This window comes from Gossypium arboreum, chromosome 11 (genome assembly GCF_025698485.1).
Source record: "Gossypium arboreum isolate Shixiya-1 chromosome 11, ASM2569848v2, whole genome shotgun sequence".
Lineage (NCBI taxonomy): Eukaryota > Viridiplantae > Streptophyta > Magnoliopsida > Malvales > Malvaceae > Gossypium > Gossypium arboreum.
Window position 1 is genome coordinate 88,580,993 of NC_069080.1, and position 72,089 is coordinate 88,653,081.

Genomic DNA, 72,089 nt, shown 5'->3' on the forward strand with positions numbered 1-72,089 from the left:
CCCCTATAGTTGAATTCTCACTGTATGATTTTCCGTGGAATAATTTGTAACATTATGAGTCATGATTATGTGATTAAAAGGAATGAATTCTAGCAGTAAATGAGAATTTTTCTTGAGGACAAGCAAATGCTTAAGTGTGGGGTATTTGATAAATGCCAAATTATACATATTTTTACCCCAAATACTTGGCATATTTATGGATGTTTATTACTAGATTTGTGGATTTTGGTGCTCTTAGTCCACTTATTTCATGTTTTGTACTCAGAAGAGCACCAAGAGTCAAAAGGAGCCAAAAACGATCCAAAAAGGGACAAAACAGACCAAATCGAGAAGATGACATGGCCTAAGCCTTGCCACACGGGTAGCTCACACGCCCGTGTCTTTCGAGGATGTCGACCAAGGCTTTCACGATTCACACGGCCTGGCCATTGACCCATACGACTGTGTGCAATTTAACAGATCGAACACGGCCTGGCAATTAGGCCACACGCCCGTGGCACACAGGCGTGTCCCTTTCTAAAGAAGCTGTATTTTACACGGAAAAGGATACTTAGGGAGAAAGAAAGGCATTCTAAAGCCATAAATACACCTTAGAGGAGGAAGAAAAGGGAGACAGAGAAGGCGGAGTAAGAAATTACTCCAAGGAAGCCGATTGATCCATCTTAGAAGCCGGATTCATCATCAAGACTGAAGATCTCTCCTCAATTTCCCTTCAGGAGTTTTGGGTTCTCTTTATGTTTTGTATTCTTTATTTTTCTGAGATATTTTCTTATTTAGTTATGAACTAAACCCCTAAATACCTAAGGGGAATGAAACCTAAGACGAATCTTGTTATTATTTTCTGAATCGTATGATAAATATTTAACTTGTTCTTAATTATGTGTTCTTAATTCTTGTTTTGATATCCCAGGATACTGATTCAAGACATGCTCTTATTCAGAGGAGGAATAGACCCTGTCTAGGAGTACATTTTTCATAATTAAGTGGAGTTGATTACGCGCCTAGTAATAGGGTGACAAGATTTTTTCGGATTAGGGTGAAACCTAATAAGGGGATCCATAGATCGAGTTAATGCAACTCTAGAGTGTTAATTAGAGAAAAGTCTCGATTATTATTCTTGAACAGGGATAATAACATAACTTAGGGATCTCTACGAAACAAGTTGAATGAATAAATCGTTCGGTTCGGAGCTAGAATAACAAGTAAAGTCTAGGTGAATTTTTTATTAGGTATTGTCTTCATTCAATAGATTTTCCCAAAAGCAATTCCCCAATTCTTTTCTCTGTGCATTCTTAGTTTAGATAATTAGTTAATTAAAATAAAACCCCATTATTTTTAGGTTAGATAATAAAAAGACAATCATTACTAGTACTTTTAGTTCCTCTGGGTTAGACAATCCAGTCTTGCTAAAACTATACTACTGTCCGATAGGTACACTTGCCTACATTGCGATAATAGTTAGTTCAAGAATGTGTAATTATAAATATTTAAAACCTATCACGAAATCATGCGATCACTAACAAATACTGAATTGTCACTGGATTGGGCTTAGGCCCAAACTGTATTTACTCACTATTTGTTTATTTACTATGGGATTACACACTGAGTTTTCATTACTCACCCATTTATGTATCTGTACAGGTAATCCCTAGGCTTAGGCAAATCGGAGCTGCGAGGGACTCAAAGGAGGCCACACAACCGCACATACTTCATATTTGATTTTTAAATTAGAAGTAATTTCATTTTGGTTTTTTTTTTTTTTCTGTAATAAGTCCTTTATGGATTTTTACTTTAATTTGGGTTTGTATTTGTTTTGATTTATAATAACTAGCTGTAGGGAAAGTCGTAGGTTTTCAAAAAGATAATTGCTTTTCAAAAATACCATAAAAACGCAACATGTTTTAAGAGCTTCTGTAAGAAATAAACGTGGTATAATTAATAATGTTTTATATGCCTAACTTTTTACTAAATGACTTGCCTTTCGGAAAATGAACGAGACATCCTACAAACATCGTTAAAGTCACAAAGAGGTTAATTAATAGAACATTTTTTCAACGATATCTTACGTTACGAAAAATACTTCAATGTGACATCACCATATTCGGCCATAAAGTTCAGGCCGGGTTTGGGGTGTTACATGTAGTGGTATTAAAGCCAGGTTGCAAAACTCGACTGTGGATTTAGGTTTCCTCTAAAAACTAGGAATTTCCAAAAAAAATGTTTCAAATGATTTGAAAGTATTTGAAATGTTTTTACTAATTGTGTGGTACACCAAGTCTCTGACGCTGATTCTGTAAGTCTTCTAAAATTTTTGTTTGTTTAAATTGAAATACTGAGACTACTGTAGGTAGTAAACTGTACTGAAATACTCTATTTAGGGTAATGTAAAAACTGTAGTAAGACTACGATCTGCGAAAACGAACTCTGAATTACTAATACTATTTTCCATAAAATATCTATTAATAAACACTGGAACTAAAAAACTGATGCATAAAACTGTTAATACAAAAATTAAAAGAGATAGAATAGAGCTTAATGAGCTAGGAATGAGCTAGATCAGCTCATAAGAGGTTGCAAGGCATGCGTGGGAAACTTGTCCAAGAGCGTTCAATGTGCCCCGCAATGGTTTAGCCCCACACTTGATCAACTAAAGCTGAAACAGCCTCCTTGAAGCTCTTGGCTTGAGCTTGAGTTGTAACACCCCTTACCCGAGACCGTCGTCGGAGTCGAGCACAAGGCGTTACCAGACTTATCTTACTTATTCGGGGCATAATTTTTTTTTTAAAATAAATTCATTCGTATTCATCCAATAAATCCCTAAAAAAGGCCTTAGAGGCCCTAAAACGTGCAGTTGGAATGGTTCGAGACCAAATTAGGAACATTAAAAATTTTCCAATTACTTACACAAATCAAAACAATTTATTTCACTATTCATAATAAAACTGTCCATATGCATAATAGTCACTAAATTAATTATATATAGAGTTACGAAACTCGAAATTTAAATTCGAAAATTTTCCCTGAAACCAGACTCATATATCTTCTTACCATAATGTTTGCAGAATTTTTTGTTTAGCCAATTAGTACAGTTTATTCATTAAATGTTCCCCTATTTCATAGTTCAACGGACCTACCCTCTCTTCACAAAAAATCGATTATCTCATTATAAAGAATTTGGATAATGTTTCTGTTTTTTCTAATAAAAATAGACACACTAAGGAATCTAGAAATATAAACTATTACCTATAATTCGTTTTTTACAATTTCTAGTGATTTTCCAAATTTGGAACAGGGGATCCCGAAGTCACTCTGAACTAGTCTTACAAAAAATTAAATATTAGAATAGACACTTCTTTTTATTGCTCTGTTTCTTTCCTATCAAAATAGACTCAATAATATTTCATATATATCTCACTCACCATTTAATTCCATTTCTACAATTTTTAGTAATTTTTCAAATCTACATCACTATTGCTGTTTCCAAACTGTTCCATGGCCAACACTTACTCCATAATTTCTTTGCATCAAACCTCATATAGGCATACATAATACCAGAACATGTTCTTATTTAGCTATATCATAAGCTAATAATTACCAAGTATTCACATGTCATTCTTTAATCATATCTTAAGAACATACACACAAAATAGCCAAGTCCCTATACATGCCATAACTTAAAGTATTTCTAGTCACAAAATACTGAGATAGCTCGTTGATAGCGTGAGGTGATCTCCGACGTCTTTACAATTGTCTGAGTTGGCTTTGCGATACTATAAAAAAGAGGGAAAAGAAAGGGAGTAAGCATAATGCTTAGTAAGTTTGCATGTAAATAAATAACAACATTCTAAATGAATTATTAAGATAACCTGAACCTTTCGAACATGGACTTATCTTACCTTCCCTTTGGTACACTCTTTAAAAATTTGTTGAACCACTTGGAATAATTAGGATACATGGCTACCTTTCCTTTTTAAACTTACCATTTCCATGTCTTGACATGGTCTTACGTGGTATCCTTGCCTTATGAACTCACCATTGCCATGCCATGGTATGGTCTTACGTGGGATCTTTGCCTTATCGTAGTTTATCACTGCCATGTCTTGACATGGTCTTACATGATTTACTTACCTTGTAAAACTGTAACAGCCCGATTTTAGGCCTAGTCGGAACAGTGGTTTCGGGACCACTATTCTGAGGCCAGAGAAAATTATTTTAGTATTATTTTATGTGTTATAATATGATTTTATAAGTGCATGTTAATTTTGGTATATTAATTTTAGCGATTTCTAGTCCAATTTCGAAAAAGGACTAAATCGCGTAAAAAGTAAAAGTTGTGTTTTAATACCTAAAGGTGTTAAATTTCCTTGTATCTTAAATTAGGGGTCTTTAAAGTGAAATTAGGCCATTGAAAGTATGATGGCCGGCCATGGGAGACAAAATAGTTGAAAAGTCAAAATTAGACAAAATAGTTTTATTATTAACAAATAAAAAAAAAGAAAAGAAAAAGCTATCATTTTTCTCTTCCCCTTCACCGAAATATGCAGCAAAGAAAGAGTTTTGAAGCTGGAAAATTTCAGCAACATATTTCCCTTGCTTGTAAGTGATTTTAATGTCTTTGCTTGATGATTTTTGTATTTTTGGAACTCCTAAAGCATAAGCTTTCATATGAGGGACTTTTGTGCAAGATGATAAAGAGTCTAGGGTTTTGCCATGAATATATATGTGTTGTTTGCTGTGTTTTTATGGAAGATTATAAGTCCTAGTTGTCTAATAAACAACTTTTGTGAAAGAAATTGCAAGAAAATACCTTAAAAAGGGCTAAATTGCTAAGTTGTAAAATGAGTTGTAAATGTGTAAAATAGTTGAAATTATGAGTTGCTATGGTTATGAAAATGGTTCATCTAGACTCAAGGAGTAAATAAATGTGATAAAAATTAATTTACGAGCATTGGGGCAAAAGTGCAAATATGCAAAAGTTTAGGGGTCAAAATGAAAATTTGTAAAAATATGATTTTTAGACCCATATGAATATTGTGACTGATTGGTAGGCTAAATGTGATGTTATAGATGATGAAAATTGAGACTTGGACCTAGAACGGAAAGAAATTGATTTATGGACGAGTATGTCCTTTTCACATTTGTGGTAACGAGGTAAGTTCGTATGTAAACAATACCATGCTATACATGTATTTAAATGTTATCATTACATGAATTGTACAGATATTAATGTGTATGTGATTAATAGAAATGTGATAAGACAAAGCCTTAATAGACGAGAAAAAATCCCGTTTGAACCTTAGGAATAGAATAGGATACGAGTGACATGTCACTAGGAATTATGAGCCTAGATGACTAGCTCGAGAGTGAGCATTGAAATGTCATGAGATATGAGGTAGCTTTAGCTACAATTGAGGCACTTATGTGCAAAGGCTTTTCCGAGTATCTAATTAGTATTCCAAGTGTTCAACGGGCAATCCAAGGAAAGAGTTAATGATGGTCCCAATGAGGTAAGTCATTGGTGAGTATGCACTCGAGTTATGTTACGAGTTGTGCAAGTATGTATACTAATCCTATGAGAATGCCTTGATATGTGATGATCTATGATGCATAATATGTGTTCTTACCATGATGGATAAAATGGTGTTGTATTAATATTATGAACAATGATCATGAATGAGTAATTTAGCCTTGACAGATTTGAGTTACTGTAGTAGTGTAACTTTAAAAATACACTAAAAATAGTTGAAAATGAGTTAGAGGCAGAATAAAATATGGGATTAAATCTTAATGAGTCTATTTTCACATGAAAGAAACAGAGGAAGAAAAAGAATTCCATATTGTTTGATATTTGAATTCTTGTGAAACAGGGTCTGAATGAATTCGAGATCCCCTGTTCTAACTTTAGAAATTCACCAAAAATTGTACAAAAATTATTAAGAGTTATACCTTACATTAATGGATTCCTTATTGAGTCTATTTTTATGGGGAATAAACGGTATGGTCGTTGGAATTTTTTACAGGGAGAAATTCGGTTTGTAGTGTACAGGGGTCAGAGTGGTCATACCCTGAAACAGGGGAGAATTTAACTAATAAACTGTACTATTTGGCTTAACCAAAAATTCTGGAAATTTTATGGAAGAAAGGAAAATAAATCTAGTTTGAGGGAAAATTAACGGAACTTAATTCTGAGTTTCGTAGCTCCAGATATAAATAATTTAGTGACCGTTGCTCAGAAAGACAGCTTGTAGTGAACTTGAAAATATGTTGTAAACATTGATAAAACAAGTTAATGAGTTGCTTATTGTTTTCATATGAACTTACTAAGCGAAAGCTTACCCCTTTCTTTCCCATGTTTTCTAGAGTTTCCAGGTTAGCTCGGGTTGGAGGCCGTCAGAGATATTATCACCCTATCGAGTTAACGTTATCAGAGTAAGTAAACTCAAGTGATTGAGTCTATGGCATGTATAGGGTTTTAATGTGAGTATGTAATATTATGATTTAGCCAAAGGCGTGGCTTGTTATTAAGGTAGTATTAGTCATGTAAATTGGCCTATGTCGGCTAATGACATTATGGGCCCATATGATTATTCTTATGCATGTATGTTATTATCTCTTGTGATGTGGCTTACAACATGTATGCCTAGAGATTGAATTGAGATTCATTGATGAGCTAGTAACTAATGCAGGATTAAGTGATTGGTAAATAGTTAATAATGCTTCATGAATGGTTTGTGAGGTAATGATAGTTATGTCTAGTATGTGGTAATGATATGGGCAAATTCTATAATATTTATTGCATAAGAAAATAACTTGAGCATAACATGTTTGTAGATGTTTAAGAGCTCATTTATGCCACGTTGTATGTTATTGGATAAGTATGTATCTATGCATGTGGTGTGAGAGTGACAAAAGGCTTGATAATTAGCCTATTTCTGGCCACACGGCCTGAGCACATGGGCGTGTGAAGCCTTAACGCAAGAGATTTTTCTAAGTTTTTCATGAGTTCTCGATTGGGTCCCGAACCGCCCCGAATGCATGTATTGGGCCTCGTAAGCTCGTATAAGGGACAGATTGCATGTGAAAAGAAAAGTTTTTAATTATTTGAGATTTCATGGCCCTGTTTAGTATGGAAGTGTTAGTAAAAGTCAGGTAGCACCTCGAACCCCATCCCGGCGTCGGATGCGGGCGAGGGGTGTTACAAAAACTTTCATGACATTTGTATCCTACACATTCTTAAGGTTCAACTGGATCTTTTAAGTATCATTTCTCCGTCAATTCTTGCTTGAATCATCAAGGAATAAATTTACAAAATAAATATATAGATGCTACAAAATAACATCATTAATTATAAATAATAAAACATTGCATTTATTTACCGCAAACTTACCTCGATACAAAATACGACCAAATATTTTGATTTAGTCCTCAACCTTTTTCTTTCCTCGGTCTGACCCTGAATTTCATTCTTCTTGATCTATAATAGTAAATTTAACTTATTTAATATTCACATTTATCAAAACAATCCTTAACTCTAACTTTGGAAAAATTATGATTTTGCCCCTAAACTTTTGCATATTTACAGTTTTTCCCCAAGGCTCGGAAATGAAACTTTATCCCTAATTGTTATGTTTGATGACATGCTGATCATTTATTTACCTACGAAAACATCAAATTCCCACTCTAACATGTAGTTATGACCATTAGGTATTTTTACCGATTATGTCGTTTTACTCGTTTTCACTTAAAATCGCTTAGCTCAAGTCGTTTAACATAATTTCAAGCTTCATATTCTACCATAAAACATCAAAATAAACACATTTCATCTATGGGTATTTTTCCAAATATGAACCCTAGGTTAAATTATTGCTAGAATAAGCTAAATCAAGTTACTGGGACTTCAAAAATATAAAGAACATTAAAAACGGAGCTTGGAATCACTTACTATGAAGTTTGGAAGCTTGAAAAAACCTTAGCTATGAAGAACCCTTGAAATATCGACCTAATGAAGAAGATGGGCACATTTTACCATCTTTTTCCCTTTTTTAATCTATTAATTACCAAATGACTAAAATACCCTTCATTAAAACTTTATTTATTTTTATCTATTCATGTCCATTTTTTCCATGAAAACCTAATGGTCTAATTACCATTTGAGGACCTCTACTTAATTATACTCTTCAATTTAATATGTTACCATCTAAAACTCACATTTATCAACTTTTGCAATTAAGCCCTAGTAGGTAAATTAAGCATGCTATCTATAAAATTTTCCATCGATACTCTAACACATGCATCTAATCACTCGTTAAATTATAAAAATTAATCGGAATAAACTTTTCTATCTCAGATTCGTGGTTTCACAACCACTATTCCGTTTAGGCTTTTTTGGGGATGTTACACGAGCTATAGGCCCTAAGGATAGCTCCAAAGGTTCCTTATCAACTCTTGGTGAATCTCGAATCTTGGCCGTATCATCCTCCCTCTTCAAATAGATTTGTCCCCAAATCATCACCTACATCATGGGGAGATAAATCAGATACATTAAAACTTGCGTTGATGTTATACTCACCTGGAAGGTCAAGCTTGTAAGAGTTTTCATTAATCCGTTCCAAGCCTTGGAATGGACCATCTTCTCTCGGTAATAACTTTGACCTTCATCGAGCTGGGATCCATTCTTTCCTCATGTGAACTCAAACCCAATTTTTGGTTCAAACACAACACGTTTTCATCCTTTATTGGCCTTATGCATGTAATTTTCGATTCTAGCCTCAATATTGGCCCTCACTTTTTAATGTAGTTGGTTTACGTACTCAACCTTTCGCTTACCATCTACATGAATAAGCTGATCGTTAGGCAAAGGAACTAAGTCTAATGGAGTCAAAGGATTAAAACCATAGCTAATTTCAAAAGGTGAGTGTTTGGTTGCCGAATGAATAGATGCCGAATGAATAGATTGATTGTAAGTGAACCTGATGTGTGGCAAACACTTCTCCCATGACTTTAGATTCTTCCGAATGATAGCTCGCAACAAGGTTGACAAAACACGATTCACCACCTCTGTTTGGCCATCCGTTTGGGGTTGACAAGTTGTTGAAAATGGTAGCTTTGTTCAAAGCTTTCCCCACAATGACATCCAGAAGTGACTAAGGAATTTTGTGTCTTGGTTAGAAATAATTGTTCTCAGGTTTCCATGCAATTTAATGACTTATCTAAAGAACAAATTGGCAATATAAATAGCATCATTAGTTTTTGTGCAAGCTATAAAATGAGACATCTTAGAAAATCTATCTACAATAAAAAAAATCAAATCCTTTCCAGTTTTAGTCCTAGGTAATCCAAGGAAAAAGTCCATGGAAATGTCGAGCCAAGGCTCTTCGAGTATTGGTAGTTGTAACATCCCAAATAGGGTCTAGTCAAAATAGTGGTTTCGAGACCATAAATCTGAAGTAGAAATAATTATTTTATAAATATTTTGAATTCTGTGCAATGTTTGCATGATTGTGTGAAAGTTTCATGAAGAAATTTTGTGAATAAGTATCCAATTTAAATTCTAGGACTGAATTGCAAAAGTTACAGAATGTGAGTTCTAGAAGCTTTAAGCATGAAATTGCCATGGATTATTAGTTAGATGTCCTTAAATAGCAATTTTCCCAATTGATTTTTTATGGACCAAAATGGGCATGTATGGATACAAATTGAAAGTTTAGTAAAAAGGGCATTTTGGTTATTTAGTAATTAAAAGATTCAAAAGGGAAAAATGAAGCAAAATTTGCTCATCTTCTTCAAGCTAGGGCTGAAACTTTGAAGCTCTCCATAGCTAGGGTTTCTTCACTTTCCAAGCTTGATAATAAATGCATCCTAGCCCCGTTTTTAATGTTCTTTCATTTTTGATGTTGTCATCAACCAATCTAGCAATTTGTACCATCATTTTGAGCTAGGGTTCATGTTCAAAAACTTAACCATGTGTGACATGCATTTATTTTGTTGTTTAATGGAGGAATATGAAAGTTTGGTGTGTGATAAACATCTTTTACTAAGTGGTTTTTCCATTAAAACACCTAAAAGGACTTATTTGTAAAATTTGTAAAAATGAGTAGTAGAAATGTGATTTGAAAAAAAATGTGGGCTTGTATCAGCGTAATATAGGTTCGGCTAGGCTTGGGTAATAAAGAAAATGAGTACATTTCATTTTACAGGCCTAGAGACTAATTTGTAAATATGTGAAAGTTTAAGGGAAAAAAGGTAATTTTGTCAAAGTATGAGTTATGGAATGAATTGAATAATGTGTGTATTAAATAAGCTAAATTTGGTTAAAGGTAATGTTGTGCTTGTAGAGAGAGCTTGTAAGGCCGATGAGTTGGCTAAAGAGAAAAGAAAAGTTGAGTTAGAGTCTCGAGATTTGAAGAAGAGACAGATGGGTAAGTCATGTCAGTCTTCGTCTAAGAAACTGAGAGAGTTTAATACTCAATCAAGTGCTTCAGTTAGGTTTTCGAATAGAAACCATGGGAAATAGTATTCGGGTCATAAGGCTTAGACTACTTCGATAGCTAGTGTGGGTAACGCTCGGCCTAGTAGACTTGAGTGTCAACATTATGGTAGACATCACCCTAGTGAATGCTGGATGAATAATAGGGAATGTTTCAAGTGCGGCTCACATGATCATTTTATCAAGGTTGTCCCTAGATGGTTGAGAAAGATAAATTTCAGAGTACAAGATCGAGCAATACTACGCATAGAGGGAGGACACAAAGAAACCCGAGAAATGGAGCGAGTAGCAAGAGTTCACCTTGTGATTCGGCTATGAGATTCGATGGTAGAGCACCTGCAAGGACTTATGTCATCCGCATTCACGAAGTGGCTTCATCTTCTATGTGATTACGGGTACTTTTTCTCTCTATGATACTTCTGTTGTTGCTTTGATTAATTTGGGATCTACTTATTCATATGTTTGTGTGAAATTGGTATTTAGCATGAATCGCCTATTGAGTCTACAGAATTTGTGATAAAAGTTTCAAACCCTCTAGGCAAGTATGTGTTAGTCGACAAAGTATGTGAGAATTTCCCTTTGATGATTAGAGGTCACTGTTTTCCGGATAATCTTGTGCTATTTCCGTTTGATGAATTTGATATAATACTTGGTATGGATTGGTTGACCATGCATGATGTAGTAGTAAACTATGGAAGGAAAAATCTTTGAATTGAATGTGAAAGTGGTGAAATTCTTCGGGTTGAAACAGATGAATCGAATAGCTTACCTGTAATGATTTCTTCTATGGCTGCTTAAAAATGTATGAGAAAGGGTTATGAAGCTTATCTTGCCTATTTGATGAATACAAAAGAGTTTAAGTTTAAAATTGAATCATTGCCGATAGTATGTGAGTATTCGGAAGTGTTTCTGGAAGAATTGCCCTGATTACCTCCTATTAGGGAAGTTGAGTTTGGTATCGAGCTAATTCCTGGTACTGCACCTATTTCGATTGCTCCGTATAGGATGGCTCCAACGGAATTAAAGGAGTTGAAAGTTCAGTTGCAAGAAATAACGGGTAAAGGTAGTGCGAGACCTAGTTATTCTCCGTGGGGCGCACCAGTACTATTTGTGAAAAAGAAAGATGGTTCAATGAGATTATGCATTGACTACCAACAGCTTAATAAGGTAACCATAAAGAACAAGTACCCCTTGCCAAGGATTGATGATTTGTTTGATCAATTGAAGGGAGCCATAGTGTTTTCAAAGATAGACTTGAGGTTCAGTTACTACTAGTTTAGAGTTAAGGAGTTTGATATGTTGAAAACTGCATTTTAGACGAGGTATGGTCACTATGAATTTTTGGTTATGCCTTTTGGTTTAACGAATGCTCCTGTTGTATTTATGGATTTGATGAACCGTATTTTCTAATCGTATTTGGATAAATTTGTTGTTGTTTTTATTGATGATATACTGATTTGCTCTCATGATGAGACTGAGAATGTCGAGCACTTGAGAACTATTTTGAAAACTTTGAGAGACATGCAGTTATATGCTAAGTTTAGTAAAAGTGAATTTTGGCTTAGAAAAGTTGGATTTTTGGGCCACATTGTTTCAGGTGATGGTATTAGAGTTGACTCGAGTAAGATTTTGGCTATTATTGAATGGAAACCACCGAGGAATGTGTCAGAGGTTAGAAGCTTTCTAGGCTTGACCGATTATTAGAGACGGTTTGTTAAAACATTTTCCATGATTACTACTCTGATGACGAGGTTGTTACAGAAAGACGTCAAGTTCAAATGGACGGAGAATTGCCAACAGAATTTTGAGAAACTAAAGGCATTGTTGATTGAGGCTTCAATTTTAGGACAACTTGAACCGGGGAAAGAATTTGTGGTTTATAGTGAATGGATTGGGTTGTGTACTTATGCAAGAAGTGAAGGTGGTAGCTCATGCCTAAAGGCAGCTAAAACCACATGAGAAAAATTATCTGACACATGATTTGGAGCTAGCCGCCATTGTGTTTACGTTGAAGATTTGGAGACATCATTTGTATGGCGAGAAATGTCGAGTATTCACTGATCATAAAAGCTTAAAATATTTGATGACTTAAAAGGATTTGAATCTACGGTAAAGGAGATGGTTGGAGTTGTTAAAACATTACGAGTTAGTGATTGACTACCACACAGGAAAGGCGAATGTGGTTGTAACGCCCCAATTTTTGGGATTTTTGTGACTTTTAATGGATTTTAGAAATTCTGTGTTTTTAATTGTTTGATATGGGTCTGTGTGTGTTAGTGGGCCTGAAAAAGGCCCAAGAATATATTCAATCGAGGAAATTTCTGAATCCTGAATTTTAGAAAGAGAGGGTACTAGCGTTGATGGATTTTAAAATAAAGATGGTAGATTAGGGCACAAGAGACCTGTGGTAAATTGGCATGTGACGCCACATAAGGTATAGGGGGAGTGGTGTGTAGATGTTTAGGGGGAGCCAAGGTTCGAGCCACAAGGTAAGCAAGTGGGGCTTTTATTTATTTTATTTTTTGTGAGCAAGAAGGGGATGTGATGGAACTCAAGGGGAACTCTGTTAGGGAGAGTTTAAGTTGGCAATGTAATAGCCCAAAATTGGGTCTAGTTGGAACAGAGGTTTCGGGACCACAAAATCTGCGATATAAATAATTATTTTATGATTATTTTGAGGTCTATGATATGATTGCATGATTGTGTGAAAATTTTGTGAAGAAATTCTATGCATAAAGTGCTTAATTCGAAGTTAGGGACTAAATTGAATAAGTTGTAAAACTTGCATTCTAGAAGTTTCTAGTATGAAATTGATTTGAAATATTAATTAGGAGGTCTTAAATAGCAATTTGACCAATTTCTAAGTTATGAAAAAAAAACTGGACATGGATAGAATTTTTGGAAAGTTTAGTAGTAAGGGTATTTTGGTCATTTAGGGGTAAAATGAATTAAAATACAAAATTAAAAGCCAATTTTGCTCATCTTCTTCACCATGGACGTGTATACCAAGGGAGACTCCATGGCTAGGGTTTTCAAGCTTCCCAAGCTCAATTGTAAGTCCGTTCTAACCCCGCTTTTCAAGTTCTTTACGTTTTGGAGTCCCAGAACTTGATTTAGCTTATGCTAGCAATAATTCAACCTAGGGTTCATATTTGGAAAAATACCCATAGGTAAAATTTGTGTATTCTGGTGTTTTATGATACAATATGAGGTTTTAAATTATGTTAGACAACTTGTGCTACTCGGTTTTAAGTGAAAACGAGCAAAAAGGCTTAATCGGTAAAAATACCTAATAGTCATAAGTATATGTTAGAGTGAGAATTTGATGTTTCCATAGAAGGGAAAAGTGATCATCATGTCATAAAACATAAGAATAAGGGATGAATTTTAATTCCCGAGCCTAGGGAAAAAGTGTAAATATGCAAAATTTAGGGCAAAATTGTAATTTTTCCAAAGTTTGAGTTAAGGACTGTTTTGAATAGTACATTAATTAAATAAGTAAAATATGATGTTTTAGATCCCGAAAAATAAGATTTGAACCTAGAATGAGAGAAAAGTCAAAAATTGGGAAAGTTGGTAAAATGGCCGTTTTAATATCAAGGTAAGTTCATATGTATAATAAGCATTAATTTATGCATTTTTCAATGTAAAATTGATATATTTACTATGATCTCCGAGGTGTTGAAAGTATGTAAGTTGGTATGATAATAATTCAACAATAATGTTGTAATTTATATTTGAAAGTTAAATTTAGTGAATTAATTGAATTATGTTAAATTAAATGATTATGGTGCCAAGTTTATGAATTGATTTAAAAATATGTCTATGGTACATGAAGTGCATTGAATTATCATACATAAATGTGATTTCTATGATTACGATATTATGGGAAATTGTAAGTTCATATGATTTTAATAAGACAATGTGTAATTTAATGTTATTGCGTTGATATTAAATGAGATGTAAGTTTATATGTAAGTAATACATCACTATTACTTGTATTATGATATTTTATAAAAATATTGGAAATATGTTTGTGGATAATTACTTGATTGGTGAAATTGTTGGAAAAGAGAAAAATCCGGTTGAACCTTTGGAAAGATTGGATGATCTGAGATGGTATGTAGCTAGGTCACATGTATAGTGTTGAGTGCACATCATGTGTACAAGAGAGCTACAAGACATTATGATGTAGCTAGGTCACATGGTTGATACTATGTGTACACCATGCAGACAAGAGAGCTACGGGATATATGTAGCTAGGTCGCATGCGTGGTTCCAAGTGAAGGACACCATGTAGACAAGAGAGCTACGAGATAAACTGGCTAGGTCACATGGGTGGTACTAAGTGTTCACCATGTGTACAAGAGAGCCGAACTATATGATGGGTGGTGCTATGTTCTAAAACCACCAAGTATCGAGGATTGATCCGAAGTGTTCAACCGGAGACTCTCTATGTATTGCTTTGTGAGTTTTGTGATGAATATGTGCAGGAACTTGGTTATGTGAATGATGTGTTCATTAAGTGACCAGGATGTGGTAAGGTTATAAACAAGTAAGTTATACATGAGGATGATTTTATGGTGACCTTGTGATCATGGGCCTATACTTGGGATGTATGAAATGTGGTGAAAAATGATTTGTGATATGTATGTTAAAATGAGGTTAATACAAAGAAAGTGTGAAAGAGTGAATTAGCAATAAAACTGGTTTGGACAGTAGCAGTGACGTGATTTTGAAAAATCACCAAAAATAGTATAAATTGAATCAGAGACTAAATGATAAATCAAATTAAATGTTAATGAGTCTATTTTCATATAAAATAAACATAGAAGAAAATAAGTTCTATATTTTGAGATATTTATGTTTTCGTGAGACTGATTCGAATGATTACGTGATCCCTGTTCGACTTTGGAAAATCACAAAAATTTGGAGAAAAATAATTAGAGGCTCAAAATTATATTTTTAAAATCCATAATGAGTCTGTTTTCAAGATAAATCAACAAGAACATTATCCGAATTCATCTTTGTGAGAGAATTATTTTTAGTGAAGAGAGGTCGAAGCTGTCGAAAAGTGAAACAGGGAAATTTTAATGAATAAACTGTACTAATTGGCTAAACCAAAAATTATGAAAATTTTATGGTGGAACTATATGTGAGTCTAGTTTCAGGGAAATTTACAGATCTTAATTTGGATCTTTGTAGCTCGAATTATAAATAATTAAGTGACTATGACTCGTGTGGATAGTTTGATGTGAACATTTATTAGTAAATTGTGAAATCGTACTTACAAGAATGCTATATACATTAAGGATGTGGAATGGAGAGGAGGAGGAGGAAAATAAATATATGTGGAATATATGGAAACTATGGTATATGAAATATTGATATAATGAAATAAATGATATGTGTTTAAAAGAAAACAAAAAGAGAATGTTATGTATCATGACATGTATATATATATATATATGACTAGTCTCAATGTAATGCTTGTTGGGTATGGAATTGAATTGAAATGTTTTAGGCAAACATGTTATTCTCATGATCTGAATCGTGGTATTTTATAAAGATATGATCTAGCTTTAAATATGAATGCTTGATGATTAAGCTGAAGATATTTGGTAAGATGATAATCTTGGTATAAATGTATAAGTGGTACTATAATAAACAAGGTAAAATGAGTATGAGAGACACATGTATGATGACATACAAATGCTATGTTTGTGGTTTAATTGAGGATGTATAATCATTAAATGAATACCATGTTATATGCTTTTGATTTTGTATAAGTGTGTAAGAGATCAAGGTTGACCAAAGCTTAGAAAATAGCCTAGGTATATTCCACGTAGGCAGAGACACGACCATGTGTCTCAGCCGTGTATGGAACACGACTTTGGGACACGGGCGTGTGGAGCCTTAAAGCATGAAATTTCCTAGATTTTCATAAGTTCATGGTTTAGTCCCAAACCCTTTCTAAAGTATGTTTTGGGCTCCGTAGACTCAAATAAGGGACTATGTGTAAGAGAATGAACGCTTTGAAATATGAATAAAATTTTATGGCTTGTATTTTAGTTTAATGTTTGTATGTTTGTCTGGTAACGCCTCGTACCTTAGCCCAGCCTCTGATACGGGTAAGGGGTGTTACAGGCAAGGGGATTGAGTAAGGATAAGATAAGGGAGAAGATTTAGGAGCTGATTAGAGAGGGCAGTATTGGCCAAATGGTGGACTCTTGAGGAGCAAGATTGGCCGGCCAAGGGTTTTTGTAGAGGGAAAATTCCACTAGGTCTACTGAGAGTGGTTAATTTTGGCATTGGGTACTGTTGTGCCATTTTCTAATCATTCCTCTTCTTCTTTTCCTTTCTTTTCTCTTCTCCTACTTTCTCTTCTTCTTCTTTTCCTCTATAGCCGAATCTTTCTACTATTCTTCTCATCTCCACTTTCTAATCATTTGTTCCTAAGCCTTATACACAAAAGCCGAAATCCCGAAAGCCTTTATTTCTTCTGTGCCAAATTCTCCTAGCCAAATATCTAATTCTTCTCCATCTTGTGGCCGATTCTTCCTTCTTCTAAACCCTAAAGTTTTGTCGACAAAGCCTCTACAAAACTCTCATATCTCATCTTCTTCACTGTTCCAAAAAGCCGAAAACCCCATAGTTTTAGGGGCATAGCCAAATTTTTAGACCAGAAAAGGGCCGACTTCTGCTAGGGTTTGAGGGTTAGATCTACATAAGAATCGAATAAGAACTAAAGTGGAATCGTTGGCTAAAGGAACCGGCGATAAGTTTTTGAAACTATTTCTTTATTTCAGGAATTAAGAAAAGCCGAAACCCTTATGGGTGGTTAGCATTTTGGACTAAGGGTTTTGTGCCTCTTTCTGTTTGGTTGTGTAAGCGTTAGTGTGAGCAAGGGGACGTACAACAAAGGGCTTGAAGACTAATTCGATTGGCTCTTCAGAACTAACCCATATTTCAGCAAAAGGTAAAGAACTCTAGGTTCTAAGGCTGTGTTGGCCGAATATGGTAAGGGGTTAAATACGTAGTTTGTTTTCAATATTTAGATTTACGTGGTAGTAATCCAATTGTAGGCAGTTCGTGTGTGTCTTGCCAATGTACCGTTCTAAATCAGGTGTGTAACTGACATCCTCTCATAGACTAGATCAGCAAAAGCCGAAAAGCTGAAATGCTAAAAAGTCAATATTTTGTGAACTTGCGAGTGTGCGAATGCTCTTGAGATAGATCGATTAACGTATTTGGTAAACTAAAGTGATAAGACTGCAGAGTGCACACTTTTGTGCATTTTCGATATTTTGGGCTTAATGGGCCAGAAATTGGGATAATGGGCCAACGGGCCCAATTTGGTAAGAACGCTTGGTAAGTGTTTCTATTGATGCGTTAACGGTTGTAATATGTATGTAAACCCTAAAGTAGTGGGATTACAAAAATACCCCTAAATATGCAAAAATTACCATTATGCCCCTAGGTGCAAAATGACCATTTTACCCTTAGGGTTAATTGTGACTGAAATGCATGACATTCTGATTCTGTATGATGTATGCCATATGCATGATATTTTGATTCGATTTGCTGTATGCCATGACATGTACATCTGTTGCATAGGATATGGGTTATGTTGTTGGAGGAGGAAGCGTTCTGGTGGCTTTGCCACAAATATCTGATTCTGGTGGCTTTGCCACAAATATCTATATCTGGTGACTCTGTCACAATTTCTGTTCTGGCAACCATGTTGCATACTTGTGACGTGTAGATGGATGGGTGGGTCGAGTAGTCTCCCCACATGGTGTAAGGTTGGCACGGGGGTGTATACGGATGGATATGGGTTGGGTTTTCTGCATACATGATATCTGTTCTGTATCTATTGTGGGCCTATGGGCTTCATTCTGAATTCTGTATAGGGATAACGCCAAAATTAATATGTTTCTATGGTTTGAACTGATCTAGACTATGGTTGGGTTAATTTACACAGAGTTTCCCAAACTCACCCCTTAATTTTATCCATGCAGGTAACCCTCAACCATAGTGGGCTTGGAGCTGAGGGGATTCGGAGTGGCCACTCATTCTGCAAATTTGGTTTTCTTCTAGTGAATTAGACATCTTTTTATTTTACTTTTATGATTTGGGTTTTAAGTTGTAATAAGGCCGCTTTAATTATTTTAAATGGTTTTAATATGTTTTACTAGAATAGGTATGATATTATCTTAATCGTTGAAACTGATTAGTTTTAGGGCGCGATTTCAAAAACAGTAATTGAGTTTAAAATATCACAACAACAACGTAAAACTTCTGCAACAAAAATGTTTTCCAAAATTAATCACTTTTCCTTAAACTGGACTTAATTGAATTGGTTTCCTAAGAACACACACTAAGTTAAGGTGTGGAAATTGTGGTGTGCATGTCTAGGATTGGATCCGAAGCGAGCTTGGTACTTATGCAGTCCGATGGACTCACCTCCTCTTTTCTGGTTTCCTACCTGGTGCTCAGCTTCCATTCACTTTAACCTATAACGAAATTATCCTTTAAACACTAAGAAATTATATAAATCATGATTTTTACAGCAACGTTTCGATGTGACACTCCGGATTCGGCCGTAACGTCTGGGCCGAGTTTGGGGTGTTACAGTGGTCGCCGATGCTTTGAGTATGAAGTCATTGTTTGCATTGAGGGCTATGAACACTTAGTTGGCTTTATCATATGATGGTTCGATTCAAGCTGAGTTAAGAGCTAGACAGATGTTTCTCCAAGAGATCTATGAAGCTTAGAAAAGTGACAGTGAGTTACAAGACAAGAGAGTTCAGTGTGAGTCGGGTATTGAATCAGATTTTCGGATTGGTTCCGATGGTTGCTTAATGTTCCAAGATAGGATTTGTATTCCTAAAAATATCGAGTTGATTCAGAAGATTTTGCATGAGGCTACATGGAAGACCGAGGTAAACATGAGAAACCAATACCTAAACCTTTTTACCGGTAAGATTTTCGAGGACAAAAATCCCTAAGGGGGAGAGTTGTAACATCCCAAATTAGGGTCTAGTCAGAATAGTGGTTTTGAGACCACAAATATGAAGTAGAAATAATTATTTTATAAATATTTTGAAGTCTTTGGCATGTTTCCATGATTGTGTGAAAGTTTCATGAAGAAATTTTGTGAATAAGTGTCCAATTTAACTTCTAGGACTAAATTGCAAAAGTTGCAAAATGTGAGTTCTAGAAGGTTTAAGCATGAAATTTCCATGGATTATTAGTTAGAGTCCTTAAATAGCAATTTGCCCAATTTCTATTTTTATGGACAAAAATGGGCATGCATGGATAAAAATTGAAAGTTTAGTAAAAAGGGCATTTTAGTCGTTTAGTAATTAAAAGATTCAAAAGGGAAAAATGAAGCAAAATTTGCTCATCTTCTTTAAGCTAGGGCTGAAACTTTGAAGCTTTCCATAGCAAGGGTTTCTTCACTTTCCAAGTTTGATAGTAAGTCCATCCTAGCCCTGTTTTTAATGTTCTTTGCATTTTTGATGTTCTCATCAACCGATCTAGCTATTTGTACCATTATTTCAAGCTAGGGTTCATGTTCAAAAACTTATCCATGTGTGACATGCATGTATTTTGATGTTTAATGGAGGAAAATAAAAGTTTGGTGTGTGATAAACATCTTTTACAAAGTGGGTTTTCATGAAAACACCTAAAAGGACTTATTTGTAAAAGTTGTAAAAATGAGTAGTAGAAATGTGATTTGATGAAAAATGTGGGCTAGTATAAGCATAATATAGGTTCAACTAGGCTTGGGTAATAAAGAAAATGAGTACATTTCATTTTACGAGCCTAGGGACTAATTTTTAAATATGTGAAAGTCTAGGGGTAGAAAGGTAATTTTGTCAAAGTATGAGTTATGGAATGAATTGAATAATGTGTGTCTTAAATAAGCTAAATTTTTTATTATAGAGCAAGAAAAATTAGGAACGAACCTTGATCGGGGGAAAAACAAAGTGTACGACGATTAGATCTGTTTTTACTATTTTTGTGCCGAGGTAAGTTCATGTGTAAATAATGCAATGTTGTATCGTGTTTTAATACTCTATTAATGTATAAATTTCTATGTTTAATTATTATAATGAGCACATGAACGATATTACGGTCAATGAGAATGACATTGTGAACAAGTTCGACGAAGATGTGACATCGAGAAAATCCCGTTCGAACCATAGGAATAGATTAGGATACGAGTTACATGTCACTAGGAACTATGTGATTATGAGCTTATGAGATTTTGTGATGTATGTAATGTGATTAGGGTGCTGGTCTTGAACTTCTACTGATGGCTGGGTAGCCCGGCATGTGTTGCGGGTACCTGTCCGCTGGTGTGAGTAGGCCTGTGATTAGCTCGAGAGTGAGCAATGTGTGATATGTGATATGAGGTAGAATGTGGCTACGTATGAAGCACTATGTGAAAGCTTTCCATGTATTCGATAGGAGTTCAACTGGTAAATCAGTCGGTTATACGACAAGTAAGTCAATGATGAGGAATTATGAGAATGTGTTACGAGTTGGTACAGGTATGTACGAAAAAACTCATATGAATGAGTTCGGTATATGATTAACTTCTGGTAAGACTGAAAATGAGTAAGTTATGCTTATGAAACTATGATGACATGTATGTAAATTATGTAGAGTTAATTGTATAAAATTCATGATTATGTTGCTATTTATTTGTATGTGAACTTACTAAGCTTTATGCTTACTCCTCTCTCTTTTCCATTTCTTATAGTGTCGCCAAGCCAGCTCGGGGATCGAAGGACGTCAGAGACTCGATCACACTATCAATTGAACATTTGGGTATAGTTAGTCTTAACATTTTGAGTATGGCATGTATAGGGACTTGGTCTTTTTGTTATATGTCATATTAGTTTAGCCAAATATGTCGGATTATGATGATATTTGTTATGGCTTATAATGATTATTCGGTTGTAAGCCTATTTACTCAAGCATACATGTGCCCATGCAATTGTGATGTGGTTAGTGGTTGTGTGTATGTGATGAGATGTGTCGAGGCTATGAATGCTTGAAAATTTATTTGGGATTTGTTTATTATGATGATAACCATGACTTAAGTGAGAATTAGTAAGATGGGCTTGATAAAGTATGGTGTCTTGTGCATGTATAAGCTAACATGATAATGCCATAATCATGTTTTGTTTGTATATGTTTAAGTGCTCAATTATGCCATGTCAAGTGCCCTTGAAGTCATGTACGTGTTTGTGCAAATAAGAGTGGCAATTGGCTTGGAAAATAGCCTAAAAGTTGTCCACACAGGTAGAGGTCTAGGTCGTGTGTGACACATGGTTTGCCCCATGGGCATGTGATCCGGTCGTGTGCCCCCTACACCCTAATCAAGTAAAACAGAATGCCTAGTAGTAAACACACAGACAGAGACACGGCCGTGTGAAGGACATGGGCGTGTGCCCTGGTCTGTGAAGTCTGCACCTTATTTTTTTGGAATTTAATTTGCCACACGGCCTAAGCACACATACGTGTGACTTGGCCGTGTGGCCCTATTTTGTTGTTGATGTCATAAACAAAGAGTTACACAGGCTGAGGACACGGGCGTGTCCCAAGCCATATGGGCGTGTGTGACTGCATAGCCTACCAACACAGGCGTGTAACCCTCTAAAATAAGAAAAATTTCTCAGTGTTGTATAAGTTTCGAAAGTTCTCAGTTTAGTCCCGAACCACACCCAATGTATGTTTTGGGCCTCGTAAGCCCGTAATAGTTACGATATGAATGCATCTGAAAAGTTTTAAATTTGAGTGGAAATTCATGTCTCGATTTTGTATTTTTGTTTTGAGTTTAAGTCTGGTAATGCCTCGTACCCTGTTCTGTCGTCGAATAAGGGTAAAGGGCGTTACAGTAGTGGCGTGTATAGCCCATGTGGCTTGATCTTTGATTTTTCTTTCTTGCATGTCACGCATTGAGCAGCAACTCTCTCAACATCCCTTTTCATCCTCAGGCAAAAGAAATTCTCTTGAAGCATTGCCAAGGTTTTCCCCACGCCAAAATGGCCCATGAGGCCTCCACTATGTACCTCGTTCACCAATAAGTCCCGAGCTGAACTTTGCGGAATGCAAAGCTTGCCTTTTCTAAAAAGGAAGTCGTCATACCTATAGAAATTATCAACAACAATGTTTTCACAAGATTTATAAATTTCACCTAAGTCAACATCAGTAGCATACAAATCTTTCAAGAAAACAAATCCAAGCAATTTAGAGTCTAAATAATACAAGAGAGTATATCTCCTCGACAATGCATTAGCCACTATATTTTCCTTACCTTTCTTGTACTTTATGACATAAGAAAAAGATTCTGCAAACTCTACCCACTTGGCATGATGCTTATTTAGCTTGTTTTGGCCCTTGAGGTGCTTCAACATCTAATGATCCGAATGGAATACGAAGTCCTTGGGCCACAAATAGTGCTGCCAAGTCTCCAAAGCTTGAATGAGTGCATACATTTCCTTGTCGTAGGTCGGGTAGTTCAACATGGTTCCATTTAGTTTCTCATTAAAGTATGCAATGGGCCTTCCATATTGAGTTATTCGATCCCTACACCTAATGCATCACATTCAATTTCAAACGTTTTAGAAAAATCAGGTAAAACAAGCAAAGGTGCATTAGTTAGACAATCTTTAATGGAGTTAAAGGCTTTTTCTTATTCTTCGTTCCATTGAAAGGCTGAAGTCTTCTTGATCACACTTGTTAAAGGTGCGGCCAAGGTGCTAAAATTGGTAACGAATCGCCTATAGAAGCTCGCCAAGCCATGGAAGCTCCTCACTTGGCTTATGCTTGTTGGTCTAGGCCACTCTCGAATCACCTTCACTTTTTCCTGGTCCACCTCGAATCAATCTGAGCTGACCACTAAACCTAGAAAGACAACTTTGTTAGTACAAAATGTACACTTCTTAAGGTTTGCATACAAGGTCTCCTTTCGAAGAACCTCTAACACAGATTTTAAATACAACACATGTTCATCCAAAGACTTACTATAGATAAGGATATCATCAAAAAATACAACACAAAACTTACCAATGAAGGCTCACAAAACATAATTCATAAGACGCATAAATGTACTAGGTGCATTGGTTAGGCCAAATGGCATGACCAACCATTCATACGAACCATATTTCGTCTTAAAAGTTGTTTTCCACTCGTCACCTTCTCACATTCGTTTTTGGTGATACCTTCTCTTAAGATCGATTTTTGAAAACAATTGAGCACCACTCAACTCATCAAGCATGTCATCTAAACGCGGTATTGGATGTCTATACTTAATTGTTATCTTATTCACCACATGGCAGTCCATGCACATGTGCCACGTTCCATCTTTCTTTGGCACTAATAAAATAGGCATGGCTCAAGGACTAAGCCTTTCGTAGATGTAACCCTTTTCCATAAGTTTGTTAACTTGTCTTGCAGCTCTTTAGTCTCCTTAGGATTGCATCAGTAGGCTGGATAATTAGGAATAATGGCTCCGGGTGCAAAATCTATTTGATGTTCAATCCCTCGAATGGGTTGAAATACTGCAAAAGAGACACAACAAAGGAAGGGAGATTTTCAACCAATTCATTAGTATCATAAGCACAAGGATCGGTTGTTTCATCAAGTATGCCCTTCGAATCTCACTCTCTTCTGCAAACACACATAATTTTTCTAAGTTTTTTTCCACTTTTCTTTCTTTTTCTTCTCTCACTTTCTTTTCATTTTCTTTATTCTTTTCTCTTGTTATTCCTCTTTTTTTTTTTAGTTTTCTTTTCTTGTTCACTTTCACTCTTTTCTTTTTCCGTCGCTTGATCAATAGAATTTTTCAATTTGATTTGGTCTTCATACACTTGCTTTGGCGTCAAGGGAGCCAAAGCTACATTCTTTCCCAAATGTTTGAAAGTATAGCGATTTGTGTAGCCATCATGAATGACCCTCCGATCAAACTGCCAGGGTCTTCCTAGTAGCAAGTGTTCGGCATACATGGGCACAATATCACAAAGGAATTCATTCGTGTATTTTCCAATCAAAAATGCCATGAGCACTTGTTTGTCCACCTTCAACTCACCGCCATCATTAAGCCATTGAAGCTTGTAGGGGTGCGAGTGCTTAGTTGTTGGAAGGCCTAATTTCTCCACCATCAAAGTGCTAGCCACATTGGTGCAACTCCCACCATCAATAATAACGCTGCACACTTTGCCTTGCACATGCCATCGTATGTGAAATATAGTTTCTCTTTGCTGCTCGTTCTCTACATTTTGAAGGCTTAGGCTCTTTTTGATGACAAGGATTTCGCCATCAACAACATATTCAAGTTCCTACTCCTCGTTGGTTGGTGCACTGGGTACTTCCTCGTTTTCCTCCTTTGACTCAACTTCACCATTGGCTTGAACTGCCATGTTGCTTTGTTAGGACATTGGCTGGCAATATGCCCCCTCCCAAGGCATTTAAAGCATTTTATGTCCCTTGATTGATTGGGAAAAGCTTCAGCCTTGCCTTTGCTAGTTTCCCCACTAGGCTTGTTCGGCTTTGCTAGCACCATTTGCTCTTTCACATGATTGGATGGGTCCTTCTTGCTTGTGCCTTGGCCCTATTTTGAGGTTGCGTTGGGGTTGGAATAGACTCGAATAGAACCTTTACGTTGGAGTTGCTTCTCTACCTTAATAGCCATGTGCACCATGTCAATTACTTCAACGTAGTGTTGAAGCTCCACACATAATGTTGGCTATATCTCGGTTGAGTCCGACTAAGAAACGCACCATGGTCGTCTCACAATCCTCTTCGACATCTGCATGAATCATAGCGATCCCTGTTTCTTTAAAATAGTCCTCCACGCTCTGGTTGCCTTGAGTAAGGTTTTGGAGCTGTTGGTATAGCTCTTGCTGGTAATATGATGGGATGAAGCGCTTACGCATCATGGCCTTCATTTTGACCCAAGTTGTAACACCCCAAACCTGTACACGTCGCCAGAATAGGGTTTCGAAGCATTACTAAAACATTCAGAATATCTTTCCATTTATCTACGTAAATTACTAATCATTTACCAAGATCATCCATAACATCCCTTGATCGGGCCCTCGAGCCCAATACGAGCATTAGAATCGAGTCAGGACTTAATCAGAACCTTTAAGAATTTTTTGCAAAATGAAAAAAATTTCGAGGTGCAGGCTCACATGCCCGTGTGAGCTTGGGACATGCCCGTGTTGAAGGCTATGTTTGAGCCCGTGTAACTCTCTGACTTGCACACATGGCCATGCCACACACCCGTGTGCTAGGCCGTGAGGGTAATTCATTCAATTCGAAAATAGGTACAGGTTTCACACGGCCAAGACACACGACCGTGTTCTAGGCAGTGTGGCACACACGGCTGAGACACACGCCCGTGTCTCTGCCCATGTGCTCAATTCTGAGCATTCTTGTAATGCCCTTAACTCGTATCTGTCACAGGAATGGGTTGTAAAGCATTACTAAATTAAAGTACAATTCTGAATATATTCATAGTAGCTCAAATATTAACCATATAAATATAAATAAAACATATAAATAATAAAGAATTAGACACGTACAACTTCAACTAATGAAAAACAATTTACATGGTAATTCGATCTTTAACATAAATGTCATAAGCAAACTTACCGAATGATTATATATGAATGTGTATACATTTCATGAATCATAATCACATTAAGCATAAAGAGTTATATCATATTTGGTTTACTGCCGAATCCTTATTGCTTAAACATATCATGTTAAGCACACATATCTAAATAAATACATCCAAGTTATTTACGAGCAAATATTTGTGATTCAAGACATAAATAACGATTTTATATACTCTCAATTCTCATGATAATTATCATGTCTCAAATTGCATAAAAGCAACCAAATTAATTTGATATGGTTTCGGCTATCAACTTAATTTACCAAATGGTTTCTTTTAAAAATATAATTGCACGTTTAAATTAAATGAGGTACATCATATACTTGGTCACATAAATGTAAGGGCTAAAATCATAAATCAGCATATACATTAACTAAATTCCATATCTCATTAGACCTACTTATCAACTGAATAAACTACAATCACTTTTTCATATTTTAGCCGAAATATAGTAATATGCATCATTTGAATATTCACATGTTAAAACAACAAGTTCATGTACACCAACTAAAGAAATGTTTGAACCTATTTATCTATCCATACACACCACACGCATACACAGCCAGAGAACATAATCTCCAAGTAGTGCTTGTTAGAAAACCTACCATGCATTTCAAATTTTCAATACCAACCAACCAAATCAAACATATATTTTTCAGCACATATAGCTTATAATTTTAAACGTATAACATTTTCATCAAAAATAGATTAAATCTTGTCCAAGCGTGACTAAGTTCAAGCTTAGAGATATAGCCATTTTTACATGACTTAAAGTATACAAAATCATAATCAAAACCATCGAATTTGTCTATATATATATGTACAGTCATTATATTTATACCATATCCAAACCTACTTAAAGATATTTATGTTCATCATCATTTCAAGAATATGATGCTACCACAATACCATACATTTTAGGCACAGAACATTCTAACTAAAACTCACACAAACCATAGGCAATATAACTAACTTTAAACAAAAGGATTTAGCCATTTTCACATGGCTTTATACACAACCAAAATGAATCTAACCTTTCAAAACATAACCAATCTATACATGCCATAATTTAAGTTTAGCAAATAAGTTACAAAAACAGTAGATAGTGTGATGAGCTTGGCTGACAGTTCCCGAGATTGTAGCTTGACTTCAAAATCTATAAAACAAAGTAAACATAACATAGAGAGTAAGCTATCAAAGCTTAGTAAGTCATAAGCAAATAAACAACTCAATAACTTATTCAACCTAACTATATTAGACAAGATTATTACATCAATTCGCATTTAAATCCAAACATTTGTGTATTCATGTTTCATACATATAGTCATATGCACTTGTAAACAATTATATTATCACTTTATCCACATGCTTATATAGCCAACATTAACAAGTCATTATTTAACCATCAAGGCCGAACATTCATTAGGCACCAAGCTCACATACTCATAAATATACAAACTCATAGTTCAAAATATAATCTCATGTACATTTGTTAACAATTTGACCGAATACTCATGAGCACACACATATAAAATTAAAACTCATACAATAAAGTGCAATAGGCCGAATACACTTACCTTGTTTTTAATAAATATTGAACTAACTCAAACTTGACCATTTAGCTCGATTTACATACTCGAACTCAACTTATCTTTCCTCGATAAACCATTTGGAATTGGATAGGACACTCGAATAATCACATAAGTCGTACAATGCCAACGTCCTAGACCTGATCTTACATGTAGCCACAAATCGATGCCGCTATCCCAGATAGGGTTTTACTCATAAACACATATCGAAGTCACATATCGATGCTATGGTCTTACTCGGTCATAAACACATATCAGAATCCTATGTCATGACATGCATATCCTAACTATTCCTAAGGTTCATACGGGACATTCGGATGTCGTAACTTGGTCGAAACCAATTCGAATATTTGGCTATAGCTTACTTATATTTTTACATTACAAAATAGTATATAATATTTACATTTAACCACAATTTAAACATCTATTTGCTTATAAACTTACCTAGGACGTCGTGAAACGGGGCGGGGTTGCTAGTCGACAACTTTCGTTTTTCCCAATCCAAATCCAATTTCTTTGGTTCTTGATCTAAACATATTCAAATTAAGCTCATTCAGACATATTTTCATTTAATTTATTCCAAAAACACATAAATAGACAAATTACCATTTTACCCCTAACATTTACTGTGACACCCCTAAAGTGACCCCAGTCGGAAAGTGGTTTCGGGACCACAAAACCGAGTCATAAAAATAATTAACCATTATATTTGATGCTTATTATATGTATATAGGCATGTGTGAAAATTTCATGTTTGAATTTTGTTAATTGTAAGTGAATTTTGCTAAATAGGATTTGTGTGAGAAAATTTAGAAATGTGCTAGGCAAATGTTAAAGTGGCCTATTGATGCATCTTAGAAAATGTTGTCCTTGCATGTCAAAATACCCAAAAGATGAACTATTGGCCGGCCATGCTATGGGATTAACCATATTATAAACACTTTGTGATAATGGGGTATGTAGGAAACAATAAAAGAAAAAAAGGTTAGTAATAAAGAAATGAAAAGGGAGGGGTGATGAAAACAAAGTTGTCTCATCCATGTTCTCCCCCCCTCCATTGCCGTGGGTTGAAGAAAGATAACAAAAAGGAAACAAAAAAATGCATGCTCATCCTTCTTCTTGATTGCCGAATGTGGGAAAGGGAATATTGAAGAGGAAAAACCAAGGTAGTCGGCCATGGCTATCCTAGTTTAAGGTATGCATTGTGATTTTCTTTTTAATTGACTATGAGATTAGATTGATAAGTGCATAGCTTATTTAACCCATGGTTTAATTTCATGCATCAATAGACAAATGTCCTTTCGGCAAGTGCTAAATTGGTGTCATTTTGATAAGTTTTTTTGAAAGATGTTAATTAATTGTTAAGTGGCTTAAATGATGTTTGAATGAGTAGAGTTCATGGTTGAAAAGTATAAATTGAAAGTTGTCGTGTGAGTGTATATACATTTTAGAAAGAAAGATGTTGTTGTTTAGTTGAATTTTCATTTGATAAATGTTCATTCGGTCAAATGGGAGAAGAATGAGATGAATTTAAATGTTGTGGTTTATTATATTTTAATTGCTAAATGAAGAAAAATCGGCTAACAAGGGAGTACTAAGGCGAATATGATTTTGAATATTAGTGGTGTAGTTGCGAATTTGAACTATGAAGTTATTGAGTAATGTGTGTGTTTTAAGTGATAGAATTGAGTGAATGCTTGGAATGTGATATGTATGAATTATGTGTTAAATTAAGGTTTGCTAAGCTAGCTATTAAGATGAAGTGCAAATGTTAGTAATGGATTGCTAGTGTATATATGTGTACTAGCCGAGCTTTGAATTTAAATAATGGTTGGAGCACCATGTGTTGTAATGAGATTATTTGAGTGAAATCATAGATATTTATATGATGAATTCGATTGTGGATATACATGCTTAAATAAGATGCACACATGAATGAATAGATAGCTTGGTGTTGCATGTATTCGGTCATAAAGGTGCACATGAGGAAATGTTAGATTAATTGTATTAAATTGCTCAATGTGATTAAAATGCGTATGACCATTTTGTGTTTGAGCTAAAGGTGGCCATATGACCTATCAAACTCCTTGTCATATTCAGCCATAAGCTAGCATAATGAGACTTTAATAAGTTAAATTTGTTTGAATTAGCTTAAGAGCAAAGAGGATCAAAGTCGGATAGGAGAAAAGAGGAAGTAAGCGAATAGCCGTGGACATCTAATCGTCGACCACTTCGAGGTAAGTTTTAAGCGATTAAGCGTTGAGTAAATTCAACCATAATAGGACATAATGAGTTGATTTAATAAGATATGATGTGGCAGGATATGTCTTAAACTCAAATGGTAAGTTCATATGTGTTTGGACTTGGAAATTTAAGAGCAAATTGTAATAATTTGCTTGGACAAGAACGATAATGTGATTTTAGAAAATCACTATAAATTGTTGGTGTGGAATTATAGGCTGAATAAAATATGTAACCAAAGCTTAGTTGGTCTAGTTTCCTATAAAAGAGACCGTGGAAGCAAAGAAATTTCCTATAAAGAGATATTTAAAGTTGTGTGGGACAGGGTCAGAATGACTCTATAATTTGTACAAAAATGGTTACAAGATAAAATTTATATGCTTAGACTCCTTAATGAGTCTACTTTCAAATGAAATCAAATATAACATACTTTGAATTCTGTACAATGAGAATTTTGATTCGTAGTGAAGACTGGTCATGTTAGTCAAACAGTGAAACAGGGGAAACTTTAAGAAAAATCTGGTATTGATTGGCCAAACCTAAAATTCTGAAAAATTTATGAATGGAAGATATACGAGTCTATATTCAGGGAAAATTAACGGTAAGTGATTTGGAGCCTTGTAGCTCCGGTTATAAATAATTTAGTGACCATTGCTCAGGAAAACAGCTTGTAGTGAATATGTGATTTTGTTGTAAACATGGATAAAACTTGTTTTAGTTGCTCATAAGCTATTGATTAAACCCATACTTGAATTCTAATTCGTGATATTGTAAAATGATATATGAGTGTTAGATGGATCTTTGATATTAAAATTTGTGAAATTGTAAGTTTATGAGTATTCGAATATGAAATGATAGTATGGCGTGAAATTGAATTATTCATTGGAAAATGATTGATGTAGATTCGGCCAAGACCAAGTCTGTACATGATAGTATATGTGGTATGTGAAGTATATTTGAATAATTGTGATGTGAATACATGAAAATTTATATTTTGATTTAAGATTTTAATGTGATGAATGTGAAAGTGTATATAAGTGATAAGGCCTAATGGCCGATGTGATGAATGTGAAGGTGTATATATGTGATAAGGCCGAATGGCCAATGTGATGAATGTGAAAGTGTATATATGTGATAGGGCCGAGTGGCCAACGTGATGGATGTGAAAGTGTATAAATGTGATAAGTCCCGAAGGGCATTTGTGTCAGTACTATATCCGAGTTAAAACCCCGCAGGCCTTATGCGAGAATATTATCACTGATTAATGACCGTAGGCTTCGTGCTCGTACTATATCCAAGCTCTAATGACCCGATGAATACGTGTGAAGATTTTGTCCGGGTAAGCCCCGAACTAAAGGTTTTGCTGAAGATTCAAGTAAAGCATAAGATTATGCGACTTCACAGTGACAATTAGTAATAAATACGTTCAATACGTTAAGTTGGTCAGGTATGTATTTGAGATTATATTTAAGTTTGATTTAGACTGAATCACAAGGTCGTTATGTGATGCACATGTGAGTAAAGCAATAAGACTGTTCTATGATTATTGTGCATTTGGTCAATGTGGAATGTCAGGTAAAAATATGTAATGTACCTATGATCATAAGAGGTCACCATCAAGTGAGAATTTATCTGCCTATTACATATGATGAGACGTGCATATTCGGAAAAGGGGATGGTATGCCCGAAGGAAGAGTGAAATAAAAATACGAACAACTATGTTATAATTTGATTGTTATCTGTTGACACTGCTTGAAACTTACTAAGCATTGTAATGCTTACTCCGTGTACTTTGTTTCCTCTATTTTATAGATCTCATTTGGAAGCTATAGGCTCGGGGATCGTCAGCAACTAGTCACATTATCACCATCCACTGTTTGGTACTGCTACGTTTTGGAATATCTTATGGCATGTATAGAATAGACTAGTAGTGAGAGGATATTTTGGTTAATGTATAGGACTACCCTTTTGTTGTAGGTCATGTACCTTTCGGTTTTGTGTAAATTTGGATAGCCATGCGAAAATGGCTTAAGTATACTTTGATCATATCATTATAATCGTTTTGTATGTCGACCGTCGAGAGGTATGGAAATGTTGGTAACGGTTAGTCATGGGAATGGTTATTCATGATCACTTTTGGTATATGTATGACAAACTCTAGTTGATCCATGGAGGATCATGAAATAGGTAAAGTTTACCTTAAAAATAGATGCTGGCAGCAGCAGTGATGTGGATGTGAAAAATCTCTAAAAATAGTAGGAATGGAATTAAATAGCGAATAAATTATGCAATTGAACCTTGATGAATCTATTTTCATAGGAAAGTAACAAAACGTTCATATGAACAGTATATTATGAGATGTTAAAGTTTTCGTGAGATAGGGCCAGAACGGTTTCTGGATCCCCTGATCTGACTTTGGAAATTCATTATAAATTAAACAGAGACATTTAGAAGTCATGCCATATATGTATAGATTCCCTTTTGAGTCTAGTTTCTATAGAAATAAACAGCATCAGTATTGAAGCCCTGTACAGGGAGATATCCAAATCGTAATGCATGAAGGTCAGTGTAGTCGTACCCTGTAACCGTGGAGGCTTTAACTAATAAACTGTACTAATTGGCCTGACCAAAAATTCTAGGAAAAAATATGTAGATGGATATATGAGTCTAGTTTCGGGGAAAAATTTCGAAACTGATTTTCGAGTTGTGGAACTCAAGTTATGATTTTTAAAGTGACAGTGATGCAGTCAGCCAGTTGTCTGGAAAATTTTTAAATGGACTGTGAGAGTAAATGAATTAAGTCGGTTAGCACCTCGTGTTCGACTCCGGCTACGGGGTGTTACATTTACGATTTTTACAATTTAGTCCCTATTGCACAAAACACAAAATACACAATATTTAAAAACACTCATGTTTGGCCGAATCTTACCCATGCTTATACAAGTCCATAAATTTAATCAATTTCATATTTTAGTCCTCAAATTATTATTTTTGCAATTAAGTCCTAATTACTCAAAATCATTAAAAACTCCAATACAGAATATGTTAATCTAAAACATATCTTTTAGTTTTCATCATCAAACAACAAAAATCACAAGCTATCAACAATGGCACAACTCAAAATATTCATCAAAATCAAAAATCAAAGCTTGGGTTTTGAAGATTACTAAGCAACGATCTCAAAAACGTAGAAATTATCAAAAATCGACAAGAAATCGAACCTTGATTGAGCTTCAAATAGGCTGAACCTTAGCTTTTATTCTTTCTTTTTTTCTTTTCTTAAGTTTCGGTGGATGAACAAATAAAATAACATGTGTTTTTAACTTTGGTTTTATTAAATATAAGTTTATTAACTAAATTACCTATATAACTTATTATTATAACATATAACTATTATAAACTATGGCCACTACCGTCCACCAACATTAATTATGGCCTATTTACCATTTTAAGGCTTCAATTTAAAAAGCCACTAACAATTCAACCCCTTTTAGAAATAAGCATTGAATTTTCATTTTATGCGATTAAGTCCTTTTATTTAATCGGACACCTAAACGACAAAATTAAATCACCGAAATTTCGCAGATATGAATTCACACTAAATAAACAGAAAAAATAATTTTAAAATATTTTTCTAACTCGGATTCGTGGTCTGGAAACCACCATTCCGATTAGTGTCTAAATTAGGATGTTACAACTCTCCCCCCTTAGAGATTTTCGTCCTCGAAAATCTTAACGGTGAATAGGTTCGGATAACGTTCTCTCATAGTATCCTCTGGCTCCCATGTTGCTTCCTCAAATCCAAGCTTATGCCACAATACTTTAAATAACGGAATCTTCTTGATCCGTAACTCTTTAACCTCTCAAGTTCGTAGGTCATACCAGACCTAATTTCAATCTCAGATGGACTAATCACATGAGAAGGATTAGATAGATACCTCCGAAGCATCGAAACATGGAATACATTGTGGATCTTTTCTAACTCAGGTGGCAACAATAGTCTGTAAGCAACCGGCCCGATGCGCTTTATAACCTTATAAGGCCCAATAAACCTCGGCCTCAATTTGCCTTTATGACCGAATTTGAGTATTTTCTTCCATGGTGAGACTTTCAAGAAGACTCTTTCCCTGATCTAAAACTTTATATCTTTACATTTCAAGTCCACATAAGATTTCTAATGATGTAACGCTGCTTTCAAACTTTCATGGATCACTTTCACTTTCTGTTCAGTTTCTCTGATCAAGTCAACCCCGTGTATCTTATTTTCACTGATTTCAACCCAATATAATGGTGTTTTTTGACCATACAAAGCCTCATAAGGTTCCATTTTGATACTCAATTGATAACTGTTATTATACTCAAATTCAATCAGAGGTAGATATCATTCCCACGTACCTTCAAACTCGAGAATGCAACATCTCAACATATCCTCAAGTACCTGAATGATTCGCTCAGATTGGCCATCTGTTTGCGGATAGAAAGTAGTACTGAAATGTAATTTCGTACCTAGTGCATCTTATAGTTTCTTCTAAAACCTCGATGTAAACCTCAAATCTCTATCCGAAACAGTGGATATAGGCACACCATGTAATCTCACAATCTGAGAGACCTACAATTCAGCTAGCTTATCTAGTGAGTAGTCCGTACGTATCAGAGCAAAATGAACTGACTAAATCTATCAACAACAACCCAGATTGCATCTTTCTTGCTCAGTGTCAACGGTAAACCAAATACAAAATCCATCGTGACTCTATCCCACTTCCACTCAGGTATCATGATAGGCTGTAGTAGTCCTGAAGGCACCTGATGTTCAGTTTTTACTTATTGACAGACTAAACATCTTGTAACAAAGTCAGAGATGTCTCGTTTCATACCATGCCACCAGTAAAGTTGTTTCAGATCATTATAATCTTTGTACTACCTAGGTGAACAGATAACCGACTACTATGAGCTTCATTCAAAATCATCTGAATCAACTCTGAATTCCTCGGGACACATATTCGATCTCCGAATCTCAAACAGTCATTAGTATCAACTCTGAATTCTGAATCAGCATCTGTCTCACACTAAGCTCGTTTTGTAATCAATTCATTATCAACCTTTTGGGCATCACATATTTGTTGAACAAATAATGGTCTAGCTTTCAATTCAGCTACTATCGAACCATCCTCAAACATGGCCATATGCATATTCATTGCATGTAAAGCAAACAATGACTTTTAGCAGTTCTAACCATTGGCGTTGTCTCAAATTCAGATCTTTCTGAGTTATCAAGTATTTCAGGCTTTTATGATCAGAATAAACATGACATTTCTCACCAAACAGATAGTGATGCCAAATTTTCAAAGCAAACACAATGGCTTCCTGTTCTAGGTCATGTATTAGATAATTCTTTTCATGTGGCTTCAACTGTCTCGAGGCATAAGCTATCACTTCGCCTTCCTGCATCAGAACACAGCCTAAACCATTTAATGATGGATCACTATAAATAAGAAATTCTTTACCCGATTCTGGCTGAACTAGCACTGGAGTTTCTATCAAAAGGGCTTTCAAATGATCGAAGCTTTTCTGGCACTTCTCTAACCACTCGAGCTTAACATCTTTTTGCAAAAGCTTTGTCATCAGGGCTGCAATCATAGAGAAACCTTTCACGAACTGTTTATAACAACCAGCAAGTCTCAGAAAGCTTCAGACTTCAGAAACATTCTTCGGAGGTTTCCAATCTAGTATAGCTGAAATTTTGCTTGGATCAACCCGAATACCCAGTGTTGATACCATATGACCCAGAAAACTAACTTCACTTAACCAGAACTCATATTTACTGAATTTTGCATACAACTGCTTATCTCGCAAGGTCTGCAACACAAGTCTCAAATGTTCGGCATGTTCAGCTTCATCACGAGAGTAGATCAAAATGTCATCTTTAAACACAACCAAAAACCAGTCCAGATACGATCTAAAGATCCGATTCATCAAATCCATGAAAACAGCAGGTGCATTAGTGAGTCCGAAAGGCATAACCAAAAACTCATAGTGTTCGTACCTTGTTCTGAAGGCAATCTTTGGCACATCTGAATCTTTAACTCGTAACTGATAGTAGCCTGACCTCAAATCTATCTTCGAAAATACTGTAGCCCCTTTTAGTTGATCAAACAGATCATCAATCCATGGTAACAGATACTTATTCTTTATAGTCACCTTATTAAGCTATCTGTAATCGATGCACATTCTCATAGTTCCATATTTCTTTTTCACAAACAACACAGGTACACCCCACAGAGAGAAACTCGATCGCGCGAAACCTCTATCTATCAATTCTTGCAACTGAGCTTTCAATTCTTTAAATTTTGTAGGTGCCATTCTGTACGGTGCTATAGATAACGGAGTCATCCCAGGCATTAACTGTAATATCCCGAATTAGCGCCTAATCGAAATAGTGGTTTTGTGACCACAAATCCAAGATATAAATAATTATTTTATAATTATTTTGATGTTTATGATATGATTGCATGATTGTGTGAAAATTTTGTGATGAAATCCTATGCCTAAAGTGCTTAAATTGAAATTAGGGACTAAATCGAATAATTTGCAAAACTTGCATTCTAGGAGTTTTTAGTATGAAATTGTTTTGGAATATTAATGAGGAGGTCTCAAATAGCAATTTGACCAATTCCTAAGTCTATGGACAAAAATTGGACATGGATGGAATTTTTGGAAAGTTTAGTAGTAAGGGCATTTTGGTCATTTAGTTATTAAAATGAATCAAAAATAAAATTAAAAGTCAATTTTTGTCCATCTTATTCATTAGGCCGAAATTTAAAGGGTTCTCCATGGTTAGGGTTTGTTTCAACCTTTCAAGCTCCATAGTAAGTGATTCCAAGCCCCATTTTTATTGTTCTTTACGTTTTTGGAATCCCGGTATCTCGATTAAGCTTATGCTAGCAATAATTCAACCTAGGGTTCATATTTGGAAAAATACCCATAGGTGAAATTTGTGTATTTTGGTGTTTTATGATAGAATATGAGGTTTTAAATTATGTTAGACAACTTGTACTACTTGGTTTTAAGTGAAAACGAGTAAAACAGCTTAATCGGTAAAAATACCTAATAGTCACAAGTACATGTTAGGGTGTGAATTTGATGTTTCCATAGAAGGGGAAAATGATCAGCATGTCATAAAACATAAGAATAAGGGATGAAGTTTAATTCCCAAGCCTAGGGGCAAAAGTGTAATTATGCAAAATTTTAGGGCAAAAATGTAATTTTTCCAAAGTTCGTATTAAATGTTGTTTTGATGAATGTATGTATTAAATAAGATTAATTTGGCATTATAGATCAAGAGAAACGAGATTCAAGTCGCGATCGAGGGAAAAACAAAGTTCACGAAGAATAGGCTTGATTGCTAATAATTTTATACCGAGGTAAGTTCATGTGTAAATGTAGTAACATAATTGTCTTTTTAAGCAATTTAATGTTGTTTATATGATATGATGCTTATTATTATCGTGAAATGTTATGTTTTGTGGTTATTGTTGAATAATATGTAATTTTGTGAATTACTTGATGAGTATGAACTATCACCGAAGTATCGATTTCGATATTCTGTGGAAGACGGCAAAGATGTGTGATCGAGAAAAACGCCCGTTTGAACCTTAGGAATAGATTAGAATACAAGTGACATGTCACTAGGATACTTGAGTTCCGAACTCGTTGAGTTGAGTCCGGGTTCGTGAGATGTAACTAGGCATCCGAGCTCGTTGAGTTGAGTCCAAGTTCACTTATGGATGCGAACGCCCGAGCTCGTTGAGTTGAGTCTGAGTTCACTTATGGGCGGGTTACATGGTAGCCTAGCTACATAAGTTCTGTAGGCTATTGAGTTTGTCTAGCTGCGGGTATGACACTTATGTTCATGAAATCCGTGTATTCGAATTATATTCCGATGTGTTCAACAGGTGAATCTTACGTGAATAAGAAGAAGGCCTAAAACAAAGGTGACATGTTGGTAAGTGTGGTAAATGAGAAAATTTAACAGGTATGTGCTTAAACCTTTGGGTTGAAAACTTGGTATGATGAAATCATAGGAAGATATTAAATGTAAATGAAACATGAATGTCTTGGTGTTGTTTATGCAAATGATGTTTTATGTGAGATTGTGTGATTATGTTACTTGCTATTGGCATGTGAACTTACTAAGCATTTGTGCTTACTCCCTCCTTTTCTTTCATTGTAGTTTTGACAAGTCGGCTTGAGAATCGGGATAGGTCGAAGACTCGTTCACACTATCCGAAGGCTTAAATTGGTAAAATGGCTTTTGTATTTTGAATGTGGCATGTATGGCAAAACACTCACTTTGTGTAATTGATCTTATGATATGGCTATGGTTTTGTAAGAAAAGGGTTTGTAAATGATTAGCCATTGGAATGGCCAATCTAAGTCATATTTGATGTTATGTATGTTTAAAATGCTATTTAGTCCATGAAAATCCTTAGTAAAGTGAAATTTGCCATAAAACAAAATCTGACAGCAATAGTGATGTAAATTTGAAAAATCACTAAAAATAGTAGAAATGGAATTAAATGATGAGTAACTTATGAAATTGAAGCTTATTTAGTCTATTTTCATATGGATTGAACGAAACAGGTATAAAAATTATATTTTATGAGATATTTGAATTTTTGTGAAACAGGGCCAGAGTGATTTCTAGATCCCCTATTCTGACTTTAAAAATTCATCATAAATTTTAAAAATATAATTAGAAGACATAATTTATATCTAAACTTCATAGTCATTGAAATTACATGCAGAGATATCGATTCAGTAATATACAGATGTCGAGCAATGAACCACGAAACATGGGAGACTTTAACTAATAAACTGTACTAATTTGCTTGACCAAAAATTCTAGAAAAAAATTAGTAAATAGATATATGAGTGTAGTTTTAGGGAAAATTTACAAAATTTAATTTTGAGTTTCGAAACTCGAGATATGAATTTTTAATCTACTATGATGTAGATTGCTAGCTTGACTGGAAATTTTAAAAATAAATTGTTTGAGCTATTTAAGTAATGAATTAAGTCTGTTAACACATCGTGTTCGACTCCAGCGACGGTCTCGGGTACGGGGTGTTACATTAACTCAATACCAAACTCTACTTCCCAAATAGGTGGCAAACCCGGTAATTCTTCAAGAAACACATCCGGATACTTGCACACAATAGGTACTGTTTCAATATTTATTTCAGTGGCTTTACTGTCGAGCACGTAGGCAAAGTAAGCTTCACACCATTTTCTCACATATATATATTGTGATAGTGTGACGACTTCTGACCTTTTAAATAATTTGGTATTAGAATAGGTTTAGTCGGTTCTCGGACTAATGTGTTGTATGTACGGGCCATATATATATTGTGATAGTGTGACGACTTCTGACCTTTTAAATAATTTTTTTATAGTAAATGGATCCCGGTCCAATTGCGGTTGATGATGTAAAGAGTAATGCACTAGGGCTGAAGGGGCGGTGCTGACTGAAAATCCACCTCCTACTGTTGGTCAAGGAGGAGGGGAAGGGGCCCGGGAAGCCTTTCTCCAAATGATGAATGCCTAGTATACTGAGTTCGTTCGTACGAACCCGAATGCACAACCTCCCCCACCTCCCCCGATTCTTCAACCTGTACCCCCGATGCCTCAAGGTGTAGATCTGATGAAATTTCACAGAACTCCAGTTGATGAATCCGTAAACAAGGGCTGAAGAATTGAGGCAAATATTGATGATGATGCCGAGAAAGTAGAGTTTTGGCTCGAGAATTCTATTCGAGTATTTGATGAATTGTCTTGTACACCTGAAGAATGCTTGAAATGTGCTATATCATTATTGAGGGATTCAGCTTATCATTAGTGGAAGACATTGACTTCAGTAGTACCGAAAGAGAAAGTAACTTGGGAGTTCTTTCAAGAAGAATTTCGGAAGAAATATATCAGTGAAAGATTTATTGATCAGAAGCGTAAAGAGTTTCTTGAATTAAAGCAGGGGAACATGATAGTTACTGAATACGAAAGGGAGTTTGTCATGTTGAGTAAGTATGCTAGAGAATATATTCCTACCGAAGCTAAAATGTACAGACGATTTGAAAACGGTCTCAATGAAGACATCAAAGTATTTTTTGGGATTCTTGAATTAAAAGAAATGGTAGTATTGGTTGATCGAGCTTCCAAGGCTAAAGAACTACATAAAGAGAAGAAAAAGGTAGAGGCTGAGACTAGAAATTGGAAGAAAAGACCGACGAGCAGTTCATTCTCACAGCAATCCAGAAAATCTAGAAATATGAATCCTCGTTCACAGGTTTCTGCTGGACAATCATATGGAAATTCTAAGAACCAAAATGTGGGTCCTAAATCTCAGACTACTTCTGCGGCTAGTGTGGGAAATACGAGATTTGTTAAGCCTGAGTGCCAGTGGTGTGGCAGAAATCATTTTGGCCCATGTAGAGTGAATGAATGTTTTCAGTGTGGTTCTTCGGATCATTTTATTAGAGACTACCCAGAGAGAGCTGAGAAAGAAAAATTTCAGAATGTAAAAGCTGGAAATGAAGAAAGCAGCAAAAATGTAGCCAGAGATTCAGCAGCTAAATCGAAAGCAAGGGCTCCAGCTAGAACTTATGCTATAAAGGTACGTGAAGATGCTTCATCACCCGATGTGATTACTATTTATGATGTTAATGTTATTGGTTTGATTGATCCCGGTTCTACTCATTCATATGTATGCATGAAACTGGTGTCTAGTATGAATATAGCTGTTGAGAACACAGAATTTATGATTAGAGTGTCGAATCCGTTAGGCAAATGTGTGATAGTTGATAAAGTATGCAAGAAATGCCCTTTAATGATTCGGGGTCATTACTTTCTAGCCGACTTGATGTTGTTGCCGTTTGATGAATTTGATGTTATTTTGGGTATGGATTGGTTGACATTGCATGATGCTATAATAAATTGCAAAGAAAAGGTTATAGAATTAAAGTGTGAAAGTGGTGAAATTCTGCGGGTTGAACCAGACAAATCAAAGGCATTATCTAGTATGATTTCTTCGATGTCGGCTCAGAGTTATTTGAGAAAGGGTTATGAAGCTTATTTGGCGTATGTAATTAATACAAAAGAAGTTGAAAAGAAAGTTGAATCAGTGCCGGTTGTGTGTGAATTTGCGGACGTATTCCCAGAAGAATTGTCGGGTTTGGCTCCAGTCAGGGAAGTAGAATTTGGTGTTGATTTGATACCGGGAACAGCTCCGATCTCGATTGCTCCATATAGAATGGCACCAGCAGAGTTGAAAGAATTAAAGTCATAGTTGCAAGAGTTGACTGATAAAGGCTTTGTGAGACCGAGTTTTTCACCTTGGGGTGCTCCTGTGTTATTTGTGAAAAAGAAAGATGGTTCTATGAGATTGTGTGTTGATTATCAGCAGTAAACAAGGTGACAATCAAAAACAAGTATTTGTTGCCAAGGATTGATGATTTGTTTGATCAGCTAAAAGGAGCGACATGGTTTTGAAAGATTGACTTGAGCTCTAGGTATTACCACCTACGAGTAAAAGAGTCAGATGTGCCTAAAACTACTTTTAGAACAAGGTACGGTCATTATGAATTTTTAGTTGTGCCATTCGGGTTGACAAATGCTCCTACTGCGTTTATGGATTTAATGAATCGCATATTTCGGCCATACTTGGACAAATTTGTTGTGGTGTTTATAGATGATATTTTAATTCATTCAAAAGATGAGACAGAGCATGCTGAGCATTTGAGGATAGTTTTGCAAACTTTGAAAGATAAGCAGCTGTATGCTAAGTTTAGTAAAAGTGAATTTTGGCTCCGGGAAGTTGGATTTTTGGGTCATATTATTTCAGGTGATGGTATACGGATTGATCCTAGTAAGATTTCAACCATTGTTGATTGGAAACCACCGAAAAATATAACCGAGGTTAGAAGTTTCTTGGGGCTAGCTGGGTATTATCGGCGGTTTGTAAATGGATTTTCTATAATTGCTGCTCCTATGACTAGACTACTCAGAAAGAATGTTAAATTTGAAAGGACAGAAGAATGTCAACAGAGTTTTAAAGAATTGAAAAAGTTATTAACTGAAGCACCAGTGTTGGTACAACCCGAATCAGGTAAATAATTTGTGGTGTATAGTGATGCTTCTCGAAATGGCTTAGGATGTGTACTTATGCAAGAAGGAAAAGTGGTGGCTTATGCTTCGAGGCAGTTAAAATCTCACGAAAGGAATTATCCGACTCATGATTTGGAATTGGCTACTATAGTATTTGCTTTGAAGATTTGGCGACATTATTTGTATGGTGAAAAGTACCGAGTATATACTGACCACAAAAGTCTTAAGTACTTGATGTCACAAAAAGACTTGAATTTGAGACAGCGAAGATGGTTGAAGTTATTGAAAGATTACGAGCTTGTTATTGATTACCATCCGGGAAAAGCGAATGTGGTTGCTGATGCTTTAAGCAGAAAATTGCTATTTGCTTTGAGAACTATGAACACTCGGTTAAAGATATCAAATGATGGTTCGAATCTAGTAGAGTTAAGAGCAAGACCGATGTTTTTACAAGAGATTTCTGAAACTCAGAAAAATGATCAAGATTTGCAAGCCAAGAGAAACCAGTGTGAAGCTGATACGGGATCAGATTTCAGAATTGGATCTGATGGTTGCTTGATGTTTAAAAAATCAGATTTGTGTATCGAAAAATGATGAGTTGATTCAAAATATTTTGCATGAAGCACATAATGGTTGTTTGGCGGTTCATCCGGGCAGTACGAAAATGTATAATGACTTGAAGAAAATGTACTGGTGGAGTGGAATGAAAAGAGATATTTCCGAGTTTGTATCAAAGTGCTTAGTTTGTCAACAAGTGAAAGCTGAACACCAAGTACCTTCGGGATTACTCCAGCCTATCATGGTTCCTGAATGGAAATGGGATCAGATTACTATGGATTTTATATCAGGGTTGCCATTAACTCCGGGGAAGAAAAATGCTATCTGGGTAATAGTTGATAGACTGACTAAATCGGCTCATTTTATTCCGGTATGTACAGATTATTCTCTTAATAAGTTGCCTGAATTGTATATCTGTGAGATTGTTAGACTTCATGGAATACCTTTGTCAATCATTTCTGATAGAGATCTAAGATTTACTTCACGGTTTTGGCAAAAGTTGCAGGAGGCATTAGGTACAAAGTTAAATTTCAACACTACCTTTCATCCACAAACTGATGGACAATCAGAGAGAGTAATTCAGATTCTTGAAGACATGCTCAGATGTTGCGTATTAGAATTTCAAGGTAGTTGGAAAGGTACTTACCATTGGTAGAATTTACTTATAATAATAGTTATCAGACGAGTTTGAAGATGGCACCTTATGAAGCATTGTATGGTCGTAAATGTCGGACGCCATTGTATTGGATTGAACTCAAGGAAAATCAGATTTATGGAGTTGATCTAATAAAAGAAACCGAAGAAAAGGTGAAAGTGATTCGAGATTGTTTGAATGCTGCTTAAGATAGACAGAAATCTTATGCGGATTTGAAACGAAGGGAAATCGAGTTTCAAGTTGGTGATAAGGTATTTTTGAAAGTGTCTCCATGGAAGAAGGTCCTTAGATTTGGACAGAAGGGCAAGTTAAGTCTGCGTTTTATTGGACCATATGAAATAATTGGAAAAGTTGGACCGGTAGCATATCGGCTAGCATTACCACCTGAATTAGAGAAGATTCATGATGTGTTCCACGTATCTATGTTACGTCGGTATCGTTCGGATCCTTCACATATAATTTCACCAATAGAAATTGAACTACGACCGGATATGACTTACGAAGAAGAACCAATTAAGATTTTAGCTCGAGAAGTCAAACAACTAAGAAATAAAAGTGTCGCTCTCGTGAAAGTATTGTGGGAAAAGCACAGGGTAGAAGAGACTACATGGGAACCTGAAGAAACTATGAGAAACCAATACCCACACTTGTTTACCGGTAAGATTTTTGATGACGAAAATCCTTAAAGGGGGGAGAGTTGTAATATCCCGAATTAGGGCGTAATTAGAATAGTGGTTTTGTAACCATAAATCCAAGATATAAATAATTATTTTATAATTATTTTGATGTTTATGATATGATTGCATGATTGTGTGAAAATTTCCTGATGAAATCCTATGCCTAAAGTGCTTAAATTGAAATTAGGGACTAAATCGAATAATTTGCAAAACTTGCATTCTAAGAGTTTTTAGTATGAAACTGTTTTGGAATATTAATGAGGAGGTCTTAAATAGCAATTTGACCAATTTCTAAGTCTATGGACAAAAATTGGTCATGGATGGAATTTTTTGGAAAGTTTAGTAGTAAGGGCATTTTGGTCATTTAGTTATTAAAATGAATTAAAAACAAAATTAAAAGCCAATTTTTGTCCATCTTCTTCATTAGGCCGAAATTTCAAGGGTTCTCCATGGTTAGGGTTTGTTTCAACCTTTCAAGCTCTATAGTAAGTGATTCCAAGCCCCGTTTGTAATGTTCTTTACGTTTTTGGAATCCTGGTAGCTCGATTAAGCTTATGCTAGCAATAATTCAACCTAGGGTTCATATTTGGAAAAATACCCATAGGTGAAATTTGTGTATTTTGGTGTTTTATGATATAATATGAGGTTTTAAATTATGTTAGACAACTTGTACTACTCGGTTTTAAGCGAAAACGAGTAAAAGGGGTTAATTAGTAAAAATACCTAATAGTCATAAGTACATGTTAGAGTGTGAATTTGATCTTGCCATAGAAGGGAAAAATGATCAGCATGTCATAAAACATAAGAATAAGGGATGAAGTTTAATTCCCGAGCCTAGGGGCAAAAGTGTAATTATGCAAAAGTTTAGGAGAAAAAATGTAATTTTGGCAAAGTTCGTATTAAATGCTGTTTTGATGAATGTACGTATTAAATAAGATTAATTTGGCATTATAGATCAAGAGAAACGAGATTCAAGTCGTGATCGAGGGAAAAATAAAGTTTACAAAGAATAGGCTCGATTGCTAATAATTTTATATCGAGGTAAGTTCATGTGTAAATGTAGTAACATAATTGTCTTTTTAAGCAATTTAATGTTGTTTATATGATATGAAGCTTATTATTATCATGAAATGTTATGTTTTGTGGTTTTTGTTGAATAATATGTAATTATGTGAATTACTTGATGAGTATGAACTATCACCGAAGTATCGATTTCGATATTCTGTGGAAGACGGCAAAGATGTGTGATCGAGGAAAACACCCGTTTGAACCTTAGGAATAGATTAGAATACAAGTGACATGTCACTAGGATACTTGAGTTCCGAACTCGTTGAGTTGAGTCCGGGTTCGTGAGATGTAACTAGGCATCCGAGCTCGTTGAGTTGAGTCCAAGTTCACTTATGGATGCGAACGCTCGAGCTCGTTGAGTTGAGTCCGAGTTCACTTATGGGCGGGTTACATGGTAGCCTAGCTACATAAGTTCTGTAGGCTATTGAGTTTGTCTAGCTGCGGGTATGACACTTACGTTCATGAAATCCGTGTATTCAAATTATATTCCGATGTGTTCAACAGGTGAATCTTACGTGAATAAGAAGAAGGCCTAAAACGAAGGTGACATGTTGGTAAGTGTGGTAAATGAGAAAATTTAACAGGTATGTGCTTAAACCTTCGGGTTGAAAACTTGGTATGATGAAATCATAGGAAGATATTAAATGTAAATGAAACATGAATGTCTTGGTGTTGTTTATGCAAATGATGTTTTATGTGAGATTGTGTGATTATGTTACTTGCTATTTGCATGTAAACTTACTAAGCATTTGTGCTTACTCCCTCCTTTTCTTTCATTGTAGTTTTGACAAGCCGGCTTGAGAATCGGGATAGGTCGAAGACTCGTTCACACTATCTGAAGGCTTAAATTGGTAAAATGGCTTGTGTATTTTGAATGTGGCATGTATGGCAAAACACTCACTTTGTGTAATTGATCTTATGATATGGCTATGGTTTGGTAAGAAAAGGGTTTGTAAATGATTAGCCATTGGAATGGCCAATCTAAGTCATATTTGATGTTATGTATGTTTAAAATGCTATTTAGTCCATGAAAATCCTTAGTAAAGTGAAATTTGCCATAAAAGCAGAATCGACTGGCGTGATGATGTAAATTTGAAAATCACTAAAAATAGTAGAAATGGAATTAAATGATGAGTAACTTATGAAATTGAAGCTTATTTAGTCTATTTTCATATGGATTGAACAAAACAATTTTATAAATTATATTTTATGAGATATTTGAATTTTTGTGAAACAGGGCGAGTGATTTCTAGATTCCTATTCGACTTTAAAATTCATCATAAATTTTAAAAATATAATTAGAAGTCATAATTTATATCTAAAATTTCTTATTAAGTCTAGTTTTAAGAGAAATAAACTTCATAGTCATTGAAATTCTGTACAGAGAGATATCTGATTTGTAATATACAGATGTCAGAGTAGTCGAACCCTGAAACATGGGAGACTTTAACTAATAAACTGTACTAATTTGCTTGACCAAAAATTATAAAAAAAATAGTAAACATATATATGAGTCTAGTTTCGGGGAAAATTTACAGAACTGGATTTCGAGTTTCGTAACTCGAGATATGAATTTTTAAGCGACTGTGACGCAGATTGCTAGCTTGACTGGAAATTTTAAAAATAAATTTTTTGAGCTGTTTAAGTAATGAATTAAGTCTGTTAACACGTCGTGTTCGACTCCAGCGACGGTCTCGGGTACGGGGTGTTACATTAACTCAATACCAAACTCTACTTCCCAAATAGGTGGCAAACCCGGTAATTCTTCAAGAAACACATCCGGATACTTGCACACAATAGGTACTGTTTCAATATTTATTTCAGTGGCTTTACTGTCGAGCACGTAGGCAAAGTAAGCTTCACACCATTTTCTCACATATTTCTGAGCTAGCATTGAAGAAATAACTACTGGTAAACCACACAAATCACTAGATTCAATCAGAATGACTTCATCATTCTGGCTCCATAGATCAATGGTCTTTCTTTTGCAGTTCACAATAGCATCATGTAAAGTCAGCCAATCTATACCCAAAATTAAGTCAAACTCATCAAATGGTAGCAACATCAAATCAGCCAGAAAGCATAGATCTCGAACCATTAAAGGACAATTCTTACACACCTTATCAACCATAACACACCGGTCCAAGGGGTTTGACACTCTAATCAGAAACTCAGTAGACTCAATAGGCAGAGTCTTGCTGAATACTAATGTCTCACATACATAAGAATGAGTAGAACCAAGATTAATCAATGCAATTACATTAGTATCATAAAGAGTGAATGTACCAATAATGACATCTGGGGATGAAGCCTCTTCTCGTGAACGTATAGCATAGGCTCTGGCAGGTGCACGTGCCTCAGATCTAATTGTCGTATCTTTAGTCCCTCTCTAACTGCCACTCATATTAACGGCATTTTTGGGTGGTATACCTCGAGTTGTAGTGTTACCAGATCTCATATTCTGTACTGGATTTTCCTCAGCTAACATTGGGTAGTCTCGAATATAATGATCTGTCGATCCACATTTAAAACAGGCCCAATCATGCAATCTGCACTGTCAGGATGTCATTTACCATACACTCAGGTTGATTCGATCTGACATTACCCACACTCGCTATGGAGGTAGCTCTCGAGCTCATTGGCGGTTTATTCTGATCCCGTCTGGAGTAACCTGAAGTGGCTTTAGAATGGCTAAAATCATCTCAGAACTTCTTTGATGCCGATTGGAATAACTTACCAGATGTTCTTCCGCGTGTATCTTTATCTTCAAAGTCAGCTTTTCTTTTCTCTTTTCTGAGCTCTTCAGCTTTGCAGGCTTGCTCAACAAGTACCACAAACTCTTTTATCTCTAGTATGCCAACTAACAGTTTGATATCTTCATTCAGCCCATCTTCAAATCTTTTACACATTATGGCTTCAGTAGAAACACACTTTCGGGCATACTGGTCGAGTCTCACGAATTTTTGCTCATACACCATCACTGTCATCCGTCCTTGTTTCAGCTCTAGAAATTCTTTATGCTTCTGATCAATAAATCTCTGACTGATATATTTCTTACAAAACTCAGTCTGAAAGAATTCCCAAGTCACTTGCTCTCTCGGAACTACTGATACTTGGGTATTCCACCAATGATATGCTGTGTCTCGAAGTAAAGATATGGCACATTTCAAACACTCATCTGGGGTACAGGACAACTCATCAAACATACAAATGGTATTATCAAGCCAAAACTTAGCCCGCTCAACATCATCCCCATCCAAAGCTTTAAACTCTTCAGCTCCATGTTTTCTGATTTTATCAACAGGTGGTCTATTCATTCGCAACGGATCACTTACTTGAGGTACAACAAGCACAGAAGATGGATAAATCGGGGTGGAGGTTGTTGTGCAGCTGGATTAGACTAGATATATTAAGTGAACTAGTCATTCATCATTTGATAGAAGGCTTGTTTAGCCTCACTTTCTAGATTACTCGAAGTCGGTCGAGAATTAGCTTGCGCTGTCCCTTGCGCGGGAGTAGGCGCTACTGTAACGCCCCAATTTTTGGGATTCTCGGGATTTCTATAATTTTCAATGAATTTTAGAAATACTATGTTTCGAATGTCTGGTGTGGGTCTGAGTATGTTGGTGGGATTTTAAAAGGCCCAAGAGTAAATTTAATTCGAGGCAATTCCTGAATTTTAATTTTGGAGAGAGAGGGTTCTGGGGATATGGGCTTTTAAAATTGAGGTGGTAAAATAGGACACAAAAAGATCTGTGGTAAAGTAGCATATGGCGCCACCTAGGTGTTTGGGGTGTAACGGCCCCATGCCCGAGACCATCAACGGAGTCAAGCTTGAGGGGTTACCGAACATAATTTATCAATTTAAGAACTTCAAATCATTTGTTTCTACATTCATAGCTTTCTAGCTACTCGCGTCACAGTTACAATAAAAATCATATCTCGAGTTATGAAACTCGAAATCAAGATCCGTAAATTTTCCCTAAATCTAGACTCATATATCTATTTACTAATTGTTTTCTAGAATTTTTGGTTTGGCCAATTAGAACAGTTTATTAGTTAAAGTCTCCCCTATTTCAGGGTTCGACTGCTCTAACATATGTGTATTACGAACTAGATATCTCTCAATACAGAATTTAAATGACTACAAGGTTTCTTTTTCTTAAAACTAGATTCAATAAGGAATATGTACATATAAAGAACAACTTCTAATTATTTTTTAAAATTTATTATGAATTTTAAAGTCGAACAAGGATCCGAAATCACTCGCCCTGTTTCACAAAAGTTTAAATATCTCAAATATAATTTATATGCCTGTTTTGTTCAATCCACATGAAAATAGACTCATTAAGCTTCAATTTCATAACTTACTCATTATTTAGTTCCATTTATACTATTTTTAGTGATTTTCAAATTCATGTCATTGCTGCAGAATATTACATTTTAAGGCAAGTTTCATCTTTCCATGAATTTTTATGAACTAGATAACCTATTAAACTTCCACAATATCAAACATGATCTAAATTAGCCATCACCATGACTTATCAATATCAAACATTTTCTCAACCAAACATGGCCATATCATAAAATTATTTACACAAAATAGGTATATTGCTATACATGCCATACTTAAGTAGTTGTACAAGCCATTTACCAAGATAAAAGTCCTTTGGATAATGTGATCGAACTTTCGACCTGTCCCGATTCCTGAGCCGGCTTGTTCAAAACTATAGTGAATGAAAAGGAAGGAGTAAGCATAAATGCTTAGTAAGTTCATATGTAAATAACAAGTAACACAACTATATACGCAAACATAAAACATCATTTGCATAATCATCACCGAGACATTCATATCACATTTTCATTTATCATCTTACCATATTGTTGTTATATCGAGTTTTCAACCCGAGGGTTAAGTACATACCTGTTCAAAGTATTCATTTCACAACACTTACCAATACGTCCCTTTCATCTCGAGTATTCCTCCGCTTGAGTAAAATTTTACCCGTTGAACACATCGGAATATAATTCGGATACACGGATAATTTGCACATAAGTGCCTCATATGTAATCAAGAAATCATGTAACCCACCCCTAAGTGAACTCGGACTCAACTCAACAAGCTCGGGCGTTCGCATCCATAAGTGAACTCGGACTCAACTCAACGAGTTCGGATGCCTAGTTACATTTCACGAACTCGAACTCAACTCAACGAGTTCGGACATTCGCATCCATAGGTGAACTCGGACTCAACTCAATGAGTTCGGATGCTCAACCATCCTAGTGACATGTCACTTGTATCCTAATCTATTCCTAAAGTTCAAACGGACGTTTTACTCGATCACACATCTTTGCCATCTTCCACGGAATATCGAAATTGATACTTCGGTGATAGTTCATACTCATCAAGTAATTCACATAATTACATATTATTTAACAATAACCACAAAGCATAATATTTCATGATAATAATCAGCATCATATCATATAAACAACATTAAATTGCTTAAAATGACAATTATGTTACTACATTTACACATGAACTTACCTTGGTACCAAAATATAAAGATTTTGCAATTTAGTCCACAATCTTTTCTTTTCCTCGATCACGACTTGAATCTCGTTTCTCTTGATCTATAATGCCAAATTAATCTTATTTAATACATACATTCATCAAAACAGCATTTAATACGAACTTTGGAAAAATTACACTTTTGCCCCTAAACTTTTGCATAATTACACTTTTGCCCCTAGGCTCGGAATTAAAATTTATTCCTTATTCTTATGTTTTATAACATGCTGATCACTTTTCCTTCTATGGCAACATCAAATTCTCTCTCTAACATATACTTGTGACTATTAGGTATTTTTGCCGATTAAGCCCTTTTACTCGTTTTCACTAAAAACCGAGTAGCACAAGTTGTCTAACATAATTTAAAACGCCATATTCTATCATAAAACATCAAAATACACAAATTTCACCTATGGGTATTTTTCCAAATATAAACCCTAGGTTGAATTATTGCTAGCATAAGCCTAATCGAGCTTCCGGGATTCCAAAAACGTAAAGAACATTAAAAACGGGGCTTGGAATCACTTACTATGGAGCTTGGAAGCTTGAAAAAAAACCCTAGCTATGGAGAAACCTTGAAATTTCGGCCTAATGAAGAAGATGGACAAAAATTAGCTTTTAATTTTGTTTTTAATTCATTTTAATAACTAAATGACCAAAATACCCTTACTACTAAACTTTCTAAAAATTCCTTCCATGTCCTAATTTTGTCCATGAACTTAAAATTGGTCAAATTGCTATTTAAGACCTCCTCGTTAATATTCCAAAACAATTTCATATAAAAACTTCTAGAATGCAAGTTTTGCAACTTATTCGATTTAGTCCCTACTTTCAATTTAAGCACTTTAGGCATAGAATTTCATCACGAAATTTTCACACAATCATGCAATCATATCATAAACATAAAAATCATTGTAAAATAATTATTTCTATCTTGGATTTGTGGTCACGAAACCACTATTCTGATTAAGCCCTAATTTAGGATATTACAACTCTCCCCCCTTTTAAGTATTTTCGTCCTCGAAAATCTTACTGGTAAACAGGTGTGGGTATTGGTTTCTCATAGTTTCTTCAGGTTCCCATGTAGTCTCTTCTACCCCATGCTTTTGCCACAACACTTTTACAAGTGCAACACTTTTATTTCTTAGTTGTTTGACTTCTCGAGCTAAAATCTTAATCGGTTCTTCTTCATACGTCATATCCGGTCGCAGTTCAATTTCTGTCACTGAAATTATATGTGAAGGATGTGAACGATACCGACGTAACATAGATACGTGAAACACATCATGAATCTTCTCTAATTCGGGTGGTAACGCTAGCCGATATGCTACCGGTCCAACTTTTTCAATTTTTTCATACGGTCCCATAAAACGCGGACTTAACTTGCCCTTTCGTCCAAATCTATGGACTTTCTTCCATGGAGACACTTTCAAAAATACCTTATCACCAACTTGAAACTCCATTTCTTTTCGTTTCAAATCCGCATAAGATTTCTGTCTATTTGAAGTAGCTTTCAAACAATCTCGAATCACTTTCACCTTTTCTTCGGTTTCTTTTATTAAATCAACTCCATAAATCTGATTTTCCTTGAGTTCACCCAATACAATGGCGTCCACATTTACGACCATATAATGCTTCATAAGGTGCCATCTTCAAACTCGTCTGATAACTATTATTATAAGCAAATTCTACCAATGGTAAGTACCTTTCCCAACTATCTTGAAATTCCAATATGCAACATCTGAGCATGTCTTCAAGAATCTGAATTACTCTCTCTGATTGTCCATCAGTTTGTGGATGAAAGGCAGTGTTGAAATTTAACTTTGTACCTAATGCCTCTTGCAACTTTTGCCAAAACTGTGAGGTAAACCTCGGATCTCTATCCGAAATGATTGACAAAGGTATCCCATGAAGTCTAACAATCTCTCGGATATACAATTCAGCCAACTTATTAAGAGAATAATGCATGCGTGCGAATAAAATGAGTGATTTAGTCGATCATCAACTATTGCCCAGATGGCATTTTTCTTCCCTGGAGTTAACGGCAACCCTGATATAAAATCCATAGTAATCCTATCCCATTTCAATTTAGGAACCATAATAGGCTGAAGTAATCCCGAAGGTACCTGGTGTTCAGCTTTCACTTGTTGACAAACTAAGCACTTTGATACAAACTCGGAAATATCTCTTTTCATTCCACTCCACCAGTACATTTTCTTTAAGCCATTATACATCTTCGTACTGCCCCGATGAACCGCCAAACAACTATTATGTGCTTCATGCAAAATCTTTTGAATCAACTCATCATTTTTCGGTACACAAATCCGATTTTTAAACATCAAACAACCATCAGAACCGATTCTGAAATCTGATCCCGTATCAGCTTCACATTGTTTTCTTTTGGCTAGCAAATCTTGATCATTTTTTTGAGCTTCAGAAATCTCTTGTAAAAACATCGGTCTTGCTCTTAACTCTACTAGAATCGAACCGTCATCTGAAATTTTCAACTGAGTGTTCATAACTCTCAAAGCAAACAACAACTTTCTGCTTAAAGCATCGGCAACCACATTCGCTTTTCCTGGATGATAATCGATAACAAGCTCGTAATCTTTCAATAACTCCAACCATCTTCGCTGTCTCAAATTCAAGTCTTTTTGTGACATCAAGTATTTAAGACTTTTGTGATCGGTATATACTCGGCACTTTTCACCATACAAATAATGTCGCCAAATCTTCAAAGTAAATACCACCGCAGCCAATTCCAAATCGTGAGTAGGATAATTCTTCTCATGAGGTTTTAACTATCTCGAAGCATAAGCCACCACTTTTCCTTCTTGCATCACACCCCAAACCATTTAGAGAAGCATCACTATACACCACAAATTCTTTACCTGATTCGGGTTGTATCAACACTGGTGCTTCAGTTAATAACTTTTTCAATTCTTCGAAACTCTGTTGACATTCTTCCGTCCATTCAAATTTAACATCCTTTCGGAGTAGTCTAGTCATAGGAGCAGCAATTATAGAAAATCCATTTACGAACCGCCGATAATACCCAGCTAGCCCCAAGAAACTTCTAATTTCAGTTACATTTTTCGGTGGTTTCCAATCAACAATGGCTGAAATTTTACTAGGATCAACCCGTATACCATCACCTGAAACAATATGACCCAAAAATCCAACTTCCCGGAGCCGAAATTCACTTTTACTAAACTTAGCATACAGCTGCTTATCTCTCAAAGTTTGCAAAACTATCATCAAATGCTCAGCATGCTCTATCTCTGTAACACCCCGAACCCGAGACCATCGCCGGTGTCGGACACGAGGGGTTAACAAGCCAAGTTCACTTGTTTTGCCCATCCATTTGACATTTCCAGTCAGGCTGGAAAACTGCGTCACTGTCGCCTTAAAAATCATATCTCGAGTTTCAAAACTCGGAAACTGGTTTCGTAAATTTTCCCTGAATTTAGACTCATATATCCATCCATGGATTTATTTCTAGAATTTTTGGTCAGGCAAATTGGTACAGTTTATTAGTTAAATTCACCCATGTTACAGGGATCGACTGCTCTTACCTTCGCGCGGTATAACTTGAATATCTCTCTGTACAGGGCTTTAATGCTGCTGCCGTTTGTTTCTAATGAAACTAGACTCAAAATGGAATCTGTACATATAAGGTATGTCTCCTAATTCTTTTTGTATAATTTATAGTAAATTTTTAAAGTTGCGACAGGGAACCCAGAAACCGTTCTGGCCCTGTCTCACAATAGCTTTAATATCTCTTAACATGTAACTCCTATGACCATTTCGTTTCTTCCATATGAAAATAGACTCATCAAGGTTCATTTAAATAGCTTATTCACTATTTAATTCCATTCCTATGAATTTTGGTGATTTTTCACATTCACGTCACTGCAGCTGGCAGCATCTGTTTTTAAGGTAGGTCTTACCTATTTGGTAGTCTCCATGAACCAACTAGTCTTGCCATACATAGGTTCATATATGATCATTTTAACCATGCCAATGGCTGATCATATGACCAACATTCCCATTTCCAAGCCATAGCCACATCATGACACCAAATATATACATACAAACCACAATTAGTCTAAGTCGATACTTCACTTTTACGAGCCATTTTCGCATGGCCGTACATATATACATCACAACATATTCAACCAACAAGGGTAGTCCTATACATGCCATTTCAAAGTTCAACCAAAATTTATACCAAAATAGAGGCGTGGATAGTGTGGATGACTTCGACTTTATTGATCCCGAATCCGATTGCTATCGAGCGAAATCTATAAAACAGAGAGCCAAAGTAACAGGTAAGCATTTTTTATGCTTAGTAAGTCTCAAGGAATATAATCAGCTCTAATTACAGCAATACATTCACATAGCCAAATGCATCATTTCATTAATACACATTCTTACTTCACACTTCATCATTATATACTTTCACAAAGTATCAATCAATTCAATAACTGAAATTCATTAGTCGATTGAGCGAATGTTGCTCAAACATGTCGACTTTCAATGCACATATAACGTACCTTATCCTTTGGGCTTTTCGAGTGTACTAATTGAATTCATTACAGCAACCAACACTCACCTCCAGCCCAAGATTCTTGAATATAACCGGATATAATCACGTGCACAAATACCTTGGTCTTAGCCGGATAGAATAACTTCGCACGAATGCCTTGGTCTTAGCCCGGATATAGCCACTAGCACAATTGCCTTGGTCTTAACCCGGATATAATTTCCAGCATAATTGTCTTGAGGCTTAGCCCGGATATCATTCAATTTCTCATGTACACATACATCAATAATCATTGGACATACATATTTCATTTTCGTTACTAAGGCTCAAACGCAAATATAATCACAAGCATATTAGCCTTGGGACTTAGCCGGGTAGAATTCAAATGCTCATACATACATAATCAATAATCAATACACATCCATACTTTATTTCACATAATTCAAGTAGGGTCATTTCTTGAGGACTTACCTCGGATGTTGTCGAACGGCTTTTTCGGCTATTCGATCACCTTTTCCTTCCCTTGTCCAATTGTGGCCCTCTTAGCTCTTGAGCTAATTCAAACAAATTCAATTTATTAAAACCTCATTGTGCTTGCTTATGGCGAATATGACAAGGAGTTTAAATGGTCATATGGCCACTCTTTAGCTTGAATACACAATGGTCATGCACATTTTATACTACATCAAGCAATTCAATACAATTTATTTGAGCATCAAGGAAAAGCTAAGGCCTTCAATAGGCTACCCAAGGCGAATATTCATGTACATGTTGAGGTCAATTTTGCATAATACCTCACAAAAACAGCATGCATTTTACTAGTTAATGCTTTGCACATTGTGGCCCAAAACTTATAATATAGCATCAAGCACTTATATGTGTGCTAGGCGAATTGTGCTTGCAATTTCACAAGCATTCTTCCACATCTTCTTCTTTAAACCAATATATTCATCACTTACTTCATAGCCAAAACATCATGTGCAAACATATATATACAATATGAGCATGGCGAATTTCAAGGTGTCCATAGCCATCCAAAATACAAATTTTAACTAACATGCAAGAAGCATGAACCATGCTCATGAATGCATCATGGCGAATATGACAATCATGCTCCATTCAACTTCAATCATGGTTAAACACAAAAGAAAACTCAAAATCTTACTCAAGAGTAGACAATCCATCATTGCATGCATCATCATCAAGCTTCACACTTAGCATGCAATGGCTTTATCACCATAACAACTTTGGCCAAATACCATTTCCATGGCATAACAAGGATTTGAGCCATGGCTAACATGCACATCAAATTAGCAACCAAACCATGCATGAAACTCCCAACACAACCTCATACATACCTTAATCTTGATGCAAACTTAGCCAAATCTCCTTCTAGATCTCTTCTAAACAAAGGAAATGAAGCAAAATCCCTTCTTCCTCTTAGTATTTTCGGCCAAAAGGGAGAGAGCAAGCATGAACAAATTTTTTGTTTTCTCTTCTTGGTTGCACGGCAATGGGGGATGCTACTCTCTCACACATTTTTTTTTTTTCTCACCCATGCTTAGTTGTTTATTATTTCTAACATCATCCATTAGTAAAACATGTTGGGAACATGTTCCTTGCCCATAACCTTGTCATGGCCGCCACTCCTCCTTAGGAAGGGGATTATTTGACATGCAACTCCACCTTTTTGTTAACATGTACTAACAAGCCATTTAAAATTAGCCTATCATATTTCACCATGTTTCACTTTGATCCCTATTTAATACTTTCTCATACAAATGGGTAAAATTAGAGAATGAAATTTCCACATATGCATGCACACACATAGTAAGCATAGAATATAACAATTAATTATTTTTATGACTCGGTTTAGTGGTCCCGAAACCACATTCCGGCTAGGGTCTATTTTGGGCTGTCACAGTCTCATCTTTTGAATAAATTAAAATATCATCTATAAACACCACAACAAATCTGTCCAAGTATGGCCGAAATATGCGATTCATTAAATCCATAAACACAGCAGGAGCATTTGTCAACCCGAATGGCATAACTAAAAATTCATAATGACCGTACCTTGTTCTAAAAGCAGTTTTAGGCACATCTGACTCTTTTACTCGCAGCTGATAATACCCAGATCTCAAGTCAATTTTTGAAAACCATGTCGCTCCTTTTAGCTGATCAAACAAATCATCAATTCTCGGCAATGGATACTTGTTTTTGATTGTCACCATGTTTAACTGTCGATAATCAACACATAATCTCATAGAACCATCCTTCTTTTTCACAAATAACACGGGAGCACCCCAAGGTGAAAAACTCAGTCTCACAAAGCCTTTATCAGTCAACTCTTGCAACTGCAACTTTAATTCTTTCAACTCTATTAGTGCCATTCTATATGGAGCAATCGAGATCGAAGCTGTTCCCGGTATCAAATCTATACCAAATTCTACTTCCCTGACTGGAGGCAAACCCGGCAATTCTTCTGGAAATACATCCGCAAATTCGCACACAACCGGCACTGATTCAACTTTCTTTTCAACTTCTTTTGTATTAATTACATATGTCAAATAAGCTTCATAACCCTTTCTCAAATATCTCTGAGCTGACATCGAAGAAATCATACTAAATATTGCCTCTGATTTGTCTGGTTCAATCCGCAAGATTTCACCACTTTCACATTTTAATTCTATAACCTTTTCTTTCCAATTTACTATAGCATCATGCAATGTCAACCAATCCATACCCAAAATAACATCAAATTCATCAAACGGCAACAACATCAAGTCGGCTGAAAAATAATGACCTCGAATCATTAAAGGGCATTTCTTTCATACTTTATCAACTATCACGCATTTGCCTAACAGGTTCGACACTCTAATCATAAATTATGTGTTCTCAACAGGTATATTCATACTAGACACCAGTTTCATGCATACATATGAATGAGTAGAATCGGGATCAATCAAAGCAATAACATTAGTATCATAAAGAGAAAATATACCGGTAATCACATCGGGTAAGGAAGCATCTTCACGCTTTAATAGCATAGGTTCTAGCCGAGCTCTTCCTTGAGATCTAATCACTGCATCTCTGGCTACATTCTTACTACTTGTTTCACTTCCACTTTTCTGGATACCTTCCCTCGAGTCGCACCACTAGCTTTTATACTTTGAAATTTTTCTTTCTCGGCTCTCTCAAGCGTCTCTAATAAAATGATCCGGAGAACCACATCGAAAACATTCATTTGCTCTGCACAGACCAAAATGATTTCTACCACACCGCTGGCACTCGTGTTTAACAAATCTCGAGTTCCCTACACTGGCTGCAGTATATTCGAGATTTAGGACCCACATTCGCTTCTTAAAATTTCCATATGATTGCCCAGTGAAACTTGGGAACGAGGATTCATATTTCTTGACTTTCCAGTTCTTTGTGAAGGTGCCTTACTCATTGGCCTTTTCTTCCAATTTCGTGTCTCAGCCTCTACATTCCTCTTCTCTTTAAGTAGTTCTTCAGCCTTACAAGCTCGATCAACTAAGACTACCATTTCTTTCAGTTCAAGGATCCCGAAAATTACTTTAATGTCTTCGTTGAGCCCGAATCGTCGGCACATCTTGGCTTCAGAGGAACATATTCCACAGCATACTTACTCAATCGAACAAACTCTCTTTCATATTCGGAATCGTCATATTACCTTGCTTCACTCAAGAAACTCTTTACATTTCGATCAATAAATCTTTCACTAATATATTTCTTCCAAAACTCTTCTTGAAAGAATTCCCGTGTTACCCTCTCTTTCGGTACCACTGAAATCAAAGTCTTCCACCAATTATAGGTGAATCTCTCAACAAAGATGTAGCACATTTCAAACATTCTTCGTGTACAAGATAATTCATCAAATACCGGATAGAATTTTCAAGCCGAACTCGCTTTCTCGCATCATCATCAATATTTGCTCTAAATTTTTCAGCCCCTTGTTTACTTAATTCTATCAACGGGGTTCTGTGAAATTTTATCATATCCACTCCTTGAGGCATTGGAGGCATAGGTTGAGGAATTGGGGAGGTGGGGAGGTCGTACATTTGGGTTTGTACGAACGAACTCGATGTACCATGCACTCATCATTTGGAGAAAGGTTTCCGATCCTTTCTCCTCCTCCCCGACCAACAAGAGGAAGTGGGTTTTCGATCAGTGCCTTGCTTCAAATGGAGTGGCGCATTACTCTCTACTTCATCTCCACACACTGGATCGGGATCCATTTACTATATAAAATCATTTAAAAGGTCAAGTCATCACACTATCACAATTCATACATATGGCATGTATAGCAAAATCCGTACATACAACACGTAGTCCGAGAACCGACTAAACCTGCTCTGATACCACTAAATGTAACACTCTGAAAATTCTAAGGAAGAAAGAAAACAAGTTGTGTTCTTTGGTTCTTCTTGGCCGATTTGAGAGGGGGAAGAAAGGAGTGAAGCAATCGGTCATCTTAGGTCGATATTAAGGTAAGGAAGTTGATACTAGTTCTTGAAATCCTAGTTGATTTTGAGTGAGATATCAAGTTATTGTTGGTAACCCATGTTGAAATTGTGATTTTGGAATAAGTAAGGTTTTCGCTATGGAGATTAATAAGGGTGATGGTTGTGTTTCATGCTAAATCTTGATGATTATGAGTTCCTTTCTTGGGTCTACCTTAGATCCATGAAGTATATTTTATTTGGTGTTGTTGGAAGTATCACCATGGTATATCCATAAGCATGATTTATGCTTATTGCATGATAGGTAAGATTTGTGTTTTGAATATATGTTTATATTTGGTTATAATCAACTTGTGATTCGGCTCTTGCACACATATATATATATATATGTTTGCACATGATGTATTGGTATGACATATATACTATCTCAAGGTATATATTTACATATGATGATGTTTGGTTATGAAGTAAATGATTGATGCGTATTGAGTTACAATATGTAATCGTTAGTTAGTAAAATGTATGCCATTTATGTGTGATATTAAGTATATAATTGGCCTCAACATGGACATGCATATTCAGCCACATGAGGTGGATTGGTGTGCATGCATTCGGTTAGAGGCAAGCATATTGATGCCTAGTCTTGGCTTAGATAATCGGCTAAAAGAGAGTGTGGACTATTGTGTTGAGTTAGATTCATGATTTCGTACATATGTGACTTTAATGTCTAATGAATATATATGGGCTAAGTACCTTGAGTTCCTCTTTTTGATACTCAAATGATTAAATCAATTTGTTTGTCAATTTAAGCTCAAGAGCAAAGGGGAACTAAATCCGATAAAGGGAAGGAAAAAGTGGTCGAATAGCCATCGAAATCGTTCGACAACATCCGAGGTAAGTTTTCGAGTAATGGAACTTAGATTATGATTTGATTATATCATGTTTTAAGCAAATCAAAATCATGCTCTTTGTGTGTGGCTATTGAGCCGAAATTGCAAGTGTTAAAAGTGCCTTGTGTTTGAGTTTTGCTAATGAAAATGAAATACGAATGTGTCATGATTTATTGATAAATGTGCATGGTTATTCGAATGATGTCCGAGCTAGGTCCCGAAGGCTTTGTGCTAAGTGACTATATCCGGACTAAGATCCGAAGGCATTCGTGCAAGTTACTAAATCCGGACTAAGATTGAAGGCATTTGTGCGAGTTACTAAATCCGGGTTAAGTCCCAAGGCATCTGTCGAAGTTACTATAACCGGGCTATGTCACGAAGGCATTTGAGCAGTAGCTATATCCGGTTAAACTCAAGGTATGTGATTCGAGAATGAATGAACTTGCTGTAAAATTTCAGTTAATACGCTTGTGAAATCCCAACAATGAGGTATGTTTCAGTATGTGCTTGAATTAGTTGAGCCCTTACAAATAAGTATTCGCTCGGTTGATAAATGAGCTACCGGCCTTTGGCTAAGTTGATCTTTGTGTATGAATATAAGGGTTGGTAATGTGAAGTAAGTATGATATTGAGAATTTGTGCATATGAAATTATCTGTTTAGCTACATGAATGCTATACTTTGGTTGTGTTTAAATTCATGGCTCAAACTTACTAAGCATTAAATGCTTACTCCGTTTTCTTTGATTTTCTGTTTTATAGATTTTAGTTCTTCAGCTATCGGACTAGGGATTTTGAAGTCGAAGTCGCCCACACTATCAATGCTCCTTCTTGGTATACTATTTTGGTTGAACTTTGAAATGGCATGTATAGGACTACCCTTTTGTTGTAGGTCATGTACCTTTCGGTTTTGTGTAAATTTGGATAGCCATGCGAAAATGGCTTAAGTATACTTTGGGCATGGTATTATAATCATTGTATGTTGTTCATTAAGAGGTATGTAAATGTTTGGAAACGATTAGCCATTGGGATGGTTAATCATGATCATATTTTGTGCTATTTATGTTTAAGGGCTAGTTGAATCATGGAAACTATGAAATAGGTAAAGCCTACCTTAAAGACAGATGCTGACAGCTGCAGTGACGTGGATGTGAAAAATCACTAAAAATAGTAGGAATGGAATTAAATATTGAATAAATTATTTTAACGAACCTTGACGAGTCTATTTTCATAGGAGAGTAACGAAACGATCATATGAACAGTATGTTAAGAGATATTTAAGTTTTTGTGAGACAGGGCCAGAACGGTTTCTGGAGTCCCTGTTCCGAATTTGGAAATTCATTATAAATTTACCAGAGATAATTAGAAGTCATGCCATATATGTACAGATTCCTTTTCGAGTCTAGTTTCCGTAGAAAGAAACGGCATCAGTATTGAAGCCCTGTACAGGGAGATATCCAAACCGTAATGCAGGAAGGTCAGTGTAGTCATACCCTGTAACAGGGGAGACTTTAACTAATAAACTGTACTAATCGGCCCTACCAAAAATTCTAGAAAAAAATTTGTAGATTCATATATGAGTCTAGTTTTAGGTAAAAATCATGAAACTGATTGTCGAGTTGTGGAACTCAAGAAATGATTTTTAAGGTGACAGTGACACAGTTATCCGGCTGTCTGGAAATTTTTAAAATGAACTGTGCAAGTAAGTGGATTAAGCCCGTTAACCCCTCGTGTCCGACTCCGGCGACGGTCTCGGGTACGGGGTGTTACAATTTTATTGGTATCAGAGCTACAGTTTAGTCGATTCTAGGACTACCGTAATGCGTTTGGGATTAGCTATACATGCCATTTTATGTGATTATTTGATAGTGTGGTGATTTCTGACATTTGCAAATGTGTTTATTTATAGTAATGAATCCCGATCCCGACCGAGCGGTAGCTGATGATCTTGAGAGTGTAGCGCCTGCTCCCGCACAAGGGACAGCGCCGGCGGACTCTCAACCTAATGCTAGTAATCCGAATGATGAAGCTAGATAAGCTTTCTATAGCGTGATGAATGATTGGTTTAACCAATACATTCGAACTAATACGGCTGTTCCACAACCTCCATTCCCGACAAATACCACCTCAAGACCTACGATACCTCCGGTAGCTGACCAAATAAGGTCAAATAAGCCCCCAGTTGACAGAATCCGAAAACAAGGGGCTACTGAATTTAAAGTGACGGACAGCGATGATGCCGAGCAAGCTAAATTTTGGTTGGACAACACTATCCGAGTACTCGATGAGCTATCTTGCACACCCGATGAGTGCCTAAAGTGTACTATCTGCTTGCTACGTGATTACGCCTACTATTGGTAGAATCGTTGACTTCTTTGCCTAGAGAGCAAGTAACTTGGGAGTTTTTCCAAACCGAGTTTGAAAAAAGTATATCGATCGAGATTTATGGATCAAAAGCGGAAGGAATTTCTTGAACTTAAACAAGGTTCCATGTCGGTTCATGACTATGAATGAAAATTTGTGAGGCTTAGCCAGACGCACGAGAATGCATTTCCTCGAAGTCGTAATGTGTAAACATTTCGAGGATGGACTAAATGATGATATAAAGATGTATGTTGGCATCTTGGAAATCCGAGAATTTGTGGTACTTGTTGAGCGAGCTTGCAAGGCCGAGGAGCTCAGTATGGAGAAAAGAAAAGCTGAGGTGGGAGCAAGGGAGTTTCAGAAGAGGTCTTGGGAAGCCCTTCCCACATCATCGAAGAAATTTAGAGATGGCTTGGGCGGTCTAGGGACACTTCAGGGCTTTTCTAGACGAGATCGCGATCGACCCCGTGAGCACACGAGTCACTTGATCGCCGATGTTGGAAATGACCGTCGAGACAGAGCGGAATGCCGATATTGTGGTAAATGGCATTCGGGAGTTGTAGGTTCCATGACCGCCTCTGTTACAAGTGCGGGTCACCGACCACTTTATCAAAGATTGCCCGAGATTGTCCGAACAGAATGTAAATCGAGTGGGAAACCGGTGCTACCAACGCTCGGGGTAGACCATCTAGGAATACGGCAATGCTAGCGGTGGTCAGAGAGGATCTAGAGATGCTACCACCAGATCTGAGGCTCGTGCTCCTGCCAGGGCTTATGCCATACGCGCACGCGAGGATGCTTCCTCGCCAGATGTTATTACCGATACTTTCACTCTCTTTGATACTAATGTGATTGCTTTGATTGACCCTGGTTCTACTCATTCTTATATATGCGAAACCTTAGCATCCAGTAAGACTCTACCTATTGAGTCTACTGAGTTCGTAATTCGGGTGTCAAATCCCTTGGGTCGTTACATGCTTGTTGACAAAGTGTGTAAGAAATGCCCCCTAGTAATTCAAGGTTCCTGTTTTCCGGCAGACTTGATGCTTTTGCTGTTCGATGAATTTGATGTTATTCTTGGTTTGGATTGGTTGACCGTGCATGATGCGGTTGTGAATTGCAAAAGCAAGACTATTGATTTGAGGTGCGCAAATAACGAGATAATCCGAGTTGAGTCTACGGACTTAAAGGGGTTGCCACCGTAATATCGCAATGTTGGCCCGAAATATGTAAGAAAGGGTGCGAAGCATACCTTGCGTATGTACTTGATGACAAGGAATTGGAAAAGAAACCCGAATCTGTGCGCTGGTTTGTGAATACCGGATGTTTTTCCCGAAGAATTACGGGTTTACCACCTGTTCGGAAGTAGAGTTTGGTATTGAGCTTGTACAGGACTACGCCAATTTCGATAGCTCCGTGTCGTATGGCACCAACCGAGTTAAAAGAATTGAAAGCTCGGTTGCAAGAGTTGACGGATAGAGGTTTCGCTCGACCAAGTTTCTCACCTTGGGTGCACCAAGATTGTTTGTGAAAAGAAGGACGGAACCATGAGGTTGTGCATTGACTATCGTCACCGAATAAAGTGATGATAAAGAATAAATATCCGTTATCAGCGTATTGATGACTTGTTTGATCAACTAAAGGGAGCCTCGGTGTTTTCAAAGATAGATTTGAGATCGGGTATTACCGATTCTAATTCGAGATTCGGATATACCCAAAACTGCTTTCAGAACGAGATACGGCCACTATGAGTTCTTAGTGATGCCATTTGGGCTCAATAATGCCCCTGCGGTATTTATGGATTTGATGAATCGGATCTTCAGACAGTATTTGGACCGGTTCGTAGTTTTGTTCATTGACGACATCTTGGTCTATTCAAGAGACGAGACCGAACATGCTGAGCACCTGAGATTAGTGTTGCAAATTTTACGGGATAAGCAGTTATATGCTAAGTTCAGTAAGTGTGAGTTCTGGTTAAAAGAGGTTAGCTTCTTGGGTCACGTGGTATCCGCATCGGGTATTCGAGTTGACCCAAGCAAAATTTCAGCCATACTTAACTGGAAGCCTCAGAAATATTCTTGAGGTTCTGAGTTTTTGGGACTTGGTTACTACCGACGGTTTGTAAAGGTTTCTCGATGATAGCCACATCCATGAAGAAGCTACTTCAAAAGATGTTAAGTTCGAATGGACGGAAAAATGTCGAAAAGTTTTGATCAACTGAAAACTTATTTGATGGAAGCTCCAATTTTAGTGCAAATTAATCGGGCAAAGAGTTTGTCATCTATAGTGACGCCTCCCTACTTGGGTTAGGTTGCGTATTGATGCAAGAAGGTCGAGTTGTGGCCTATCGTCGAGACAATTAAAGCCACATGAGAAAAATTATCCGACCCATGATCTCGAATTAGCTGCCATCGTATTCGCCTTGAAAATATGGCGACATTACTTATTTGGTGAGAAGTACCATGTATTTTCGGATCACAAAAGTCTCAAATATTTGATGACTCAAAGAGACTTGAATCTGCGACAAAGGCGTTGGCTTGAGTTGTTGAAAGATTATGAGCTGGTCATTGATTATCACTCGGGAAAGGCTAATGTGGTTGCGGACGCCTTAAGCCGGAAATCACTGTTTGCTTTAGGAGCAATAAATGTACACTTGTCTGTTCTACCCGACAATGTGTTAGTAGCCGAATTAAAGGCCAAACCATTATTGATTCATCAAATTCGTGAAGCTCAGAAAGTCGACGATGAGTTGGTTGCAAGACGGGCTGAATGTGTAACACCCCGTACCCGAGTCCGTTACCGGAATCGAACACAAGGTGCACACAAACTTAGTTTAACTATCTTCACAGTCCATTTAGAAATTTCCAAACAAGCTGGTCACTGCGTCAGTGTCGCCTTAAAAATCATATCTTGAGTTTCAAAGCTCGAAAATTTGTTTCGTAATTTTTCCCTGAAACAAGACTCATATTTCCATCTACATATTTTTTTCTAGAATTTTTGGTCGAGCCAATTAGTACAGTTTATTAGTTAAAGTCTCCCCTGTTGCAGGGATCGACTACACTGACCTTCGTGCGTTACGAATTGGATATCTCCCTGTACAGGGCTTCAATACTGATGCCATCTATTTCTATAGAAACTAAACTTAGAGAGGAATCTATACATATATGGCATGACTCCTAATTATCTCTGGTTAATTTACAATGAATTTCTAAAGTCGGAACAGGGGATCCAGAAACTGTTCTGGCCCTGTTTCACGAGAACTTTAATATCTCTCAACATATAATTCATATGACCATTTCATTTCTTCCATATGAAAGTAGATTCATCAAGGTTCATTTACATAATTTATTCACTATTTAATTCCATTCCTACAATTTTTAGTGATTTTTCAAATCCACACCACTGCTACTGTCAGCATCTGTTTTTCAGGTAAACCTTACCTATTTCGTGGTTTCTATGGACCAACTAAAGTTTTGTCATACATAGGTCCACATAATATCATTTTTAGCCAATCCAATGGCTGATCATTTGCTCACACTTCCATTCAGTCCGTAGTCACATCATAAAACCATACATATATACATAAGCACAAATGGTCTAATGCCATACTCCACTTTTACGAGCCATTTTCGCATGGTCGTACACACATACATCACAAAAGTACTTAAAACGCAACAAAAGGGTAGTCCTATACATGCCATTTCAAAATCCAACCAAAATATATACGAAAGGGACTTTGATAGTGTGGGAGACTTGACTTCCGAAATCCCGAGTCCGATGGTGACGAGCCAAAATCTATAGACAGAGAAACAGAGAAACGGAGTAAGCAATTTATGCTTAGTAAGTTAGAGCAAGGGATTCCAGCACAACAAAAGCATAACATTCATATAGCTAACGGATAATTTCATATGCACAAATTCTCAATATCATACTTATTTCACATTCCAACCCCTATATTCATACATAAGGGGTTCATCTTAGCCAAATTCAAAGCTCATTTCTCGATTGAGCGAGTATTATTCGAAGGGAATCAACTATTCCAAAGCACATACGAACATACCTCGTTGCTGGAATTTTCAAGCGTATTAGCTGAAATTTTACAGCAGGTTCATTCATTCTTGAATCACGTATCTTCGGAGTTTAACCGGATATGGCTACACATTCAAATGCCTTGGGACATAGCCCGATTCTGATAACTTCATACGAATGCCTTGGGACTTAACCCGGTTTAGTAGCTCGCTCGAAAGCCTTCGGATCTTAGTCTGGATTTAGTAACTCACACGTATGCCGTCGGATCTTATTCGGATTTAGTCACTTAGCACAAAGCCTTCGGGACTTAGCCGGATATCATTCAATAACCATGTACATTTATCAATAAATCATAACACATTCATATTTCGTTTTCATTAGCAAAATTCAAACACAAGTCACTTATCACATTTGCAATTTCGCTCAATAGCCACACACAAAGAGCATGATTTTAATTTGCTTTAAACATGATCTAATCAATTCAGAATTTAAGCTCTATTACTCAAGAACTTACATAGGATGTCGTCGAGCGATTTCAATGGCTAATCGACCACTTTTTCCTCCCTTTGTCGGATCTAGTTCCCTTTGCTCTTGAGCTTAATTTAACAAATAAATCGGTTTAATCATTTGAGCATCGAAGAGGAATACAAGGTACTTAGCCAATATATATATACTCGTTAGGCATCAATATGCTTGCCTCTAACCGAATGCATGCACACCAATTTCCCTCATGTGGCGAATATGCATGTCCATGTTGAGGCCAATCATACACTTAATACCACACAAAACAGCATACATTTTACTAACTAACGTATTACATATCGTAGCTCAATACACATCTCTCATTTATTTCATAACCAAACATCATCATATGCAAAATATATACCTTGAGATAGTATATATGTCATACCAATACATCATGTGCAACATATATGCATGTAGGTGCAAGGGCGAATCTCAAATTGATTATAACTATCCCATATATTTTCATCATGGCGAATGTTCCTTCCACACCATTTACCATCACAAAGCATGGATTTCATCATCCAACTTACAAGCTTACAATGTCATGAAGTTTAATCTCATAGTATCTATCAAACTCTCACTCAAAAGTGTTAAAAGAATATTCAAAAATCATCAATCCACCATCACATGCACCATTACAAAGTTTCACTTTTAGCATGCAAATGATGTCAACACAATCTCACCTTAGCGAATATCATCTCCATGACATAATGAGGATTTGAACCATGGCTAGTTAGAACTCAAGCTAACTACTAAAATATACATGAATCTCATGGCAAAACATCAAACTTACCTTAATCTCAACACAAGTATGGCCAAACCTCCTCCTAATCCCCCTCCAAACCAAGCATGAAGCAAGACCCTTCCTTCTTCCTTAGAATTTCAGCTCAAAGAAAGTGAAAAAAAATGAACAACAATTTTTTCTTCTCTTTCCTCTACTCACGACAATGGGGGAGAAGCCTTCACACACATTTTTTTTCTTTCTTTATCACCCATACTTATTTGTTTATTGTTTCTCCCTAATGCACCAACAAAACATGTTTCATGACATGTTTAGCCCATACACCCTTGTCATGGCCGGCCATTAGCTAATAAATGGGGAAGTTGACATGCAAACCCCTCATTTTGCATGCATGATCAACTAGTCATTACACATTTCCCCTCATACTTTTAAAGTTTACTACTAGGTCCTTTCTAGTGAAATTCACATTTATAACTCTAAATTAAAGCATCAAAAATGTCACACATGAGTTAACACATATTATAGGCATCAAAATAAATATCAAATTATTTTTATGCCTCGGTTTTGTGGTCCCGAAACCACATTCCGACTAGGGTCATTTTAAGGCTGTCACAGAATGTGTTTCGAATATGGAATCGGAGTTTCAAATTGATGATGACGATTGTTTAAGGTACAGAAATCGGTTGTGTGTTCCAAGAAATTCAGAACTCATTTCGATGATTCTGGACGAAGTTCATTGTAGCCGAATGTCAATTCACCCGGGGAGTACAAAAATGTACCACGACCTAAGACGTCAGTTTTGGTGGCATGGTATGAAACGAGACATTTCCGATTTTGTTTCGAAGTGTTTAATATGTCAGCAAGTGAAGGCGGAACATCAAGTGCCTACGGGTTTGCTCCTACCGATCATGATACCTGAATGGAAATGGGATCGAGTAACGATGGATTTTGTATCTGGGCTGCCAGTGTCGGCAAGTAAGAAAGATGTGATTTGGGTCGTTGTTGATAGATTGACTAAGTCGGCTCACTTTATCCCCGTACGCACGAATTTTTCAATGGATAAATTAACTGAATTGTATGTTTCTCAGATTGTAAGATTACACGGGGTACCTATTTCTATCATGTCGGATAGAGATCCGAGATTCACCTCACGATTTTGGAAGAAATTGCAAGAAGCTTTGGGTACCAAGCTACTTTTTAGCACCGCTTTTCATCCACAAACAGATGGTCAATCCGAGCGGATAATTCAAATACTTGAGGATATGTTGAGATGTTGCATCCTCAAGTTTAGTGGTTCATGGGAACGGTATTTACCTTTGATTGAATTCGCTTACAACAATAGTTTTCAGTCAAGTATTAAGATGGCACCTTACGAGGCTTTGTACGGTCGAAAATGCCGTACGCCATTGTTTTGGACCGAGCTCGGTGAAAGTAAAATTTTCGAGTGGATTTGATTAAAGATCTTTGAAGCGAAAGTAAGAATAATTTGTGAAAGTCTCAAGGCGAGATCGATCGTCGAAGTCATACGCGGATTTAAAACGAAGAGATATTGAGTATCGTGGGAGACAAAGTGTTTCTTAAGGTGTCGCTTGGAAAAAGATACTCGATTTGGCCGTAAGGGCAAATTGAGTCCGAAATTCGTTGGGCGTATGAGATCTCCGAACGAGTTGGCCCAGTTGCATATAGGTTGCTTTTACCCCCTGAACTCGAAAGGATCCACAACGTTTTCATGTTTCGATGTTTCGACGTTACAGATCCGATCCTTCACACGTAATAAACCCCTCCGAGGTCGAAATTCAAGCTGATATGAGTTATGAAGAAGAACCGATTCGTATCCTAGCTCGTGAAGTGAAGGAGTTGCGATACAAAAGGGTTTCGTTAGTAAAAGTGTTATGGCTCAAACACGGGATGGAAGAAGCTACTTGGGAACCCGAGAACTCTATGAAAGAGCGATACCCAAACCTATTTACCGGTAAGATTTTCGGGGACGAAAATTTCTTAAGTGGGGGAGAGTTGTGACAGCCCTAAAGTGACCCTAGTCGGAAAGTGGTTTCGGGACCGCTAAACCGAGACACCAAATTATTTGAATATGATATCTATTGTCTAAAATATGTGATTATGAATGTGTGAAGGTTTTAAGCTTCGATTTAGTAAATTGAATGTGAAATTAGTCGATAGGACTTATGTGTGACACTTTTGAAATGTGATAGGTAAATCTATAAGGATCTATTAGTGTATGTAATCAAAGGGGTGGACTTGCATGTCAATTTCCTCCTTTTTAATTGCTAGTGGCCGGCCATGACAAAGGGTGATGGGCAAAACATGTCATAAAACATGTTGTGACAATGGTGTATGTTAGGAAAAATAAAATAAGGAGTATGGGTAATAAAGAAATGGGAAAAAAAAAAGAGAATGGTGTGAGTGTTTCCCCCCCCCCATTGCCGTGAGTTGAGGGAAAGAAGAAAAAAAAAGTGTCCATCATTTTTCACTTCTTTTGGCTGAAAATTCTAAGGAGGAAAGAAAACAAGTTGTGTTCTTTGGTTCTTCTTGGCCAATTTGAGAGGGGGAAGAAAGGAGTGAATCAACCGGTCATCTTAGGTTGATATTAAGGTAAGGAAGTTGATACTAGTTCTTGAAATCCTAGTTGATTTTGAGTGAGATATCAAGTTATTGTTGGTAACCCATGTTGAAATTGTGATTTTGGAATAAGTAAAGTTTTCGGCTATGGAGATTAATAAGGGTGATGGTTGTGTTTCATGCTAAATCTTGATGATTATGAGTTCCTTTCTTGGGTCTACCTTAGATCCATGAAGTATATTTTTATTTGGTGTTGTTGGAAGTATCGGCCATGGTATATCCATAAGCATGATTTATGCTTATTGCATGATAGGTAAGATTTGTGTTTTGAATATATGTTTATATTTGGTTATAATCAACTTGTGATTCGGCTCTTGCACACATATATATATATATATATATATGTTTGCACATGATGTATTGGTATGACATATATACTATCTCAAGGTATATATTTACATATGATGATGTTTCGGTTATGAAGTAAATGATTGATGCGTATTGAGTTACAATATGTAATGCATTAGTTAGTAAAATGTATGCCATTTATGTGTGATATTAAGTATATAATTGGCCTCAACGTGGACATGCATATTTGACAACATGAGGTGGATTGGTGTGCATGCATTCAGTTAGAGGCAAGCATATTGATGCCTATTCTTGGCTTAGATAATCGGCTAAAAGAGAGTGTGGACTATTGTGTTGAGTTAGATTCATGATTTCGTACATATGTGACTTTAATGTCTAATGAATATATATGGGCTAAGTACCTTGAGTTCCTCTTTTTGATACTCAAATGATTAAATCAATTTGTTTGTCAATTTAAGCTCAAGAGCAAAGGGAACTAAATCCGATAAAGGGAAGGAAAAAGTGGTCGAATAGCCATCGAAATCGCTCGACAACATCCGAGGTAAGTTTTGAGTAATGGAACTTAGATTATGATTTGATTAGATCATGTTTTAAGCAAATCAAAATCATGCTCTTTGTGTGTGGCTATTGAGCCGAAATTGCAAGTGTGAAAAGTGCCTTGTGTTTGAGTTTTGCTAATGAAAATGAAATACTGAATGTGTCATGATTTATTGATAAATGTGCATGGTTATTCGAATGATGTCCTGCTAAGTCCCGAAGGCTTTGTGCTAAGTGACTATATCCGCACTAAGATCCGAAGGCATTCGTATGCGAGTTACTAAATCCGCACTAAGATCCGAAGGCATTTGTGTTGTTACTAA